This window comes from Electrona antarctica (genome assembly GCF_951216825.1).
Source record: "Electrona antarctica genome assembly, chromosome: 17".
Taxonomy (NCBI): Eukaryota; Metazoa; Chordata; class Actinopteri; order Myctophiformes; family Myctophidae; genus Electrona; species Electrona antarctica.
The window spans coordinates 39,743,285-39,815,373 of NC_136798.1; the positions used below are offsets into that span (position 1 = coordinate 39,743,285).

General features: G+C 41.7%; 1 protein-coding gene across 1 annotated transcript; it reads right to left on the minus strand.

Moving 5' to 3' along the window:
- Positions 1-19,338: 19,338 nt before the first annotated feature.
- On the minus strand, positions 19,339-49,915 carry LOC306941119 (uncharacterized protein; the record flags this gene model as incomplete). The annotated part of the gene is made up of 17 exons (XM_079526433.1): positions 19,339-19,483; positions 20,777-20,875; positions 21,749-21,862; positions 24,407-25,739; positions 25,835-26,025; positions 26,623-26,814; positions 27,371-27,488; positions 28,495-28,609; positions 30,153-30,400; positions 32,616-32,724; positions 33,853-33,890; positions 34,989-35,047; positions 43,024-43,315; positions 47,200-47,374; positions 47,525-47,670; positions 48,301-48,489; positions 49,762-49,915. 17 exons carry the CDS (start codon positions 49,913-49,915, stop codon positions 19,339-19,341), a joined length of 3,717 nt encoding a protein of 1,238 aa, XP_079382559.1.
- Between the last annotated feature and the right edge of the window lie 22,174 nt (positions 49,916-72,089).

Here is a 72,089-nt window from a genome sequence, read left to right on the forward strand (position 1 = left end):
TGTATTTTGCTCTGCTTTCAATACAAAACGATTCTGATCAGTGGAGCCGACAAAGTTTCCATCTTTGTATAAGTTCCAGCCTTCGTCCTCTCCTTCCTTGTCACATATGAATGTAACACTCTCTCCGATGAATGCCGGGTTGGGCTGCACGCTCAGAACAGCTTTTGTTGTATCTACACAAACAGACAAGTAGAATCAAACCAAAAGGTACAAACGTGATATAATGCATCATACAAAACTGACATAAATATACTGTATGTAATAATTGAGAGGTTGACGTGTGTGACAGGTGTAAATATGATCTTTATTGAGTGAATAAAGATAATAAATTAATCTTCACCTTGACTGAGTCCACAGGAGAGGAAGATGCTCACCACTGGAGAGAGAGAGAGAAAAAACATTTGATATCAAGCAATATCAAGCTAAGCATGAACTGCATTCATTATTCCTAATTAACACAATACCAACATACGTAGACTAGAGTTCTCAAACTCTGCCCAAACCCGACGAGGCCCAACCAGGCCCAACCCGATCTGGCCGGCCCTAAAATGTATGCTAATAAAAAAAATATGAGAGAGATTTTTTTGTGTATTTATCTACGTTTGTATTATGAAGATGGTGCTAATATGCGTTTCACTTTTACTCTGCAGAGTTCTCAAATTCTGCCCAAACCCGACATGGGTCGGGCCTAAAATCTATGCTAATTAGTCGGGCCGGGCCAGGCCTCGTCCTGATCAATTAGGGCCGGGCCTTTATTATTTTCAGGCCCGTGGAGAACTCTAACATAGGCAGCTAGTTGGCTCAAGTGCAATGAGAACAAATACATATTATTACATAATGACTTGGAAGGGTATTTTACTTTAAAACACTTCTGTGGTCATTTTAACATCTACTCTCGTTTTTATGTGCACCCCAGACAGTATTTAAGTTGCTTGATTTAATCAAATATAGCTACATTTATTTGATATCCATTTTATCCATATCTTGTCAATGGAATTGTGTTGAGTATCTATAGAGGGAATTTCCTAAAGTAAGTAGTTCTTCTAACCCACAAAAGCACTTTCACTTCTTCTAACCCACTAAAGCAAAATGTTTCACTTTACGTCATGCAACTTCCTGGGGTTCTGACAGCAGCAGAAACCCACGACTTACACACAGCCCTGGGTAACACCCTTTTATAGCATGTGTACGTGTGTGTTGACAGTGTTTTGAAGAAAATGTTTAAATCCTTTCATAAAGTATGACAATACCTACCTTACAATCTGATGCTGCACATTAACGTATAGTTTGATATATTGAGAAGAATGTAAATGTAATTTATGTAAATGAAACTGCCCTGCTGGCAGTCACAGAAGCACTACATGCTGCCCAGGCTGCTTCCCACTCTGCTGTCCTGATTCTCCTAGACCTATCGGCAGCATTTGACACAGTGAACCACCAGCTGCTCCTAGACACCCTAGCGGATCTAGGCATCGGCGGGACGGCACTAAAGTGTTTCTCTTCCTATCTCACCGACCGGACCTACCAGGTTTCCTGGAAAGGTATGCTATCATCCCCCCGAACCCTCCAAACTGGGGTCCCACAGGGATCTGTACTTGGTCCCCTCCTTTTCTCACTGTACACCAAATCCATTGGCACTATCATCTCTGCTCACAATATATCCTATCACTGCTATGCCGATGACACACAACTGTTTCTATCCTTCCCCCCCTCTGCCACTGAGGTGGAAGAGCGCGTCACTGCATGCCTGGCTGACATCTCACAGTGGATGTCCTCCAACCACCTCAAGCTGAACCCAGACAAGACTGAGCTTCTCTTCTTCCCAGCTAGGTCCTGCCCTATGCGGGAGCTAACTATTTCCGTAGACAACGCCCTGGTAACGTCTGTCCCAACAGCCAGGAACCTTGGTGTTGTCCTGGACAGTCAGCTCTCGTTTAAAACCCACATCACAGCTGTCACTCGATCCTGTAGGTTCACACTCTATAACATACAACGAATTAGACCGTTCCTCACCCAGGAATCAGCCCAGCTCCTAATCCAGACAACAGTCTGGCCTATCGGCATGTGCACTTAAACCTCTCCAACTGATCCAAAATGCCGCAGCTCGCTTGGTCTTCAACCAGCCAAAATTCTCACATGTCTCCCCCCTGCTCCGCTCCCTGCACTAGCTCCCGGTCGCTGCCCGCACAGAATACAAAACTCTGATGCTGGCATTCAAAGCAACCAAAGGTATGGCTCCCCCATATCTTGCAAGCATGATTGAACCCTACAAACCCTCCCGCGCACTAAGATCAGCCAACCTTAAATAGCACTTTTTAGACTTAGATAGCATTTGAAACAGACTTAGCATGTCATGTAGACAGCACAATAATTGCATGTCTTAATGTCTTCTATTGAGACATTAGGTCGTGTCAAAGGTCACGTCTCACCTAGACACTATCCGACATGAATTAGGCTCTATTAACAATGGTAAAAAAAAGTAACTATAGAAGTGTAAAGTTACATACAGTATTACTGATTTAATGTATTCAAACTCATCAGCTTAATACTAGTTTAATGGTGATATATAACTGACCTACTATAAATAATTACTCACAGAGGAGAACGCAGGACACGGTGTGTAGTTTCATCTTCTCTTGAACGGCTCCGAAAAACCTTCTACTTCCTGTTAATAGTGAACTTATAGACTTTGCAGAGAGAGAGAGAGAGAGAGAGAGAGAGAGAGGGGGGGGGGGTGTGTGTGTGGGGGGGTAAACTGCTCTTTCTTCTACGGTAGAGAATAAGAGTACAGTTGCCGATAATTTCCAGAGATAATAATGATTATGTAATTTTGACCCTTATGACCTTATTCCATTTGCAGAGCAGCAAATGGAATACATACCAACAAGTTGTCCTATACCAACAATTAACAACAAATACACACACATTTGCAGTTTGTTCTTATCATTAGTAATATCAAGCATATTATTGGAGAGACTGGTAACGCTGTCTTAAATACATGACACACGTCATAATACTAATAATAATATTGATAAGAGAAGTGGGAGGAGAACTGTTTTTATTTATTTATTAAAATGCAGATAATTATACAACCACACATCGGATGAACCTTGTTTACATTGAAACGTCATTCAAATGTCTTAACAAACTGAAGCTACTGCATGTTTATTATAAAATTTAAAAATGTATTAATTTCTTCACAAAGCCTACTTAAAGGACCACTTCACCACTTTTCAACCTATCTTCATATAATAGGTCCTCATTAATGATCATGATACAATGGCACAATTTATCTACTTTCCCATTTCAACTTTTCAGGACTAGAAAGCCTGCAGTTTCTATTAGCTTGGATTCCCCATTGATGATGTCACTGGTGGACAGGTTTCTGCACTGCCCACAGCCCTCTTATGAGACTGACAGACTGAGTAGAAAAATGGTGACATCTTAATCACTAGTTGATCTTCATACAACAACAAAAAACTAAAACAGCTTAAAATGTGTAGATATGAGATCCCATTGTGAGCTTGTAGATCACCTATTTTGACTATTTACAAAATATGCAAAAGTGTATAAATGTTTTGAAACATTGCTTAAAATAGAGACTAATGTACGGTTGATGTGGTTAAAATATTTGTATAAATCCAGTAAACAATTAAAAAACATTATGCAACATTATAAATAATTAATTAACATTTTGAAGACAGTATACAGTAACAAAACTAAAAAAGGATAACACAAAAATCCCCCTCGGGCTATAGTTTCCATTTTGGTCCATATACTGTACTCAATTCATCGTCATGACATACAATACACAATGCATTACATATCAGCAACAACTCTAAGAGCAATACTAGATATATTTACAGGAAATAAGAGTGTGTGTGTGTGTGTGTGTGTGTGTGTGTGTGTGTGTGTGTGTGTGTGTGTGTGTGTGTGTGTGTGTGTGTGTGTGTGTGTGTGTGTGTGTGTGTGTGTGTGCGTGTGTGTGTGCGTGTGAGAAGAACCGAGAAGTCTGGCATGGCATTGTGAAATCCATGATCTCGACCGCGGTCGAAAAATGATGATGTGTGTGTGTGTGTGTGTGTGTGTGAATGTGACGTATGCACATGCATTTTGAGTGCACATGCAAATTGGTTGTGTGTGTGTGTGTGTGTGCATGCCTACAGTATGTGTCCAATTGCCCATGGTTCTTGCATTTATATGGAATACCCTACCTACATACATTTTGTGCTTCAGCAGTGCTTGTAATATCCACAACCCATGGTTATGGTTATTCGGGTCTAGGCTGCTTCACATTCTATACGTCTCTTTATCATGTATAACGTCCGATTGAACTGAGAAGACTTTCTGATCTATGCTTCGTTGCACGACAGTGTTGCACATCCAAAATATACTATTAGCTAAGAACGAAATGCGTTGAGACGTGTTGTGAGCTTGTAGTTCGGATGCTTTCGACACGCAATGATGTAATGAATAGGCTGATCTAGGATCAGATAACTGCAGTGCAACTACAGGCAGCAGGTTCATATTGAACTTTAAATATAAATGTAATAGTTCTAAAACTATGCATTATGTTCTCCAAATTATAATAATAATAATAGCCTAAGTAGCCTATAATATCTCTGCTGTCGGGAAGAAACCACCTAACTCCAAAATGTTCATTTTTCAGAAAATGAAGAAAACCTTATATTTTGAAAACAAAGCAATACTGCCTCACCATGGTTGTTGTTGTGACTTTATATATTGTCAATTACTTGCATGAGAGGGGGAGAGGTGGTGGAGTAGGTTGCTTTAGCAGTCCGTTTGAGGGTCCAATGGAGTTAAGAGGTTTTGTCCAAAGCGTTTTGTTTTTACTACTTTCCATTGGTTCAATATTTTTGAAACAACACACAGATGGTGTTCAATAGCACTGATTAATGCAAAAAAAAATCCAAAACCTCCAAAATGGAGTTAGATGGTTTTCTCCCGACAGCAACGATTATAATAACATTCCCCAGCCTGATATTTTTATTTAACGGTCAATTAAAAATGCTCTGGGTCAATGGTGGACATATAGTGGCTGACGTAAACCTCGGTGCAGCAGATCCATGTGTCTTTATCCACGTGTGGTGTTGGGTTTGGTTTTCCTACACGGCTGTATCTGAGGAAATGAAACAGAGTGACAGTAACATTTTAAAACGGAACAATGTGTCATAAAACATGCAGTATAAAACATTAGTCTGCATTTATTGTATGAAGTGTATTATTCACATCTCGTTCAGTTTTTATCATTCGTTAAGTTCTCAACACATCACAAGTACCTCTGCTTGGAGTGGAAATTCACTCAACAATAATAGCGGATCTACAAGCTCACAGCGCGTCACTTCGTGCCACACTATGACCTTGTAGATTTGCTATTTTTGTAGAATCGTGAACACTTGTTGTTGAACACAAATCACAGGCACGAAACACATTTCTAACAAATCCAATTAATCTGAACCTGTATTGACTCTCCATGAATGTTCCACAATAACACCAAATGAAACCAGATTTAAATATTGTATTGGAGGTTTTAAAAAGTGTATACTGTACCATTTGCATATACACCCTCAGGTTGGTTTATCTGAGACTCAAGGACTCTGAAATTAGAATATAAATACGTATCAGTGATGAAGAATAAACCAAGATGTAATCCACTGCTGTCATGTTGATGAATATACAGAGATCAATACTGTACCTACCTGACATAAACTGGATCTGTGAATTAAAAACAATATGTTAGTACATCAATATGTTGAAACAAATTAAGACTTAAAGCAATTATTCTTCAGTCAGTTTCTTTCTCATGTTAACCCAATCTGGGTAATTTCATACTTTGGCGATTCGAAAAATAGCAGATCTACAAGCTCATAGCGCGTCTCTTTGTGCTATGAGCTTGTAGACCTGCTATTTTTGAAAAACACATTTCTGAACCTGACAATTAATTGACTCTCCTAACATGAATGTTCCAGAATAACACCAAATGAAACCAGATTTAAATCATTGGATTGGATGATTAAAGACGTGTATACTGTACCATTTTCATAGTCAGCATCAGGCTGGTTTATCACCCCATAGACGCTTGTGTCGCCTAAAAGTAAATAACATGCATTAAATGTGGTGCTAAATTGTGTTATTTCAGCAATGGTTTCAATTTAGTTAATTATGCTAAATGAGGAAAAACAAACACAAGTGAACTTCCAAAATTGACTTTAAATGTCTAAAGAGAATGAAGATAGATTTTGTTTTAAATGAAGATTTTGTTTTAAATTAGACGTGAATTGATATTCAAAGTAGAAGCAGTTGTCACAAGTGTCGTTAACGCTAGAACACTAAACTTAACGTTTTGTCAAACCCTCACTAATCCCGCATGGTATATTTTACCTGATGTAATATATTCCATAAAAAGCATTTCTCATCAAAATATATTGAAGCACAGCAATACTCTTCTTTAATATATAAACAAATGGGGGGGCAAAATCAGTGAAAAAAGAAAAGCCCATTGTGGGTGTATGCAGGGATTTTTCTCTATCACTCTATCACTAAACACAGGGGAGAAATTCACTCGAACACCTGCCTGTAGAAAAAATAACAGGGATGTGGGCATGCAGGGAAACAAACCTACCTTCTATGATGTCATTGAGCATCATGAAGGTACTGAAAGACCCACCCACCTCAGACATCAGCAATATTATGAAAATTACAAAAATATAATTGTCTGGGAGAAAATCACCCATTTTTAGTGTTCTAGGTTTAATGAACGTGATTGGTTGAAAGACTGACCGTCCTGCAATCTGCAGTACACATTATCAGGAACACTCTGATTGGTCGTCTGGTCTGTTGCTGGGCTCTTATTGGTTCCCTGAGACTGAGCGGGTCTGCAATTAAAAGATCCATATTTATCAGCAGTAATGAAGTATAAAAGAAGATGTAATCTATTACTGCGGTCATGCTGATGAGTAGACAGAGTAATACTTAGTAGTACTCACCTGACACCACATGGACCTGTAAATGAAAAACAACACCTTATAATAACACAAGTATTTAAACCTTCTAATTATCATGTCTTGATAGTTGCTCAGTGATTGTAATCTAGATGTAATCCATGGATAGAGTTAATCTGTCTAATGCAGGGCAAGTGATGTAAATAGGTTTTCAATAGGTTGGTCAAGGGGTTAAATGAAAATTAATACAATTATAATACTGGTGACGGGTTTAGTTGTTGATATATTTGACTCACTTTAATGTCATTGCTTTGTCTTTCTTTTTTAGATTTACTTCAGTACTTTAATATTGTGCCGGACATTTCATCTTATACATCCACTTAATACTCATTAATATTTTCCCTCTCTGCTTTAGACTTACAGCTCCAGTTGCTAAATGAAAGCTTGATGGAAGATCCATTTCAGGGTTCAGAAGCAACACCAGCGGTTTCTAGGACCTGGGAGATGCGACAGACACTGTCAGATGAGAGATGGGAGATTGCAAGGCCACAACTTTTAGAACTGATGCTTGCAGCAGACAAAATCCCAAATGCATATAGCAAATGTTCCCACTGCAAAAAGAAACAAACGGCAATTAGATGCCGGGATTGTCTCCCCAAAGAACTATTTTGCAGTGAGTGTGATGTGCAAATTCATAAACATTTTCCTTTACACAATAGAGACTCTCTGCTCCAAGGATTTTATAAACCAATACCACCAACTTGCTACGTATCAGTAAATGATGATGGGGCAGTTTCATTATGTGAACAAGGTATGTATGAAATAGTAAATTTCAAATGTATGTTTTATGCATTATTGTGTGTATTTTATTATATATTGTTGTGGTGATCACATGTATTTCCACCCCTGTTCTTGTCCAATCTTTTTGTAGCATGTCTGTTACCGGTTGCTTGGCCCAGCATCATTTGCAGCTGTTCTGAAGAGTACACTGTTGGTATTGGAAGACCCATTATCTTGGTCACCATAGACGGTAAGCAATCATTGAAGCTTGAAGCTTGAGGCTATGATGTTAATGTCTATTTACTGTATTTTGAGAAACAAGTTTTATAGTAATGTTAAATTATAAAACGTAATGTTTCCTTTGTTGAAACAGGACGCTATGATCTGTCCCTGCCTTCAATTACCTGCAACTCTTGCTCTGAATCTTGGACTCCTGGACTGAAGGACCTCCAGGCTAGTGGCTACCACCGAGCGAGTTGCCGTTGCGAAGTTCGCTTAGCTGACTGAGGGCTGTTCGAGGTGCGACCCGATAGTCAGAGAATAGTACATTTTCTGGCAAGAGCGTTTTCCCCATAACCTCGCCCGACTAGTAGCCGGCGCTGTGAAACAAGCGTCCCATCAGCACCCATCGACATCCAGGCTCCGCAAATAAAGGAGTCCCTTCTCCCGACAGCAGTATGCCTTGTATTCTTGCATAATAAAGTTAAATGAAAAAGCGTTCCGAGTTCCCACACAGATGTATACAGTGACTTAGACTTGATTGAAAGAACATTTACAAATGTTAAATGTGCAGAGGGAAACTGTCCACTTTTATTGACTAATTCAAACTCTAAAATACATGCGGGCTCTTGGATTACAATATCCTTTGTTAACTTTGAAGAGATGATTAATGTGTCCATTTGTTTTCTTTTGAACATATTTGCATAGGTGTCAGGCAAAGGTATCTGTGGAAAGTCGCAATGGAGAGCTGCAAGAGAGACTTCGAAAAAGTCTGCTTCCAATGTGGATGAAGAGGGCGTGGAGGTAGCTGTGTGTCGTCATGGAATATTGTTTAAGGCACTGAACATGTTCAGAGGGGAGATATATGCATATCCTCTTTTCCTGCACAAAGAGCTGGCGATGGCATACAATATAGACTTCATATGCACATGATATAATGTGCAAATACTACCCGTACTTAAAAAGGTTGTGTCAGTCCATTCCAGATCTGCAACCATTATTGCAGAATAAGCCATTCCTGTCGGTCATGCATGCCAAGAGCCACGCTGCCAAATGTGAAGTAAGTTAACACACACACACACACACACACACACACACACACACACACACACACACACACACACACACACACACACACACACACACACACACACACACACACACACACACACACACACACACACACACACACACACACAGAGGGTGGAAGTGGCTCAGGTATAGCCTGGCTAATAAGCCAGACTAATATCACACAACACTGTCGCGGTATATTAGTCTGGGCTGGCTCCACTTGGATTTAATTTCCCGGGGGGCGGGTTCAAACATTTTCTCTTTGACGCAATTGGTCAGAGCTACTGTCAGTCAAAAGTCTCAAGCATTGAACGTCACTGTACCAAAGCCCGCCCATATTGCATACCGTGTCCCGATTGGTCCGACCTGTTCTCGGTTGTAGGAAAGAGGCGTGCTACTGAGCCTCGCCAGACCGTAATCCGCTGGTAGGCAATTTTTTTTGTGCCAACGGCTGATTCGGTCTGGTTTATTAACCAGGCTAGCTCAGGTAGAGAGGCTGTCTCGGAATCAGATGGTTCCAGGGTTGCCTTGCATGGTTTCCTATGCCATCGGTGAATGTAAAGTGGTTTGGATAAAAGTGCTTTATAAATGCAGTCCATTTACCATGATGAAAATGAGCGAATGTGACTTTTCATTGCACTACAATTCTTTTACAGGTGCAGTGGGGTGGATGGAATCAGGAAGGAGCAGGTTAGTTTTCCAACATGCAGAGAGAATGAATATCAGTGGCGTGCACAGATATACACTAGGGGGTGCTAGAGCACCCCTGCCCTTTTGGCAATGTGCCCTTTTGGAAAAAAAAAATAATAATTCAAAAAATAGCAGATCTACAAGCTCATAGCGCGCCACTCGGTGGCGCGCTATGAGCTTGTAGATCTGCTATTTTTCAATAGCTAAAGCATAACATAATGCTAACACCAAAAGGGGTTCCCGCCCAAAATGGATTAAGGCAACCGGCCGGTTCCACGCGCTGCACAAGGTGCCCTTTTTTAACTTGAGCACCTGCCCCTCTAAATGTCTGTGCACGCCACTGATGAATATGACTAAATAAACTAGATTATTTCACTGTCTGTGAAATATATCTGACATACAATGTTATTTGGTTTTGACCTTGTTTTCCAATTAGGTTTGACTGTTGGTGAGGAAGTTGAACAGGTTAATTCGTTTTTGTCACGTGTTGCAGTGACAACAAAGTACATGACCAAATCTGGTAAGAAAATAATGTTCTCTGTAGTACAGGATTTTTTTTAATATTGCATCAAGTAGCTTATTTACTCTTGCTCACATCCAATAAGTCAAGAAACGTGACAAATACAATTGTTATTGTTATGTTATATGCTGAAATCACTCTGCATTGTAAGAGTTTAAAATGATAAATGTCTTCTTTCATTCATAGCTCGGACAGATATGATTACCATACAAGCACGAGGATGGAATGTGAGGAAAAAGAAACGCCTACACAGTTACCTCTCTCGAAGATATGTCAAGGTACTATACACGCAATGTTTATTTTAGATTTTTTGATTCACTCTCTTAAAGTGGGTGATGGCAGCATCAAATCAAAGCTATTTATAACTGTCTAGTTACATTTCTTATAGTAGATATGGTACATTGGCAGGGGAAATTTAGGGCACGTTCGGAAATACCGCACCGGAGCACACTCGCATATTAGTTTGCATTGCACAGTGCGTGGCACCGAGTGCCGTGCTACGAGCTTGTAGATCTGCTATTTTTGAAAAATCTTGAAAATGCTTTGCTTATGGAGAGTCCCTGGAACAACATATTTTCAGATGGGGGTCGGTGGCCAATTTCATATAATTCTGGGGGTCCTTGACATGGAATTGTATGAGAACCACTGACACAGAAACATAGGTTTTTCAGAAAACTGTCAGGGTTTAGAAGGTATTTGTAGAATCTTTTGTCAGGTCTAGAATGTGATACATGACATCCTGTGTTTTATACACTCCAGAGGAGACAGACAACAACGGTTTACTGACTATGTTTACTGAGACTCACAACATATTCTGAATTTTAGTAGAAACTGTAAAGAAAATTCTAATTCTACCACTAATATCCATTGCAGATCATAAAGAGAACAATTGATGCTGAGACAGACCTTCACACAAAAAAGAGAGATCTGAACATCACCGATGAGGAGCTTCTGCTGTGGATTGAAGATGTCAGGAACTGGGCCATATCAAGTATGCACTGCTTCTAACTCAAAATAATGAAGTGTGGCCATTCTGGACTATTTGAATGTGTGTTTTCTAACCTCTGACAATGTAATCAACAGCTCCAGATGACCTCAGTCCAACTGAAGGAGCTACCGGGCTGCAGCATATGATGGAAAGCTTGGCTTTAAGCATCCAGCAACGTCAGAAACACAAATATAGTCAGAATGGAATGTTCAGATCAACTAAGTTTGTACATTGCTCTTTTGAACAACTGGTTGTTATTATATTGCACTTTAAATCAATAAGACAACATGTTGTTAAAGCTTGGATCGATGTTTTACAATTTTCTTTTTATATTTCTTTCAGACAGCAACAAGGCCCGGCAAGGCATTCGTTCTAAGATTCAGAAGGAGAAAAAGCAACTGGTCGAGGCCATTGCTCTCTACAATGGTCTGGTTTCAGAAGAAGAGACTGTTGGTTCAGTTGACACTGTCCTTGCAGAGGGGCATTTATGGCCACGGGACAATGGTATGTATCTTTACAATCAACTTGTGTGTGTATATATATGAATAAAATATCTGTGATAACACTGTATTTAACCTGAATTCTTACATCAATCTTGTCTCATTGCAGCACATGACATTTCATTAAAGACGAAAAAGATGGTTTTTGACAAAGTCATGCTGCTGCATCGGCTGCGAGAAGAAGACCACATTCTTGTTCAAGAAATGCAGCAACACTGGCTGTCGCTTTGCACCTACTCTAAGCGCCTGCAAGAAGATCTCTCTAGCGACATAATGAAAGAATGTAAATATATTGATACACGTCATGTTATTTCATATGTTAATATAAACAAACAACCATAGCCTGCCCTGCACTCATCACAAAATATTATTGTTTTATTGATTTAAGAAATCCTATATAATCACATTTGATGAAAAAGTAAATGTATCTTTTTCTTCATTAGGTCTTCCAGCAGAATGCACAGCTCTGGAGGCTTATGAGGGACTGCGGTGCATTATTAACCCATTCAGGCCTGACGTCGAAATAAAAAAAAAACGTTCGCTCTGAAAGAATATATATTCAAAGATTTGTGCCGCATTTTTACGATTTTTCAAAAATAGCAGATCTACAAGTTCATAGCGCGCCACTCGGTGGCGCGCTATGAACTTGTAGATCTGCTATTTTTCAATAGCTAAAGTATAACATAATGCTTAGTTAAAACACCAAAAGGGGTTCCCGCCCAGAATGGGTTTAAAGCTATAATATGACACACATGCGTCCTCAGGTCTAAATGGGTTAAAGCGCAACTGGATGAAACGAGAACCTTGATGACGGAGGTGCACGCTGTGTATAAAAGCATTGTTGACCGAAGTGTCCTGCATCAAGTGGAAGAAGTGGAGCAAGAGGAGGAACAGTTATCGGAATATATTATGGACTCTAGTGATGACAGTGATACTGACAGTGACTAGCAGTGGTGGACACGTAGTGGTTACGTTCCACTGTGTTTCTTGTGTGCTGTGTTCTGTCTAGCTCTCTTACCCTCTGTCACTCTCTACAGGCCTGATGTCCCAAATCATCTCAATGTTCAGCCACCAATCCCTTCATCAACTGTGATTTCGTCCCCATTCATCAGCCTCTGATTCCCTAACTTCTCAAACTCCAATCATGCTCCAAATTTCAAGCTGTGACTCCCCAAAATAATCATATTGGAACTCGGGACCCCACACCCTGACAAACACTTGGAATTGTAGGAGTTGAGACATTACATTTAGTTTCACTTGATTCCACAGATAGATATTGTGAAAATGTGTACACTTTGTGTTGGTTTGTTTACTGTTGAGTGGGAAAATGTTTTAGCCCATTAATATCTCTGCTGTCGAGAAGAAACCACCTAACTCCAAAATATTCATTTTGAAAACAAAGCAACACTGCCTCATCTTTTAATTCAATTACTTGCATGAGAGGGGGAGAGGTGGTGGAGTTTAGCAGACAGTTTGAGGGTCCAATGGAGTTAAGAGGTTTTGTTATTTTTAGTACTTTCCATTTTTTAAACACAACAGACGTAAATGGTGTACAATAGATTTATGTAAAAAAAAGAAAAAAGAAAGATTTTTTTAGTTAGGTTTCCTCCTGACAGCAATGATCTGTAAAGGTAGTTACATGTTGAGGTGGTGGGTTGTGTTAAAAGAAATAAAAATGTTGATTTTTCTTTGGTCAATACATTTCTAAAATGTTTATTTTGTGACGAGCCCATATATGTTAGTAATGGAACATAATAGGTGTTGTGTCGAATTGCATTATAAGGATGGTTGAAATTCAATTGAAAGAGATTCACATTTACATCTTCATAAATGGAAATGTCTCAAGTATTGCATGGCAGAAAATCCATTTAATAGACATTTTAGCTGGAGGTGTCATTACCTCCCATACACTTTGAGTGGCGCTGTTTTGACCTGCTGGCGCCATTGACCAAACTAGATAAGAATTAATACTATCATAATTGTCTCCACCAGGCAGGCCGAAGGCATGGGGAGAGAGTATGTTTTGCACTCCGTCCGTGTGTGTGTGTGTGTGTCCGTGTGTCCGTGTGTGTGTCCTTCCGTCCGTCTGTTACCAGCTAATCTCCGGCACCGTTAACCCGGTCGATGCCAAACTTTGCACACACACTCCCTGGATGCCAACGATGAACCTCTGCCCCACATTTTCCAGAACGGCCTGTTATAGCGCCACCAGGAGGCCGCTTTGTGCAAAACAAGTTTTTGGACAGTACACCTACAGATTTTGTCCAAACATCACACAAATTGGTACACAGTCTCTCTAGAGCCATTCAACGAAACAGATCTTTCAGATTTCTCAGACTCCATCCTGATTGGCTAAGATTGGCTTCCAAAGTTCGCAGGAGTGCTCAGTTTCAAACAAAATGCTGCAAATCATGAACACATCATGTGATTTCCGTGAAATTGTGCACGCACATTCCCACTAGGCCGAGGAAGAAATGCCACATGAACATTTTCAACTCAGCCTCATGGTGGCGCTATAACTGGCCGAAAAGTGTTTTTACCTCTAACTGCATGGATCTGTGGATAACTTTGTATGCCAACTCCCTAGAGGCCAAGGAAAAACATTTGCCTGGAATTTTTCACATCTGCTCTTTATAGCGCCACCAGGAGGCCGACATATGTAAAACACATTTTCTAATATTACTCCTTCAGATTTTATCCAAATTTCACGCAAATCAGTACACATGTTCTCCATAGTCATGTGATCAAGACGGGTTTGTTTGATTTATCATAATCCACCCTCATTGGCTACGATTGGCTTCTAAACTTTTCAGGAGTAGCCTGCTTTGTACCCGTTTTGTACAAATCGCCACAACTACTCAACGCAGCGTCCGATTGCGGTGAAACTGCATGCATATTCCCACTAGGCTGAGGAAGAAATGCCACTTGACAGTTTTCGAATCAGCCTCATGGTGGCGCTACAACAGGCCAAGCCGCGTCTCACACACACACACACACACACACACACACACACGTTTATATATTACTCCTACACATTTTGCCAAACATCACACACACTGGTGGAGACCTGTGCCCGGAAGGGCACTTTTTCTAGTTCATTAATGATTCTATCTTGCTACATGAATGAAACTTTCATATTAGATTATTGTGTCATTGTTCATTGTAAGTGAGGGGGGAAAAACAATGGCAAGCAGACGTTTAGTTGTGTTCTACTCTAAGGTTGTTATCCTTAAGTGGCAGCGGTGGCCGAACGGATAGCGGAGCGGTCTTGATACCGGAAGGTCGCTAGTTCGAATCAGCTGTCCGACACGTTAAAATTACCACAGCTGAAGTGCCCTTGAACAAGGCATTGAACCACTACGATGAAATGTGTTCTATGAGCAGGGCCTGGCTGGAAACAAGTTCTTGAGCTTAGCCCAGATACCCTGGGTAAATATAGTAATCATTTCATTTCATTTCATCCAGTCCACATGGGTTCCATAAAATAGATTTAGCTGTCTTGATTGTGCATGTCTCAAATGGAATGATATAAACCAATGGTTCCCAAAGTGGGGTCCTGGGAACCCCAGGGGTCCTTGAGGGAGTTCCAGGGGGTCCCCAACTAAATGATAATTTGGAACCAAATGGACGTTCCATTTGCACACTCCGAGTTAAATTAACATCGATTTTACAATATAAATGGGGGGTCCCAGAGATAGAAATGTCATTAAATTGGGGTCCGTGTCAAACTGGGGGTTTCGACATTATACAGGTTTTGCTAGAGCTGTAAAAAGCTTCTCTTATGGAGGTCCCTGGCATATCTTTTCAAATGGGGGTCCGCGGTCTAATTCGTGTCAATTTGGGGGTCCTTGACATGAAAAGGTTTGGGAACAAATGATGATAGCTATTACTCCAACGAAAGCTTAACACGTTTCAACTCATTAAATATAACGTGGTCCTTGTAACTGACAAATGACAATGTAATGATACTGATCTGCTAAATTTGGAAGAAAAAATAAAACTCAATGTGCAGGCTATTGCAATCAATTCATAAACAGATGAAATAATACAACAATGCTGATTTATTTATTTATTTCCATTTTCAATTCATCAAACCATTTAACGTTTAACATGTAACATTTAAAGACATACAAATAGGTGTGTGGGGGGGGATGAATTAATGGTTCTAAAGGGATTTCCCTGTTTCATCTCCAAATATGTTTTGCATCACCAAATCATTCCTTATTGCTAATTATATTATTATTATTATTATTATTATTATTATTATTATTATTATTATTATTAATACATTTTAAAGGCTGTAAGCTCAATTCATTAGGCATATTGCTAATTATTATTATTATACAGTAAACAAAACAAAACGTCAGTTATACATCAGAGGGGGGAAATAAAAATATTACAGACAGTAAAAACAATTATGTCACGTTACGTGCGTCATCAAATCCCGCCCCTTTTCTGGAAATCAGGAAGGGGATCTCCTCTTACACTGACGCTGAAACATGATCAAAAACGGTCGCAATACGCATAAAACAATTAATTATTGCTAATTATTATTATTATTATTACATTTGAAATGCTGTAAGCACTAATCCTTATTGATAATTACTATTATTATTATTATTATTCATTTGGATCGAAAGTGCTGGAGGGACAGCAAAATAAACAAAACAAAACGTTGTATGCAAACGTTTTCTGGCTATCATTAAAATGAATGCAGATAAGCAAACGTTAAGACCGAACGTTTTCACTGTGAATTACGTTGTCAGAAACGTAATGTAGTAACGTTTGGCCGAAACATCCAATGAGGTCGGGGCACACAACTGAAGATGTGTCATACTGGTGGCACCACGGGATCATTGACAATTCCACCCCACCCAAGAGGTCATCTCCAATCCATTCAATTGTTGTGCTGAATATTTAGGGATCTTTAACAACCAGTCCTATTAAGAATCCTATGGCCCTGTGCTGGACAGACAGATGACAAGTAGGCCTACACAGACAGGCCTGGCCCTGTGCTGGACAGACAGATGACAAGTACACAGACAGGCCTGGCCCTGTGCTGGACAGACATATGACAAGTAGGCCTACACAGACAGGCCTGGCCCTGTGCTGGACAGACAGATGACAAGTACACAGACAGGCCTGGCCCTGTGCTGGACAGACAGATGACAAGTAGGCCTACACTAGGCTTGGGCAATATACCGATATTACCGTTTACCGCGATATTTTAAATCAATACCGGTAATATCGCAGAGTATATAAATAATACCGAATACCGGTAATATCGCGGAGTATATAAAACACCACTCAGTAATACCGAATACCGTCATAATACTAATATCGTAATTTTACCGTCATGTAAATATGAGAGGAGAGGAGAGGAGGGGAGGGGAAATTTTGACTGGAGAGGAGAGGAGAGGAGAGGAGAGGAGAGGAGAGGAGAGGAGAGGAGAGGGGAGGGGAGGGGAGGGGAAGGGAGGGGAAGGGAGGGGAAGGGAGGGGAGGGGACATTTTGACTGGAGAGGAGAGGAGAGGAGAGGAGAGGAGAGGAGAGGAGAGGAGAGGAGAGGAGAGGAGAGGAGAGGAGAGGAGAGGGGAAATCAGCCCGTCAGTGTGATATATTAATGTTTTTTTAATAAAACCGATAATACCGATTATCGCAATATTATTCACGTTATCAATATCGATATCAAAAAATCAATATCGCCCAAGCCTAGCCTACACAGACAGGCCTGGCCCTGTGCTGGACAGACAGATGACAAGTACACAGACAGGCCTGGCCCTGTGCTGGACAGACAGATGACAAGTAGGCCTACACAGACAGGCCTGGCCCTGTGCCAGACAGACAGATGACAAGTACACAGACAGGCCTGGCCCTGTGCTGGACAGACAGATAACAAGTACACAGACAGGCCTGGCCCTGTGCTGGACAGACAGATGCAGGACAGTTGCTACTTGCTACAGTAGATGAACATTGAACTAAATCCCTTTTATTTGCTCACAAGGCAAAGTGCAAAATGTTCTTGTAAACAGTTTTCTGGAAAAACCTATGCTGCTTCCATGTACTTAATGAAGTTGAAGTAATAGAATTAAAAGAAAAATGTTGACCTTTTTTTTGTAAACAATTCACAACAATAAGTGGGTCATTCACGTATGGCTCCAGACCAGAATCACAGCACACCAACAGAACATTTACCTATAGGCTATAGCCAGTATTTAATTTGTAGTTTGGCATAAGGCACTAGATGAACATTGAACTAAAACACTTGTATTTGCTCACAAGGCAAAGTGCAAAATATTCTTGGTAAACAGTTTTCTGAAAAGCTTATGCTGCTTCCAAGTAACATGTACTTAATTAAGTTTAAGTAATAGAAATAAAAGAAAATAATGTGTAAACAGTGAAATAACTGGGTCATTCACTTATGACTCCAGAAGCAGATTGCACATCAACAGAACATTTACCTATCGGCTATAGCCAGTATTTAATTTGTAGTTTTAGCATTGAACTAAAACACTGTTTTTTTCACAAGGCAAAGCCAAAATGTATTTTTTGCTTACAAAGGCATGGTACAAAATTTGACCCAAAGGCTAAGTCAACACACAAATAAAACTTAAATAAAATGCGCTAAGGCAAAGTGCAAAATGTTCTCTTTTCTCAAAAAGTTTAAGTCAAATCAAATACAAAACCTTAAATAAAATGCACTAAAGAAGCCTTACATAACACCACTTCCCTGTTCCCTTACTTAGTTGTCAACACTCTTTGGTCAAGAAAACCAACATGTCAACCTTTGCTGGTTTCAGACATGAACGATCACATGTGACCACATTGCCTGCTGTACTGAAAAGTGTCTCTGATGTTGAACTTGTGGCTGGTATGTACAGGTATTTGCGAGCCAGTTGGCTCAGCATCAGAAAGTGTACCTTACGTTCCTTCCACCAGGAGAGGGGATCTTCCGCTTCATCAAGCTTTGGTGTTGTCATGTAGCTGTTGAGCTCAGCTACAATGGCATACTTCAGCTGCACAGCGGATGCTGCAGGCCCAGGGGCCACCCCGGCACTCTTAAGGAAGGGAGGGTAGAAGACCCTCCGCTGCGCGTCAGGTCTGCCTACGCCTCCCAGCCATTGTAAAATACCCGGTAACCTGAGACCTCTCGTGGCTTATTGCTTTATTGAACTAAAGACAAACATTAAACCTGTGTATAGGAGGGTCTGGTGCCCCTCAAAAATATAAAAACAAGACAAGTTACCTTTTGTGCCACTTGTTCCATTTCTGTCTTCACTCTTGCTTTGGTGGTTCCTAGAGCCGGTATACTCATGTAGTCAAACTTGTATCTTGGATAAAGGAATGTAGCGATGTCTAGGAGCTCCTGACAATCTGGGTCGCTGTATTTATCCTCCATATAGGCTAGGACCTTTGACTTGATTTCCTTGGTAAGGGTTGTGTCGTCACGTTCTGCAGCCAGGAATTTGGTTCTCATCATATGCAGGACTGGCTTCAGGTATGACACGCTTACATACAATTCCCCAGAGAGGGCATCTGTAAACCCCTTGAGAGGCTGCAGGGCGGTGTTTACGGCTTCGAGGGTCTTTTTGTCTTTAGACATAACTTCAGACAAGGCCTTCTCCTGCTCCAAAACCCTCTCCATCATCCTCTGCCTCGAGCCCCATCGTGTAGGACAACTCTCTGATCAATGAATGCTCCTTCAGAAGGACATCCCTCTGTGCCTCACCCAGTGCTCTCTTTTTCTTCCAACTGTGGGAGAAACAGCCAACCATCTCTTTACAGACTCCTGTTGGCCGGCTTACTCTGTTGTCATTTTTCACAGCATTTTCTGGAGGGAGAAAAAAACCCAAACAGAGACGTGGAGAAAGAGATGAGTGAGAGAGCTGTTAACTTTTACAAGATATTACATTTTAACAATTGGGAAATTTATGCAAATGCTTATAAAAGTATTATAAGTATTGCATTTTTCAAACTGATAATGATAAACATGTAATGTATACAGCAAAATACAGTCAGAGCCCTATCTTGCACCACCCTGGCCAATCGAGCTTGTAGATCAGCTATTTGAACTATTTTAAAATGTTAAAAAACTTTGTGAACTGGGAAGTTATGTTTGGGGTGGCGCAAGATATAGCTGTCAACTCTGTAGCTGAGAAATAAATTGAACAAAATACTCAATTTAACTTTAATGCACATAAAGCACTTTACTAGAAAATGCACTAAACAAATAAATCGGAAAGCTAGTTATTGAATACATGAAAATTGTTTTATAGAACTTATACAGAGTTGGTCTGTGACCAAAACATTGCAGCCTGGTCCACTACAACTCCGTTTCAACAGCTTTGATCACGTTTGATCCGTTATCAGTAGTAAAGCACGTCAGGTCCTCTTCTTTCAGCCCCCAGCCAGCCAGACTCTCCTTAAGTCCAGCAGCAATATTCTCTCCCGTATGGTCTTCGGGGAAAGTATACATAGTTTGCAGGCAGCGACTCTTCAACTCAAACTTGTCATCTTCGTTCTGCTTGACCACAGATCGGTGGTTGCTGCGTAGTAGTCCACATTGCTCAACTCCAGTTCAACATCTTTTTTGCACTGCGTGTACAGTTCAGGAATGCCAACTTGACTGAAGTATGTGCGAGATGGTATTGCATATATTCTATCCATCGTTCGGAGCAGTTTTAAACCCGGTTTGTATCAATGGCCACGCTGTCTTTAGCGAGGTAGTATGTTACGGCGTTGGTTACATCACGGTGCCTCCGCAAAGTCCTTTCATACGGAGTGACACTTTCAAACGACTGTTTCAGAGTTGTCTGTTTAGTACTAGACTGGGCTTCACCAGTGCTACTGCTTTGTTTTTCACCTTCTTTGATCATTTACTCGTCGTAGAGGTGCCTGTGGTGTTTGTACAAGTGCTGGCGAAGGTTTGTGGTGTTGCCGCGGGACGTTTTGACTGTACCATGACAGGTCTTGCACAAAACTCGCTTCTGTTGGACGTCTGTGGGGTCAAAACCAAAATAATGCCATAACAGCGAAGTGCCTGACCTCTTTGGGATTATATTGTGCCCATTCTGAGTTTCTTCTGGCTCGGGCTCTGCTGCGTCTGCAGGCGCCATGATTCTTGTTCCTTGCTGCCTGCTGCTGCTAGTAAACAACAAGTTCCACACCACCAACGCATGTAGACGTAAAGCATTCCTTTCTTTTGGGTACTGGGCGCGTGCATGCACTGCAGTCCCATGCACTGCAGGGACACTTCTGATTGGTTAGAATATAGAGCACAGTACAGCAGTGTCGTAAACACTCGAGCAGACTCGCTCCGGTTTAAATAAATAAATAAATACAAATCGCATCCTTTGCGATTCGCTAATCGCGTGGTTTCAAATCGCAATTCCGGTTTGAAAACGATTAATCGTTCAGCCTTATGTGTAAGTGTGGAATGGAGAGCTGTTGCTATGGCGTCTTCTGTAGATCTGTTGGCTCTGTATGCAAACTGGTGGGGGTCAAGTGTGGATGGTAGGCTAGCTGTAATATGACTCCGGACCAGTTTCTCAAAGCACTTCATGATGGTCGGTGTAAGTGCCACTGGCCGGTAGTCATTTAGGCTGCTGACATTTGCCTTTTTAGGGAGGGGAATTATTGTGGAGGACTTCAGGCAGGGTGGAATCAAGCCCTGTTGAAGGGACTGGTTGAATATCTTAGTAAAGACACCCGCCAGTTGATCTGCACTGTCCCTCAAAACCCTTCCTGTCACACCATCCGGTCCTGCAGCTTTCCTTGGGCTGACCGCTCGAAGTGTGCGCTTGACCTCCTGCACCTGTACTGTGAGGCTGATGTGGCTGCTATGCTCTGGTAGGTGTAATGAGGCCTTCAGGGTATTCACCTCGAAACGAGCAAAGTGGTTTAACTCTGCAGGCTGCAGCGCGGTTGCTGGGCTTGTAGTTGGTTATGTGTTTATGTGCCCTCCTGATGCCTTTCAGTTGGATTCTCGCAGCCTTATAAAGTGCCTCGTCTCCTGACCTGAAAGCACTGTCCTTCTGCTTCAGCAGGACTCTGACTTCTCTTGTCATCCAGGGCTTCTGGTTTGGGTACACACGGATGCACCTGTCCACTGTGACTGTGTCTACACAGTGTCTAATATAACAGAGAACAGATGAGGTGTACACCTCCAGGTCCTGGTGTTCCAAAATGTCCCAATCAGTGCTATCAAAACAGTCCTGTAGCTGCTCTGTAGCCTCATCGGTCCACGTTTGAACAGTCCTTGTAGTGAGGGGGGCTTTTTTGTATGCTGGTATGAGGAGCAGGGACATGTGGTCAGAGGAGGCTAGGTGTGGCAGCTGTGTAGCATGCTCAATATTGGAGTAGACTTTATCTAGAGTATTTGCACCTCTAGTGGCACATTTTGCGTGCTGATGGAACTTGGGGAGCACTACTTTCACATTGGCATGGTTAAAGTCACCTGCTATGACATGTACGTACTCCCTCAGGGTGGCTATTTTGCTGAAGGCTAATTGCATCATCCAAGTGGCTAAGGGCCGAGTTATATTCCTTGATCAAATATTTATTTGACCATTTAGCCTACGATACAGGGACAGGCAATGGCCTGAAATGAAAAGTGCACGGTAGGGCATTAAGCAACTAGTCGACTACTCAACTAGTCGACTAGTAAATCCACTAGTCGACCTTGTTGGTACTAGTTGACTAGTTGATAAGATGCCGATGTCCCGTCACTCCCATGTAGCTCCGGGTTGTGGTCGGTCACCGGTCACCTCCCAAACGGCAACTTGCAGACAATTACTGCTGCTGTGTCTGCCGTATGATCCACTCCACACCAAACAAACACGTGCATGTCCACTGTCTCCCCGATCCCCGCTGGTCCGACTTGCTTCCCAACAGTCGTTGAACCGAGGACGTGTTTTAGACCTGTCTGTACTGTAGCTTTTAAACATAGCAACGAGCAAATACACATTCTGTTGATGGCTGTGCGTCTGCCAGGCTCCCACTACGCGATCGACTTTGATGAAGCTTCAAGCTACTAGTACTGGTAGCTCGCAAACCCCTGGTTGGTTACCCCTGGTATAGAGTGGCTAGCATTACTCAAAAATACACAAGAATGGAACATTTCCCATTGTTTTGGCATCTATTGTTAGATATGCCCATAATGACCACGGATATGCTCTAAAAGTGTGAAAAACTTTAATTTAACTACGTCTTTAAAGTACATGTTCATTTGACAGCAAAGTCCTTATTCTATTCCTTCATTCCAGACCAGTGTGTGGAGTCCAGTCTTCAGGTGAAGATCAGTTCCCATTAGGACTATTTCTATTAAACAGGAACCTGGAGACCACCTGGATCTCAGTAAGTTTCAAGTTTCAGTTTATTTATTTTATTGGAGACAGTGGGCCGGTACAGAGGGTGTAAAGATGAACCGATATGAATCGGTTATCGATTTTTAGCAAAAACAATGTGACTACATTGTTACATACATCAGTTTATACAGGTTGTGCAGAAGTCCTCTCATTCAGCTTATCTTGCATCTTCTATGAGAGGGCTGCAATGTAAACAAACAACGACCACACTATTTACAGCACAGACAGTGCAGCATCAAATTACAATTTTGGAAGATGTGGGTAAAGAGTATCTTTCCAGCCACAACTCTGCACTGAAGAAAAAAGAAAGAAACGTGAACGTGCGCAAAACGTTCACAACTGGCAATAAAGTACGCATTTTATAATTAGGCTCTCGACAAGACTATGACATCATTTCGGAAAGGCAAGCCATGCATTGGAAAATTGCTGTAGGAAAAATGCCCGACAAAAAACCAAGCAGAATGTTGTGGAAAAATGCCATCAATATTTACCCATCACCGGAGCACACTTCCATTCATTGAAGTAAATCATGACTGTTTTGTCCTGTTTGGATCCCTAATTGTCGTCTGAAAACGATTTTGCAATCAACAACGTTGTTTTTTATGATAGCTATGGGCATAATATATGATTGCAAAATGTGCACATTTATTTATTTATTTATTTATTTATTTATTTATTTATTTATTTATTTATTTATTTATTTATTTATTTATTTATTTATTTATTTATTTATTTAATGATTTGACCATAACACTCTAAATGAGTATTCTACTAGTCTTGTAATCAGTGAAATTAGTCATTCCATGATGACATTTTACTAGACGATTGATTAGTCACACAAATAATTGTGATTTACAATTTAATTGTGATTCAAACTATTTATTTTTGGGCATTGAACTTTGGAACGGTATAAATAAAAATACATTTCCCCCCTTTTACAAAGGCTTGTAAACAAACATTTGGCAGATTTGACCAATAACTTAAATAGCGGTATACAATGAAATTACTGACAATAAATAATGTACTATGGCCAAATAGGACACACTTAAAAAAAAAAAAAAAAAGTGGAAATAGCATATCTACGAACGAAGGTATCACGATGTGTCACATCGTGACACGTTTTGACCGAGAACATTTTCAACAGTTGAATTACATACATACATACATACATACATACAAAAAATAATGCCAAACAAGAATTGATCATCTCAAATAATAGCGATCAGGCGACTACAGTATGTAATAAGTGCGACAGGCCTAATGACATATCAGTAGTGCAGTCATCTGCGTCGTCGCCATTGCGCCTCACTCTCCCGTCTTCCGTTGAGTGACGTCGAAGGTCATCATAATATCCATGCTGCCGGACTCCTCGGACGACGCGGCCAGCTCCAGCTTCTGCGGCGCCCTCCCCGTGGGCACGTCCGCCTCCCACACCCCGCTGACGTTTGGCTCCAGCTGGGTCCACTCGCCGTCCTCCGCGATGATGCTCACCCTGCGCGCCCAGGACACCCTGACCCTGAAGCGCACCTGGGAGAGAGGCTCCAGGAGGCCCGTGCGGGGCTCCAGCAGCTCGCAGCCTTTACCCCAGATGGAGTAGACATGCGGGAACGGAGGCCCCGGACGAGTGCAGCTGTTCCTCACCACAAAGTCACACACAGGGCTGAACTCATTATCTTCGGGAGACGTCTTGGCGTACAGCCCCAGCCGGTAGACGCCTGGCTTCGGCAGGCTGACGCTGACCGTCACCTTGCTGTCGCCGTAGGCGATGAAGGTGTGGCGTTCGAGGCTGGAGGTCGTTCTCGTCTTGTTCTCGTCCTGTTCCAGCACGGCGAGAATTTCCAGCTCTTGCTGGTTGCGGAAGGTGATGTCACATTTCCCCTGCCGCGTGCTAATGACAGCCCCCGTGTGGTTGAACCCGGAGAGCCCGGCCTCCTCCGCGCACGTCCCCGGACCGCACGACGAGCACAGGTTGGAGGGGAAAAGCTTGTCCGCGCCAACCACCTTCCCTTGGCAATGCAACAGGTAGTTAGCGGCGTTCTGCAACTTGGCACCTGCGTTGTAGTCCCCTACGAACAAGGACAGGCGGTAGAAGCCACGCAAGGGGCAGAGCACGTGACACGTGAGGCGGCAGGGCTGGATCTGGGTGGCCAGGCAGCGCTCGGCCACTGCAGGCTCCAGCTCGGGATGCACCAGCTTAGCCACCACCGTCAGGGACCTAGAGGTGTTTAACACCAGCTCAAACACGCCCGCCTCCACCTCGGCTACTTCGCTCCTTTGGTCGCTCCCCGCCACCCCCAGGGACCCGGCCTTGGGCTGCATGCCCCAGGAACTAAAGGGGTTGTCGGGGATCGCCTCCCTGGCTCTGGTTGTGTTAGGGCACTCTACGGTGAAGGAACAGACCAAGCTGAGAGTGGTGGCTGCCAGTTCTGGGCTGGCGAACACCTCCACATCGTACGTGCCGCTGGAGGGAGGACGTATCTTCAGATTCATGCCACGGTCAGAGTAAGTGAGGAATCCGTGGGAGTTCAAGCCGGAGTTGGAGTTCTTGGAGTGTCTGTGCTGCAGGTTCTGCTGCTGACTGATCTTGTATGTGAACTTCATGGGCCTGGAGAAGCCCATGGACACGTTGGCCTCACCGTCAACTGCATGGGGAAAACAACCATGTGATTTTAGCGTCAACGACTGTTCACCAGCACCTGATAAGAAGCTCTCTGTGTTTGCGAATGAAATCCGTCACCTGTGACTACTTTGTGGTGTTGTGGTTGCAGGCGGCTGAGGCCCATGGTGTAGAAGGCTGCGGTCCTTTCCACCCTCTTCTCAAACTCCTCCAGGGTCATCGGTGGCTCTAAGAGCTGCCATCTCTCCTCTACGGGGAAGTGGGAGTCGATGAACTCCTCTGGCTCCGTCAGGAAATAGAAGTCATTAAACCTTGAAGGGTGTACAGATCACAAGGCACAAGGCTGGGTTGAGAATCAGCTCGGCGCTGCAGGTGATAACTTGTGGTGATGTCCTTAAGCATTGACCCCGCCTCCCTTTGCCAACCCCCTGCCCACTCTGAAAGCGGCCTTCCGGAAACAGCAGTTTGGCATTGTGGGAGAAAGTAGAAACGCGAGAGAAACAATTGAGGAAGAAAGAACGGAGAGAATGGAAGACGAGTCAGAAGAGTTGGACATGCGTCAGCGAAGATGGCGGTTGTTTGTGAGTTGTTGGATGAGATCAGCTATTTTCATTATTAAAAAACATCAGAATGTTAAAAAGTAACAGACAAAATAAGACAAAAGGCCTTTTCCGACGGGGAGCGACTGACGCGCCTACAGTAATTCAATGCAAGAGTGCGTGCGCGGAGAAGTTGAGGTGCTATTAGTACGCAAACATATTTGCATGGGCATGGTCCTGTGATATTTAGACCTGGATTGTGGTGACCTTTTGTTCACGCTACGCCCCTACCCAGGCGACAACGCCTGCGCCACTCGCCCCTCCCCCCCCCCCCCCCCCCCGTCTGAAATGACCTTTGGCTTTGTCAACCTTTTCTCGAAGATCTTGCGCTCCATGTCCACTGTCCCTGCACCCCAGCAGGAGTCTATGAGGAACCACTGTCCAGCCAGCAGCACAGCGTTCCAGGCGTGGCCAGGCTCCGCATTCCTCAGGCTCTGGCCCGGGCGATGTTCAACACCTTTACTGTGTCTGGAGACCTCCTGGCACCCGATACCCACCTCCCTGCAAGGGGACAACCAACCGTGGACAGTCATTGCCTCTGTGTTGGATACAATTCCAAGGTTATTATAGTTTTTCAATAGTTGTTATATTTTTGAGGGGCGCTAGCCCCTCCTATATTCAGCTATAGTGTAGATTTCCGTCTTATACAAACATTAAATTCCCATTGACAATGAATGGAGAATTGACATCATATGTGGACATGCAAATCGGCTATTTTCGTCCTACACAAAGATTAAATTCTAGGCATGTAACGATTCACTCAACTCACGATACGATTCGTATCACGATATGAGGTTCACGATACGATTTTTCACTACATTTTAAACAAAAAATATTTTCCAGAAAAATTAGTTTTTATTTAATTTTATATAATTGATCTCCCTCCCAAAGCTCCCCTCTAGTCTACAGTGCTCTACTACTGAAAGTGACTCGGTCTCATTTCTCTCCAAAAGCACTTGAATATGATGGAATGTGATTAAAGCTCACATTTCATATCACACACCATATTTCACTAGCCCCCCCTAAAAAAACAAAATAAGTTTCCAGGTGAGTTTACCTGCACATTTGCAGACAGAGGCTGGAGTATCCACAGCAGACACCCTTGCCTGCTGCGATCACCTCCTCCGGAGTACACAGCATCTGTGTCTGGCCCAGGTACCCACTGACATCATATTCTATGATGACATCACACAAACCACATCATACTCTATGATGACATTACATAAATCACATCATATTCTATGATAGGGGTGGTGGCTCAGGGCTAGAGTGGCCGTATGGGAACCGCAAGGTTGCCAGTTCAAACCCGGGCTCCCCCAGAGTTAGTGTTGAAGTATCCTTGAGCAACACACTGAAATTGCTCCCGATGTGCAGGTTGGTGCCTGGTGTGGTTTCCTCTGTCATCGGTGTGTGAACGTGTGTGTGAATGGGCGGTGTATAAACGTGTGTGTGAATGGGCGGTGTATGAACGTGTGTGTGAATGGGTGAATGTAATGCACATGTCTATGTCATGCGCCTTGGATAAAGGCGCTATATAAATGCACCTTTTACCATTTTATGATGACATAACAGAAATCACATCATACTCTTTTCAGGCTGCGCCCCCTAGTTTAGGAACCGCTGATGTAGTGACCATTATACCCAGTTACCCACCTATGTATAGTGGCACAGCCACACCCAGATGTAGTGAACTACATTACCCACCTATGTAGTGCCACAGCCACACCCAGATGTAGTGCACTACATTACCCACCTATGTAGTGGCACAGCCACACCCAGATGTAGTGAACTACATCACCCACCTATGTAGTGGCACAGCCACACCCAGATGTAGTGCACTACATTACCCACCTATGTAGTGGCACAAGCACACCCAGATGTAGTGAACTACATTACCCACCTATGTAGTGGCACAGCACACCCAGATGTAGTGCACTACATTACCCACCTATGTAGTGGCACAAGCACACCCAGATGTAGTGAACTACATTACCCACAGTGGCACAGCCACACCCAGATGTAGTGCACTACATTACCCACCTATGTAGTGGCACAGCCACACCCAGATGTAGTGAACTACATTAACCACAGTGGCACAGCCACACCCAGATGTAGTGAACTACATTACCCACCTATGTAGTGGCACAGCCACACTCAGATGTAGTGAACTACATTACCCACCTATGTAGTGGCACAGCCACACCCAGATGGCCCGCAGTGTCTCCAGCTCTGTTCTGGTTCCCTGTGTGATGCTCTGCGTTATCCTCTTCACATCATACACACGCTTCTGCTTCAGCTGCATGGGCGCATACACACCAACACGCCAACATGCACACCAGACAGACATGCAGCTAAAATGTATATACAAATATATATATATATTTTTAGTGAAATATCCCTTTAATACAATAGGCCTATAACTTATACATTTGGTGTGGTTGTACTTTTCATAGTGCAGCTTTAAACAAGCATATCATTGCTGTTGGGTGGAAACCCATTATTTCCAGATTCCAATTCAAAAGTAGCCGATCTACAAGCTGTGTGACCCTGCATGACGAAGAGGAGGGCTCTGCCCAACGCTTAGGGCAGTGATCGGTTATAACTGTTATAGGACATGAATCACCGGCTTATTTCAAAACTGGTCTGATAAAGCATCCATCAGGAAACTTCAAGTGGGGATAGATTAGATAGATTAGGCCCCATTCAAATGAGGCCTAAATTCGCACATTCGCCGTTTTTTCTTTTTTACAATACATATACAGCCTATAGGCTATAGCTATATTTGTATTGGTTGGTTGATGACATTTATTAATTATTGTGTTCATATTCTATGCGATGTTGATGAATTGAACACATTGGCCACAAAGGAAGCAAGTGCTCATGACCTTTTGGGGTTATCCCTTTAGCCTAAATGTTTTAAATGTGTTGACTAATAAGGTCGATCAGTCAATCAATCAATCAATCAATATATCAATATATCAATCAATCAATCAATCAATCAATCAATCAATCAATCAATCAATCGTTTCAGAGTCTCTTAAAAACACTGTGTTGTGAAATTTCATTTTATCTGTGCCGGTTAATGCTTTTTTGTTGCCTTGTTTTAAACTATAACTGTTTTATTTTATTGTTTGAACTGTTATTGTTTCAGTGTTATTTAGCAGAATTAGCACCTTTTAACTATGTTTTGAAAGGAGCTTTATAAATTAAGTTTACTTATTTACTCATGCAGAATGAGACGGCAGAGGAAAAAGTTCAAGGTCCTTTTTTGGAGCAGTGCAGCTACTTAGTCGGCATTATGTACCAATACATTATTCATTTGTTTGGCCCCACAGTGTATACAGTGTGATTTGTTTTGAGGGTACTGAAATATTTCTATTCTTTAATATTTTAATCAGGAGGCCACAAGGGGGAGGTAAATTCCCATCGAAGAGGTGTTATTCACTGGGACCTTTCTCCTTTGTACATAATAGTGATTTCTATGTGTTGATGACAAGTATTATTGTAAATGTTTGTATGCTATGTTGATACATTTAATACATAGGACCAGAATGGAAACCAGTCCCCAGGACCTTTTTGTTTGTTTGTTTGTTTATTTCAACATTTAAGCCTAAAGGTTTTACTGTACCACATGCTGTTTACATTTCTGACTAATTCAATCAATCAATCAATCAATCAATAAATCAATCAATCAATCAATCAATCAATCAATCAATCAAAACCTTTTAAACTAGTTTTTTTTAAAGCAGCACTATGTAACTTTCCTATTCTACTATACTCTTGAACCCCGTTTTGAACATGAAAGTGCGTGCGTGCGTGCGTGCGCGCGTGTCCCTCACCTCTGCCCCTGCCCTGACGGCATGCGCGTCGACCCTGTGGAAAACTTCTGTGCTTGTGAAGAGGTCTTTTCGACGCCTCCTCCTCTTGACCGCCACCGCTGGGGTTGTTGTCCTCTGTCCCCGCTGCAGGCTGTTAGACCTCTGCACTGCAGCTCCATCTACCTCCGTCGTCTCCTTCCTCAGCGCACTCTTCTTCAGCACAGCGTCGCTTATCTCTGTCTCGCTGCCGGAGGACAGCCGCCTCTTGGCTGCAGGGACTGCACGGCAGTGTTGTTTTTGGCAGCAAATTTGGATTTTAGTTTTAGTCATAGTCTTTTGAATAGTTCTCATTTAGTTTTAGTCACATTTTAGTCACCTGGAATGTGTTAATGTTAGTCTCGTTTTAGTCGACTAAATGTCATGAGATTTTAGTCGACTAAATCTACAGTTGATTTAGTCGACTAAAATGTATTTTGGTGGGCATTGATGCCGTCGTGAGGACTGTTTTTACACTTGCTCACACTTGCTCACAAGCTCACAACGCGTCGCGCTGCGACGCGTTGTGAGCTTGTAGATCGGCTATTTTCAGCATGCAACCAAGTGTAAAATGACTTATACTGGATCTCTTGTCCACTAGTCCCTTCCTAACATTTTAGTCTAGTTTTTATTTGTTGACGAAATTGTCAGTATATTTAGTCTTAGTTTTAGTCATCATAGCACAGTTTTCATTTAGTTTCCATTTAGTTTTCTTCAGTGGAAAAAGGTAGTCGACGAACATTTTTCGTCTTAGTTTTAGTCGACGAAAACAACACTGCTGCACGGGCAATATTAACCAACAATTATAGAATCAAAATCTATATTTTATCAGAACTAATTATAATAACCGACTTAATCTTGCTCATAATAGGTTCATTGAACCTATATGACTATACTGTAATTATTAAGATTAAATCAAGGAAAAAGTGGCAATGTGAATTTGAAGGTATTACGTCTCAAGTCATAACAGCAAAGGTACTAAGGATACAGTCCTCTTGTGTGTATGTGACTAAACTAAACTTTCAGTATATTGTTCAGAGCTGCACATTCCATATTATCATCGCTGACGGGTGGAAACCAAGGGGCAGTATTATGCGTGTCTTAAGTACCAGGTCTTATTACTTAACTTAAGACCTGGAGGCGTGGTCAATGCTGTTTGGCCACTCAGAATAGCCAAATGGCATTGATCACGCCTCCAGGTCTTAAGTTAAGTAATAAGACCTGGTACTTAAGATACGCATAATACTGCCCAAGTGTCCAATATGATGAAAACCAGTGTAGACCAGTGATTCTTAACATGTTTGAACTTTTCAAGAGGGGCCTGCTCCAGAAAAGGTGGAGAACCTCTGGTGTAGACTGATAACCACCATATATTATATATATTATCATATTTCACCCTATATGTATGTCCAATGTCTGTCATATTGAACTTGAACATATTGAAGTCAACTTTACAGTTGTGCTCCATATCATTTAAGGTTGAACATATTGAAGTCAACTTTACAGTTGTGTTTTAATGTAAGGTTGAACATATTGAAGTCAACTTTATAGTTGTGTTATATATAAAATGTAAGGTTGAACATATTTAAGTCAACTTTACAGTTGTGTTTTAATGTAAGGTTGAACATATTGAAGTCAACTTTACAGTTGTGTTATATATTAAATGTAAGGTTGAACATATTGAAGTCAACTTTAAAGTTGTGCTGCATAATGTAAGGTTTTCACATGTGCGAGAAGGGCACTTCAGAGCATACAAGTAGCCTAAAAACCTCACTGTTAATTTAACTCTGAGGGTGTACAAAACAATTCAGACCAGTCTGAAGTGAGTGGTGCAACAGCGCCCCCTGTTGGTAGGGACGTAGGTAGGGACGGACATTGCTGTTCCTTGAATGACCCGTGCCATCGGCCGGTAGATGTGAGTCATGACATATGAGCTGTTTTGTCTTTCTAAATAGCAGATTGTCCAGATAACCCTAGCGATATTTGGTGCAGACCCAATAGCTCCCTCACAATGTGAGCTTGTACTGTAGGATATGGCATTGTATCACAGATGATAAGAATGTCTGCTTTGAAAACACTGGACGACTTTTTTTTGTATGGCTTTATGACTTCACGACTCTCAGCCTTCAACTAGTTGTAATGCAAGGTTGCTTTTGGAGGAACAATCGACAATACACTTTTATGAGGGAATTATGAATCGTGCACGGCGATTCATCTTGGAATGCATTGTTTTCCCACCATTCTGATAAACAGCAGGTGTTCTAGTGTAACCATATTAATAATGGAGCCATTAACATATCTCAGCTGTCGGGCAGAAAGCCGCTATCTTAAAATCTTACGTTTTCAAATTTGACCCTCTGCAAATCTGCAAGCCCACGACGTGTCACATCATTATGCGTTGTGAGGTTTCTGCCGGTGATGAAGTAGTGAAATCATGAAAGCTCTTACCTGTCTCACTTCTAGCAGGAATGGTGCTGCTGCTGTTTGTCCTGTTGTCATCTTCTTCCTCATCACTGTCTGGTGAGTATCCAGCGTTAACAGCTTGGTGGTGGACACTCTAAGGAAACAGGTCAATTCCACATTTGAATGATCTACAGCACAACCATTTGTAACTTTTAAGTTTGAAATGGAAAAACAACCTTCGCCGTATCATTTCATATAAACACCCTAAGGGCATGGTCACACCGCACCGCACCTTTATTCTACCTATGAGGGTGGATTCTGCCAGTGCATTTCTTCTTTCTTTTTTTTTTTATCCCTCAATTTTGCAACCCATTTTTTCACAGTGTTAATTATCTAATGTAATCCTGGGCGCTACACTTCCTCTGCCAACCTGACCTCATACTTCCTTCTATGCATGAGGAGTCCTTTTCACCTGACGGGAGAGTTTCTTTCTTTCTTTCGTTCGTTCTTTCTTTCTTTCTTTCTTTCTTTCTTTCTTTCTTTCTTTCTTTCTTTCTTTCTTTCTTTCTTTCTTATTATTTTTATCCAACAATTTGTGTAACCCATGTTTTCACCCAGTGTCAATTATCTAATGTTATCCTGGGCGCTACAAATCAAATCAAATCAAATCAAAGTTTATTTGTATAGCACATTTACATTGACCGAAGACAAACCAAAGTGCTGAACAAGAGCATGTAAAAACAAGAACAGAGCAACAACAAGAGCATATAAAGAAAACAAGAACAAAACAAAAACAAAAACAAAGCAACAAGTGAGACCGGAAGTATAACCAGACATGGTATAAGAAGGGTACGAGTTTTCAGGCAACATTAAAAGCCAGGGAGAAAAAGTGGGTCTTTAGGAGAGATTTAAAAACACCCAGGGACTGGGCAGAACGAATGGGAAGGGGCAGGGCATTCCACAGTGTGGGACCGGCCACAGAGAAGGCTCGGTCACCTCTAGTGACACATGAGGTTCCAGGCACAATCAAACGCAGTTGGTCAGCTGACCTCAAGGGTCTGGCTGGGACGTATGGTTTAATGAGCTCGCAGAGGTAAGGGGGGGCATGCCCATTACTACACTTCCTGCCAACCTGGGGAGAGCAACGGACTGACTTCATGCTTCCTTCTATATGCATTGAGAGGAATAAACAAACAAACAGTACAATAATTTGAGCCTAAATAATGCATATGGGACATGTTTCAATGGTTTTGTGCTGTCAAATATCAAACAAATATCTTACCTGATTCTTGTTCTTGCTGCCATCATCATCGATGGGACCTGTTATTCAATTTAAATGTATGCATTAAAGGAGTAGTTCACCCAAAAAATGACACATTAATTGAGTACCACAGACGAATAACAGTCTAAGTCCACACTATTGATCCATAATATATAAATGATAGATAAGGGTTCAGGACAACGAGGCCTTTTCGTGGAGGGGTCAGTCTGAAATTTGGACTTAGACTGTTTTTGGTACTATTAATTACATGGAGCCTTGAATTCATGGAAAATTCAAGGAAGCATTTTTTGACGCATTCCTGAGCCAATAATTTGATGACTGTCGGAAAAATGCTAATGTCATCAAATTATTGACTTAGGAATTCAGTATTTTGTGATGGTTTCTGTTTTCCTTATTAAAGTCAGTGTAATTGAGCTATTCGATTATTACAAATATCTATTTGTTTTGGCTGAGATTTTTTCCCCACATCTGGTTCCTGCCTGTAGTATTTGCCTCCTATAACAAGCCAATCAATCATTCAGATGGTGGCGACCAGCGCCCTCTAGTGGTTGACATTGAAATCACAAAACTAAAAACTAAACTGACTCTCGGTGCTCGTTCATGCGTTCACCCCGGCGCTTTCATGAATGCAATTATGATGATGTTTTAATTTAGGCCCCAAAATTGGCTTTTCCAACCCAAAAAAGGGGTGAAAAGGGAGTATGCGCTGTCTGAGCAACTCCATGCAAGTGGATGGGAGGGGATTTCTGGTGCCATCTCTATTATTTATAAATGGGGCAGTATTATGCGTGTCTTAAGTACCAGGTCTTATGACTTAACTTAAGACCTGGAGGCGTGGTCAATGCTGTTTGGCCACTCAGAATAGCCAAATGGCATTGATCACGTCTCCAGGTCTTAAGTTAAGTAATAAGACCTGGTACTTAAGACAAGCATAATACTGCCCCATGACTCTGAACCATAGAAGAGAAAGGCGAGCAATCTCGTCCTTGGCACACAAAGAGTTAAGGTTTGTACCTGTCTGACGCGTGTAGACATTGTCCTGACGTGTAGACAGCTCAATGCAGCTGATATCTGAAGACTTGTTGTTTTCAGCATCTGATTTGCAACAACAACAACAACAACACCGCCGCTGGAACCATGACCACCAAGACCGCTTTCTAGTAGCATCTCCTCCTGCATCTCCTGTGTGGGCCATCTGAAACATACACAAGTAACATTAGATAAAGATCATGGCAAACTATAAAGTGAGTCAGAAAATGTCTTAAAAGTACAATTTCACCTATTTTCAACCTCTCTTCATATCTATGAAAATGAACTTGTTTGCCAAGTGAAAAATGTGAATTACGGTCAGGTCGTAGAGTATTCAAATTATGCCTTTTATCACCAAGCCCCTATTTTTTCGCTAGGAAATATGTCACAATGCTGAATATAAATACACTCAAAATGCTATTTCATGTTTTTTCTCAAACATTTTGGTCTCAGGGCCCCTATGAAAGCAATAAGGTACACCCGCACACTGTGTATTTGCCCCTATGAAAGCAATAAGGTACACCCGCACACTGTGTATTTGCCCCTATGAAAGCAATAAGGTACACCCGCACACTGTGTATTTGCCCCTATGAAAGCAATAAGGTACACCCGCACACTGTGTATTTGCCCCTATGAAAGCAATAAGGTACACCCGCACACTGTGTATCTGCTCGGTACATGAGTATTGTCTTATTTAATGAAGCAACGTTTCGGTCCCTCCGGACCTTCCTCAGGCATAACAAATCATTTTAACAGAGTTACTTATATACTAACATTTGAAAAAGAATCAACCAATCACAATAGACAGAGTAAATTCAGGGGTCTCAGGGCCCCTGAATTGTACCAGCTCAGTGGCCTTGTGAATAGAATGTCCGCCCTGAAACTGGGAGGTCAGGGTTCGATCACCGGCTGAGTCATACCAAAGACTCTGAAAAATGGCACCCAGTGCCTCCCTGGTTGGCACTCAGCATTTAAGGTTGGAATGGGGATTAACCCCCTGCAACATACTAGCGTCATGTCCAGGGGGTGTACTTGTACATTAAGCTGCCTCACACTACAGAAACAGGAGATAGGCTCCTGCCCTATGGCGTGGAAAGGCTTACTTACTTATACTATACTGTTCCTAAATATGTAAATCGGACGCTATAGGATACAGTATGTCAACAAGGAAACATTGAGAGAATATCAGACAGATTGAACTACTTTACACTATATTGATGAATTCCAAATATTATCAAAGCATAAACAAAACCTTGGTTTATTTTAATACAAGCCACATTACATGCATGGTAGCTTCTGACTCACAGATGCCCATATTTATTTCTACAGCACACCTACTTCTAATCAACCCGTGGGAACCTTTGAGCCTATCGGTTCCTGTAAGAGTCTGTCTGTGTGTGTGTGTGTGTGTGTGTGTGTGTGTGTGTGTGTGTGTGTGTGTGTGTGTGTGTGTGTGTGTGTGTGTGTGTAGCCTGGCTCAGCCAGACTTCATCCGTCCCTATTGCATATGCATACAGTATGCGCAGTGGTATATTAGTATCGCAACGCGAGGCTAGTGAGCGTGCGTGCGTGCGTGCGTGCGTGCGTGCGTGCGTGCGTGCGTGCGCGTGTGTGCCTAATTAGTTAATACATTGAGATACAGTAGTGTATGTTTGGATGGATAAGCTATGTGTAAATACTGTATGTAGATACTTAGTATATAGTATATAGTTAGTAGTATATAAGTAACTCTGTTAAAATGATTTGTTATGCCTGAGGAAGGTCCGGAGGGACCGAAACGTTGCTTCATTAAATAAGACAATACTCATGTACCGAGCAAATACACTGTGTGCGGGTGTACCTTATTGCTTTCATAGGGGCAAATACACAGTGTGCGGGTGTACCTTATTGCTTTCATAGGGGCAAATACACAGTGTGCGGGTGTACCTTATTGCTTTCATAGCGGCAAATACACAGTGTGCGGGTGTACCTTATTGCTTTCATAGGGGCAAATACACAGTGTGCGGGTGTACCTTATTGCTTTCATAGGGGCAAATACACAGTGTGCGGGTGTACCTTATTGCTTTCATAGGGGCAAATACACAGTGTGCGGGTGTACCTTATTGCTTTCATAGGGGCAAATACACAGTGTGCGGGTGTACCTTATTGCTTTCATAGGGGCAAATACACAGTGTGCGGGTGTACCTTATTGCTTTCATAGGGGCCCTGAGACCAAAATGTTTGAGAAAAAACATGAAATAGCATTTTGAGAGTATTTATATTCAGCATTGTGACATATTTCCTAGCGAAAAAATAGGGGCCTGGTGATAAAAGGCATAATTTGAATACTCTACGACCTGACCGTAATTCACATTTTTCACTTGGCAAACAAGTTAATTTTCATAGATATGAAGAGAGGTTGAAAATAGGTGAAATTGTACTTTTAAGACATTTTCTGACTCACTTTATAGTTTGCCCTGATCTTTATCTTTATCTTTATCTTATGTCTTTTTGTTTCCTCCTTTTCTCCCCTTCTCTTCCCTAACCATTCCTGTGCATTTATACACAAACATTTCCTATTACTTTTGTGCCTGTTTAACACAGACAATACAAATATATTCAAATAATAGTAATTCTATAAACAGTGGTTCTCAAACCTTTTCACATCAAGGACTGCCAAAACATTGTGTTAGTGGCCAATCTACAAGCTTAATTGCAAATCAACTATTTTCAAATTGGCAATGCTGTACAGTATACATGTATACAGTAGGGATTAAAGTGATTTTATGCTATATGCTAACTCATTTAGCTGGGGGCCCCACTGGAACCCCCTTTGAGAATCATTGTATTAAAACACTGGTTCTCAACCAGTGGTCCTTGAGGGGGTTCCAGGTGGTCCCCATTCTAAATGATGGAGAGTTGGTAACCAAATTATTAGATATTTAACTCTTGAGCGCGTACAATGAAACCAAATGGACACTTCCATTGTTTTAATTTTACGCTCTCAAGAGTGACTTAATTTACACAATGTCTATACACAATTAGAGCTATTTTGCTATTTTGATCAACGCATTGTGAGCTTGTAGATCTGCTATTTTCAATTCAATTGCTTATTATACATTTAAAAACGTGAAACTGGACATTCTGTGTTCTATACTTTTGGTACTTCAAGTGCATTATGCCAATACTTTTGTAATTTTACTCAAGTACATTTTGAATTCCGGACTTGTACTTTTACATAAGTGAAAATTGTGAGTACTTTTGTTTCCACCACTCCCGTTTTGGACATACCAGGTTTCCACCAGACAGTAATAATAATATGGTACAAACACACTCACCCTATAGTGGACGTGTGGGTCCTTCTCTCCTCTTAATAATGATATGGTACAAACACACTCACCCTATAGTGGACGTGTGGGTCCTTCTTTCCTCTTAATAATAATATGGTACAAACACACTCACCCTATAGTGGACGTGTGGGTCCTTCTCTCTTCTTAATAATGATATGGTACAAACACACTCACCCTATAGTGGACGTGTGGGTCCTTCTCTCCTCTTAATAATAATATGGTACAAACACACTCACCCTATAGTGGACGTGTGGGTCCTTCTCTCCTCTTAATAATAATATGGTACAAACACACTCACCCTATAGTGGACGTGTGGGTCCTTCTCTCCTCTTAATAATAATATGGTACAAACACACTCACCCTATAGTGGACGTGTGGGTCCTTCTCTCTTCTTAATAATATGGTACAAACACACTCACCCTATAGTGGACGTGTGGGTCCTTCTCTCCTCTTAATAATGATATGGTACAAACACGCCCACCCTATAGTGGACATGTGGGTCCTTCTCTCTTCTTAATAATATGGTACAAACACACTCACCCTATAGTGGACGTGTGGGTCCTTCTCTCCTCTTAATAATAATATGGTACAAACACGCCCACCCTATAGTGGACGTGTGGGTCCTTCTCTCCTCTTAATAATATGGTACAAACACACTCACCCTATAGTGGACGTGTGGGTCCTTCTCTCTTAATAATATGGTACAAACACGCCCACCCTATAGTGGACGTGTGGGTCCTTCTCTCTTAATAATATGGTACAAACACGCCCACCCTATAGTGGACGTGTGGGTCCTTCTCTCCTCTTAATAATGGTACAAACACACTCACCCTATAGTGGACTTCTCCTTGGCTCTGTGTTCCTCCTCCAAATGGAACGTGAATAATAGCGTATTTACTCTCTCTATTTCCTTCTGCACCTAACACCACGCCTACTTCTCCTAATCTATACCTCACACACCTGTGTTGAACTTTGCCCTCACCTTTCCTGTAAGTCAGCCGTACTTTCAGTCAGCCATGCGCGCGCGTGTGTGTGTGTGCGTGCGTGCGTGTGTTTGTGTGATTGATTGAAGTATTTATTAACAGTTTGGAGAATTACAGTAGCACAACTTAATACAAAACTGTTAACTGTGGACGACACCATAAAGACAGGTGGTTCCCAAACTTTTTCATGTCAAGGACCCCCAAATTGACACTAATTAGCCCACGGACCCCCATTTGAAAAACATAATGCCAAGGACCCCCATGAGAGAAGATTTGTTTCAAGGACCCCCAGTTTGACGTGCATTAGTCTACGGACTAGGGGTGTGCTGAAATATCGATATGGCGATATATATCGATACGTCCTCCCGTGATAAATAATCAATATTGATTATTAAAATACCTATAATGTTTTTTTTTGAAATTTGAAATGTTGTTCATAATGAAGTGATGAACAACATGTTTAGAAAAGGAGGAAATGACAGCTAAAATAAAGCAAATCCCACTCTCAGATTCCCCAGCAACCAGAAGTACTGAATTACTGGATGGTGATTTGCCCAAAGTCTCCAAACAGCTTTGTGGGAATACAAAATGCAGATTTTTTTCAGTTCCAAGTATTTTGTAGTTGCAGATATCGTGATATATCGTTGATGAAATTTCATACAATATATCGATATATCGCAAATATCGCAATATATCGAATATCGTGATATTATCGTTATCGAGGGCCTAATATCGCAATATATATCATATCGTGAGGAACCCATATCGTCCCACCCCTACTACGGACCCCCATTCAATGGCATTTCTATCTCTGGGGCCCCCAATTTAGATTATAAAATCAATGTTAATTTAACTCTGAGAGTGTACAAATGGAACCAAATGGACCTGTGAGGATCCATTTGGTTCACGGGTCCATTTGGTTCCATTTGTACACTCTCAAAGTTACAGACCCATAAGGGTCCATTTGGTTCCATTTGTACACTCTCAGAGTTACAGACCCATAAGGGTCCATTTGGTTCCATTTGTACACTCTCTGAGTTACAGACCCATAAGGGTCCATTTGGTTCCATTTGTACACTCTCAGAGTTACAGACCCATTAGGGTCCATTTGGTTCCATTTGTACACTCTCAGAGTTACAGACCCATAAGTGTCCATTTGGTTCCATTTGTACACTCTCAGAGTTACAGACCCATTAGGGTCCATTTGGTTCCATTTGTACACTCTCAGAGTTACAGACCCATTAGGGTCCATTTGGTTCCATTTGTACACTCTCAGAGTTACAGACCCATTAGGGTCCATTTGGTTCCATTTGTACACTCTCAGAGTTACAGACCCATTAGGGTCCATTTGGTTCCATTTGTACACTCTCAGAGTTACAGACCCATTAGGGTCCATTTGGTTCCATTTGTACTCTCAGAGTTACAGACCCATAAGGGTCCATTTGGTTCCATTTGTACACTCTCAGAGTTACAGACCCATAAGGGTCCATTTGGTTCCATTTGTACACTCTCAGAGTTACAGACCCATTAGGGTCCATTTGGTTCCAAACTATCATTTAGCTGGGGACCCCCTGGAACTCCCTCAAGTACCCCTGGGGGGGCCCCGGACGCCACTTGACCATCATTGTTAATTTATGTTTCTGCTTTTATTCTTTGTTGTGTTTGCTCCTTTGTGCCTTGTTTTAACTTGATTGTTTATGTTGTTGTTTTTACTGTACAGCACTTAACTGTAACTTTGTTTTGAAAAGTGCTTTATAAATAAAATGTACTTACTTACTTACTTTGGGAACCACTGCCAAAAAGCATTACACTTGTTTACAATATAGGGTCCACCATTTTCAATTCATCATAACATTTTGAGATGTACAAATATACAATTCTATATAGCCAAAAACAGGAAATCATCACAGAGGAGGTAAAAAGGGGGAAAAAGACAAAATAAATAGGCCTACAGAGGGGGAAAGGGGTGGGTGGAGGATTCAGATTTTACGGGGCCAGTTTCGAATTGCAGCCGTCCGTAGGTTTTTGCGGTCTTGTTTCCATCCAGAACAGCAACAACAATTGATATAATAATAATAATAATAACAATAACAAAACAATAACAACATATTACATTTCTCTAAACATGAGACATATAGCATGTACAGGTTGGGGCCGAAGTAAATCAGAAGGGTATAATCAGGATAAGGCGGTGGGGGCGATCACCTCCTCTCCCTTTGATCTGCTGACAGGTGATATTTTTAGGCCTGTCTTGAAGGAAGCCAGTGATTTGCTTGTTTTGAGGGAAGGGGGGGAAGGGCATTCGCATTCCACACCTGAGTAGCAGTGCTGTGGAAGGTGAATTTTCCCATATTTGTTTTATATTTGGGTGGCACCATTTCGGGGACTGCCCATAGATCCGAAGTCCCGTTAGTCCGAACACGCGGAAAGGCTCTCGAACATGCGAGCCACTGAGATCGTGTGAACAGCTGAAGGTACTAGTAATACTGATAGATTATGTGTTATGTGAAATAACTTCATACTGTACTGTATAATTCAAAGTTCTAAGTGTGTAATTTTATTTGTGTTAATAATGTTTTTATGACGCCTCTATAAAATGATATGGAGAGAAAATAAAGTGCCGTGACTCGGGACTCGGGACTCGGGAGGCGGACAATTACGCATTGCGCAAGCATGGCGTACTGATGATGAAAGATTCATGTCCCACTCACAATGTAGTATTCAAATACTTATTCTTTCATTAATCCAATACAATCAAATAAAAAAAATATAGCGGTTTTCCTTACTTTAGAAGATAATTGGGTACAGCCTGGCATGGCCAGACTAATCACTTCTTAGATCTTAGTCTGGGACACAAACAGATTCCAACATCAAAGCAAAAAACACTCACATTGAATAGTGGGCTCTGATTGGTCACCCACAACTCTGGGGTGAGCGAAATGTGATTCAAACCGAGCAGTGTCAGACCAATCTCCCCAGGGATTTATGTATTTATTTTACCTGTGGCAGATTTGTCTGGTTTCCAAATTGGGTATGCGTCCTAGGGTTGAGGAGTTCGTGTGCAGTTCAACACTGCGTCGTGGCATTGTTTTATTGGCATAATTATTGGCATGAGAAAACATGTTGACATTGGCAAAGCAAGTGACAACATATACTTAAAAACTGTTAAATTGGGCAAATTATATACAGTTTGGAGAGGGTAGAACTACAGCATTGTGTTAAACAGTTATGTCAGTTCGGCACCATGGAAAGTGAATGAGCACCGATATGACACCGCGCGCACACACACACACACACACACACACACACACACACACACACACACACACACACACACACACACACACACACACACACACACACACACACACGCACACGGAGAGAGAGAGAGAATAGAAGAAGTATATTAATCCTCAAAAAAGCATGCATCCGTGTCATTCTGTCTTGTGCACAGTACGCACAGCACAGCGCCTTATTTTCCATTCTCCAAAAAAGAATAGTCCTCCAGAATCAGCTAGGATCCTAACATCCGTCCAACAGTGGAATATCTACATAATGAGCCTATGGGTATACACTATAAAGTGCTATGTCTATACAATTACTGTATAAGTTACATAAGTTGAGCCGTTACGCCAGTAAGGTCGTTGAGGCTAGGGCAAGTGCTATAGCAAGTGCTACGTGCTATAAGATGGAGTCTGAAGAGGTGGGTTTTCAGCCTACTGCGGAAGATTGAGAGTCAGTCTGCAGTTCTGGTGACATTTATATTCAAAGCTAATATTTGATCATTATCACCCACAAGTTGTCTATGATTGTTTCCCACTGTTCCTCACGGTGTCTTGAAGGTGATCAGATAGTCAGGATAAGCACCTGCGTCGCAAAACACCACGTAGATCAAAGGCTTCAGTGGGTCGTCCACTGCACAGTCGTGCAGGCCTTCGGCCAGGTCATGGGGGTTGAGAGGTGATGGCTCCAACATGTCTCCGGTCCCTTTGCATGGTTTCCCAACCAGGACACGAGCACGATAGATGTACTTGATGCCGTTGGCATCAGGTCTGGAGTAGTCATTTCGTAATGAATACCAGGATTCTTTGGCGAAATAGGTCCCTTTACCATACATAGTGGCTGAGAAAACAGAATCAAGAGGTCCCAATAGGTCCCTTTACCATACATAGTGGCTGAGAAAACAGAATCAAGAGGTCCCTTTAGAGGTCCCAATAGGTCCCTTTACCATACATAGTGGCTGAGAAAACAGAATCAAGAGGTCCCAATAGGTCCCTTTACCATACATAGTGGCTGAGAAAACAGAATCAAGAGGTCCCTTTAGAGGTCCCAATAGGTCCCTTTACCATACATAGTGGCTGAGAAAACAGAATCAAGAGGTCCCAATAGGTCCCTTTACCATACATAGTGGCTGAGAAAACAGAATCAAGAGGTCCCAATAGGTCCCTTTACCATACATAGTGGCTGAGAAAACAGAATAAAGAGGTCCCTTTAGAGGTCCCAATAGGTCCCTTTACCATACATAGTGGCTGAGAAAACAGAATCAAGAGGTCCCAATAGGTCCCTTTACCATACATAGTGGCTGAGAAAACAGAATCAAGAGGTCCCTTTAGAGGTCCCAATAGGTCCCTTTACCATACATAGTGGCTGAGAAAACAGAATCAAGAGGTCCCAATAGGTCCCTTTACCATGCATAGTGGCTGAGAAAACAGAATCAAGAGGTCCCAATAGGTCCCTTTACCATACATAGTGGCTGAGAAAACAGAATCAAGAGGTCCCAATAGGTCCCTTTACCATACATAGTGGCTGAGAAAACAGAATCAAGAGGTCCCTTTAGAGGTCCCAATAGGTCCCTTTACCATACATAGTGGCTGAGAAAACAGAATCAAGAGGTCCCTTTAGAGGTCCCAATAGGTCCCTTTACCATACATAGTGGCTGAGAAAACAGAATCAAGAGGTCCCTTTAGAGGTCCCAATAGGTCCCTTTACCATACATAGTGGCTGAGAAAACAGAATCAAGAGGAAACTCATTAAGAACACCATGCACAGTAGCTCACTGGATACAGATCCTGCCTGGGAATCTGGAGGCTGCAGGTTCAAGTCCCCGCTCTGACATAGTGTCCCAAAATCATGAAAATATGACATACTATAGTATGCCGTCCCAAACCATGGACTATAGTATGTCGTTTTTTCATGATTTTCATCTTTATTTCAAATCCTCCAAAATCACGAAAAACGACATGCTATAGTATGCCGTCCGAAACCATGAACTATAGTATGTCGTTTTTCATGATTTTCATCTCTTTTTCAAATAGTCCAAAATCACGAAAAACGACATGCTATAGTATGCCGTCCGAAAAAAATTATAACTTTGGCATGCTACTAGTCCTACATACTTACACCTAGAATCCCCATTCAAACCTATTTAGGTTCATCTTATGGTGGACATGTTTGCCTGAAAAGGAATCTTTGAAATTTTTCATAGTTTTAGAAATATAGTGCTTTTAATTTGAGAAATTTATAATGGCAGATAGTGGCACGTCACTTTCACCTAGAAACTCCATTTACACTTTTTATAATTCAGCTTACTGTGGAGACACATGCTGGAACTTTTTACTTTGAAATGTTTTGTAGTTTCTGAGTTATTTAACTTAAACGCTCAATGCATTCTCAATGGCAATAGCACAAACTTTGGCATGCTACTAGTCCTACATACTTACACCTAGAAACCCCATTCAAACCTATTTAGGTTCATCTTACGGTGGACATGTTTGCCTGAAAAGGAATCTTTGAAATGTTTCATAGTTTTAGAAATATAGTGCTTTTAAATTTGAGAAATTCAGAATGGGGGTCAATGGCAGATTTTGGCAAGTAAAGATTTGAGTGGGGTTTGAACCCACAACGTCCAGATCATGCTGCCAGTGTGCTAAGTCACTGATCTACTTGCTACCTGCCACAATGCAGTCTGCTGTTCCCTTTGAGTACAACATTGATACAAAAATAAAATACAAAAAATAAAATACAAAAAATAAAATACAAAAAATAAAATACAAAAAATAAAATAACAGGAGATTTGTCTATTGTTTCTTTTGCTGTTGTTCATCTCTAGACGTTTGAATGTTTATGAACCACAATGGAAACAAGTCTCTGGCTCTTCTGTCATTATCTATTCGGCCTTTTAAGAACACCATGCACAGTAGCTCACTGGATACAGATCCTGCCTGGGAATCTGGAGGCTGCAGGTTCAAGTCCCCGCTCTCACATAGTGTCCCAAAATCATGAAAATATGACATACTATAGTATGCCGTCCCAAACCATGAACTATAGTATGTCGTTTTTCATGATTTTCATCTCTTTTTCAAATAGTCCAAAATCACGAAAAACGACATGCTATAGTATGCCGTCCGAAAAAAAATATAACTTTGGCATGCTACTAGTCCTACATACTTACACCTAGAATCCCCATTCAAACCTATTTAGGTTCATCTTATGGTGGACATGTTTGCCTGAAAAGGAATCTTTGAAATGTTTCATAGTTTTAGAAATATAGTGCTTTTAATTTGATACATTTATAATGGCAGATAGTGGCACGTCACTTTCACTTTCACCTAGAAACTCCATTCACACTTTTTATAATTCAGCTTACTGTGGAGACACATGCTGGAACTTTTTACTTTGAAATGTTTTGTAGTTTCTGAGTTATTTAACTTAAACGCTCAATGCATTCTCAATGGCAATAGCACAAACTTTGGCATGCTACTACTAGTAGCTACTAGTCCTACATACTTACACCTAGAAACCCCATTCAAACCTATTTAGGTTCATCTTACGGTGGACATGTTTGCCTGAAAAGGAATCTTTGAAATGTTTCATAGTTTTAGAAATATAGTGCTTTTAAATTTGAGAAATTCAGAATGGGGGTCAATGGCAGATTTTGGCAAGTAAAGATTTGAGTGGGGTTTGAACCCACAACCTCCAGATCATGCAGCCAGTGTGTCACTGATCTACTTGCAGTCTGCTGTTCCCTTTGAGTACAAAATTGATACAAAAATAAAATACAAAAAATAAAATAACAGGAGATTTGTCTATGGTTTATTTTGCTGTTGTTTATCTCTAGACGTTCGAATGTTTATGAACCACAATGGAAACAAGTCTCTTCTGTCATTATCTATTCGGCCTTTTAACGATGAAAATTGGCCCAGGCATCCATGTATTCAGTATTTTAGCTGTGACGTGAGCGCCCCCTCCTGAGATACTTCCGGGTCCTACTTTTGTGTCGCTTTTGTGTCCCCATAGAGTTATACTGTGATGCTCCGTCGGACTAAATCTGAGACGAAAACAACCACGAAAGTCTCATTTTACCGCTTTCCTCGCAACAACAAAGCTGCGCTGCTCTCCCAAATCTGGCTGTGACAGGCCGTCTGCCCCACACGGAATACTATCGCCATTTTATTTCATTGTGTCAACTAAATCCTCATTAATGCAAACTAGATTCAACATACTCAAGCCTGCAAACATTCTAAATATGCCCCCGAAATATTTTACTGAGCAAATGGACTGTTACCACCTTCAATAATAATGATAATAATAGTCTTTATTGTCTCCACATCATATTTTTTTTTTGTCATGGAAACTTGTACAAAATATTAATAATTCTACTCTAGTTGGAAGCATTAAGACCCATTTTAACCCTCAATGGCTTCCTTTCTAAAAAATAACGTCATTGTAAAAAGATTCACGCGTTTAGGCCACTTGGACCCAGACGTAACGTAGCACTACAAAATGACGTCGGACTTAAATACTGAATAGACATCTATCTCTGTGTGTGTGTGTGTGTGTGTGTGTGTGTGTGTGTGTGTGTGTGTGTGTGCGCGCGTGCGTGCGTGCGTGCGTGCGTGCGTGCGTGCGTGCACTGACTTCTTGTCAGCTGGTAATATCTAGAGTTCTTATGTGTGTGCATTTGTGCCGGGCTGACCCACTGCACTAAAGTTCATCCCTATACCTACCATTTCTACCACAGAAGCTCCTGTTGAAGCCGCTGACGTTGATCTTTTGGCAGATGTCTGAGGTTGTGCCGTGGTAGAGGTTCATCTCATTCTCGTTGGTGGGGTACCTCTGATCCAGGAGCTTTTTCCTGACTGCGTACCCGTTCCACTGGCCCTTATTCTGGATCCTCTGGATCTGTGGACATCGCCATGCAGAGTGATATTGTTCAATTATACTATAGTGTCATAAAGACTATTGTGAATTATTTTAGTTTTTATAACTACAATCCGGGGTGAAAAACACATACTGTACCAACCACAAACCTAAACCTAACTAAAGTATCACCTTGACAACTTCAATGGTCGGTCTTTGAGATGTTTTAATGAATTCTGTCACAACGTCCTTGTACTCGGTTGAGGTTGGAGCAACGTCAACTATGTCGAAGTCCTTGCTGTCCATCTGGGTCCAGGTCGGTGGAGACTGTATGACAGCTGAGACAGAGGGACATTTCAGTACAATGAGAACATTCTGTCTCAGCTACCTCTTGTATACTGTACAAAAGGCACTACAATGTGTGTGTGTGTGTGTGTGTGTGTGTGTGTGTGTGTGTGTGTGTGTGTGTGTGTGTGTGTGTGTGTGTGTGTGTGTGTGTGTGTGTGTGTGTGTACGGTTGTAATCCACGTAACTCGAGAACTGTTTGCCCCAACGACTTCAAATTGGCACACGTTCCACACCACCACAGGGAGTGCAGTGCCTGGCCTTGAGTTGGTGGCATACACCGTTGTCCAGAAACACCACAAAAGGCTCTGGTCAGGCTCTACCGCAGTGGACCTACTGAAGTCCCTTCACCTGTGCAATTTACAGCTTCTCTAGTGCCTCAGCCAATTGATTCGCCTTGACCCCCCCAGGCAGACTAACATCAGTCACTCTACCGTTCACTGTAGTAGAAGAGATGCGCATGGTGAGGGTTTAAACCCCGCAGCTACGTCGAATCCGCCTACAGGAAATACGTAAGCTGCGACCATGAGACCCGTTTCTGAATTCGTCTATAGTGTTCTACAGGGATTGTCTCATCGCGTCAATCTTTGATCTGAACTGGCCTTTATAGGCTTCATGCTTACCAGGATTGTTGGGAGTCACCTTCCTGAATTTCTTCATGACCTCCTCAAAGTCCTGAATCAGTCCTGAATCAGCTTGGAATAGCACAATGTGAATGGTTTTAAGAGTTGTGGTTTTGGTGCTTTTTATGTGATCTTCAACTGCTGCCATCATTGCATTTCCAGCCTGCAAGGCCCCCAGATGCCCTGCTCCTGTAAAAAAAGAACATTGTTTTTTTTGCCACATGCTTGAAAAGCGCCTGGACTACATTTGCTACTACATGTACCTCTAGTAGTGACCGTAGTGGATATGTTTTCATTATTGGCTGCCTCGTCTCTAGGCTGCCTCTAAGCCAATGGGAGACTTACACATAAAACCCATAGTCTGAACGGCATAAAACCCATACGCCGCAACGTGAAGCTGTGAGCTGAGGCATAGGTTATTATGACCGAGTCATTCTTGTTACTTGCGCAAGCAGAGCGCGCAAGTAATAGTTTTCGTCCAGTGCTTCGATGCGTATGTCGCCGTTTGATGCGTATGCACCGTGCACTGGCACACAAGTAGGCCTACTTGTGTGCAACAAGCAAGTAGGCACTCGACAGAGTGCAGTTCTAGTTTTGTTTTTGTTTTTACTGGAATACCTTTTAACCATCCTTGCACACAGACTGAAATGGAAATCCATAATGGTTTAGTGAATAAAAGGTTATTTCATGTAATATGTATGGTAGCACTGTTAAACTTGCTAATAGTATAGAGTGTTCAGTCAATGAATCAATGCATATGATGCTAATATGATGTATCTGCTTTAACAATACGCTGATCTGCAGTGGCGATTAAAGGATTCCTGTAGGCCTCCATAGGCCTATCACACAGAGCTACTGAGGGGTTGAGCCAGTGGTTGGACCTGGCTGACGCGCTGATGTTCAATGTTCCAAAAGATGCGATGCAGGTAGTTCTTATTTCAAAATATACATTTATTACTTCACCATGCTGCGTGCATGACAGGTATCCATTGGTTTGAGTGTTCAAACACCAAACATTTCACGCTCGCAGCGATTTGAACAAACATGCAGTCAAAAACCATAGGTATAGTCCTTCTGGGTCAAACCTCAATACCATTCAAGTGAACCTGGCGCTTATAGATAACGGTCACATAAATTCATATGTCAACTACTTTTCACCCATCTGTCTCCTACCGTGGCTATTTAACCCGTTTTCTATTTGCTCTCACTCTACTTACAAAACAATGGAGTGTGAACGAAAGAAAATATAGTGCTGGATTTAGATGTGGTCGGGTAGGACCACTACTGGTTGACAAGAGGTATATTGCTCGAAGCTCAAAGCACCATATCTCCCCTGCCCAAACCAGCTTTCCATCTTAGCTCAGCAGTAGAAGTTTTGGCACTTCCGTTGGAGGTATTGGTAATCAATACAGATTGCAGCTTAAAGAGGAAATCATATAGGATGTACATCTAATATCATACCTGTACCGACTGCTGGAAAGGAAACAGACTGAAGCTTGTGGTCTTCACACATCTGTAAGACTTTACGCATGGAACTGGTGATTTCTGTGTCCGTGGTTACTCCCACCATGTGAATGATGTGCTTGGAGTTTGCCAGATTTGGTGATGACAACATCACCGCTGGGTTGGGTTCCTTATGGGATCAGAGCAGAAATACTCATGCATTAATGAACGCATTTGATATCATCAGCCCTTTAAGATGATTTTCAGTGCATTTAGAGCCTGCAGGTAAAGAATTCTATTTCAAAATGACTTGCCCATATGATGATTATGACAACTAGTCCATACCCATTTGGGGATCCATACCCATTTGGGGATATGACGATGTTATTTTTTCTTTATTTTGCTGAATGTTTACGGGCACACCCGTGAATATACTAGAGTAGGTTTAACCTACTCTAGTACTCTACTAGGTTAATAGATACATTAACCCACATTTCGGCACCAACTCGGCACCAACTCATATATATCTTCTGCTTTCCCAAAAGGACTTTCAAACTAGGAAGGGTATGGCGTGGTCAGCCTGCAATGACATGCATAATTCATCCCAGCTTAGTAAGATGTTCAAAGTAAAAATATTTAGGACGACTGTTGAGCCGATTCTACTCTATGGCTCCGAAACATGGACACTTTCAAAGAAATTACAGAAACGGTTGGGTGGCAACCTTCCCCATGTTTCTTCACTAGTCCAATTCAGAAGAACACAGTTTGCCGGCCACTGCTACAGAGCTGACAATGAGGTTATAACTTCCCTTATTCTCTGGAATCCTGCCTCAAAGCAGACCAGAAGTAGAAAACTGTCGTTCCAAGCAGGAACTGGGGATGGCAATGAAGGCCCGGAAAGTCTGGCATTATACTGCTGTTTACAGGTTTGGCTGATGGTTCTCAATACTGTACAAAGTTTAGTTTAGTTTTAGTTCATGTGTGATTATGTTGTGAATGTGTGTGTGCAATACATTAACAAAACTATAGTATTTGAGTTGCCTCGGTGGTGTTGCCGGGACTAGCATGCGGTGTAAAGCTATTTAAAGCTGAGTAGTTAAAATGGTAAATGGTAAATGGTGCATTTATATAGCGCTTTACATAGATTGTGCATTACATTCACCCATTCACACACACATTCATACACCGATTGCGGCAGAAGCCATGCAAGGTTGCCCCATCTGGCGGAGTCAGGTTAATGCAAGGTACCAACCAGCACATCGGGAGCAATTTGGGGTTCAGTGTCTTGCCCAAGGACACTTCGACATGAGGAGCAGGGATTCGAACCGCCGACCCATGGATCATTGGACGACCTGCTCTACCTCTTGAGCCACAGTCACCCCGTTATTCAGACAGATGATTGCCCCGACGGAGGGCTAATTTAATAGATTATCGATTGAGTCTAGTGATTTCCGTACATGCACACTTCATTATCCGCATTGAAGCCTCCTGATGCAGTCTCCCACAGTGCCTTACGTGCCTTGCCTTATAATGACTGAAGGGGGTGCTAGAGGGAAGGCCATGGGTTCACCATAATCAACACGGTTCATCCTGCAATCCTGTTAGATTATAAAATAATATGTTGAGATTCAAACAATATGTTGAGGTATGTTGTTTGGGCAAAGATGGTGGACACACGGACTGACAATGACTTTCTAAGAGCCTTGCCGTAACCAGGACTAAAAACAGATACATTTCAGAGCATACAAAACACGCATGCACGCACGCACGCACACACACACACACACACACCTTACCTAAAATGTTGCATTCAACAACCACGCTCTGCCCAGCAGCTTTCAGAATGGCTCCATGCAGACACACCTACACACAGAAACATAGAATGTTACAAAGTCTTGCATCTTCACAAATATTTCCCCACTGATCGCTGGCATACATAACCCTCAATGAGGGTTCATCGTTGTTGATCGTTGTTGATGTTCAACATTTAACATTTGCAGGTTTAACAGGGCGGTATGAATGAATGAACCTAACAGCCAACTACGCCACCTGGGGAGTTGCACCCCAGGAGATATTTATAAAGACCTGCTTCAATATACCAGAGTTTACTTATGTGACTCTCATGTACACTTGTAGAGTGTACACAGTAGAATTCAATAATAAAGGCAGAAACGTAGGTTATGACAGTACAACATGCTTTATTATATAATTAAAGCACTGAGAAAACTGTTGCGCCTTTCGTCGTCCTTTTTCTTTCCAAACTTGACTACGGTAGCGGTGGTCTCAAAAACATAAGGGAAACTTTGACAGGAAAAGACTCGCTCACCGTATAGAAAATAGAAGTAAAACTCCTTAAACTGAGACTTAGAAAAACATTTCTTCTTTATTTTAACATGCTCAAAGTGCTCGTGCTCAAAGTGCAATTAAAACGCAAACGTTTCGGTCCTAGGACCTTCGTCAGTGCTATATGATTTTCACAGACACAGGACTTGCTCTTAAAGAGCTCCAAAACAATACAGCTCAGGTGCTGAGATTGCTAATTGATGACATCACCAGATGGTGGGGCGTGGACATTACAGAATAGATATACAAATTCACACAGTTATATAGGAAACAAGAATACTGCATACAATACATCACATGTTGACAGACTAATACAATCACTTTTTGAAAATAACTTTTTCCTTATAGGTAGCACTGGAGGGAGAGATCTTCATTCAAGCCACCTGGATTGACAGACTGTAAATAATAAATCCATCTAGAATTCTAGATTCAGTTTGGAGGAGTTTAGTGTCTAAATCACCACCTCTTCTAGATTTCTTAATTTGTTTAATAACTGTGTAAAGACAGATCTGCTATGGAGTGACCGGCTTCCATGAAATGTCTTGCGACTGGAGATTTGATGTCTTTGCGTCTGATGACGTGTTCTATGATGCGTGTGCGGACTGCCCTAGATGTTTTGCCTACATACTGTAGATTACATTTACATGTAATCATGTAGACTACATTAGAAGAACTACAATTCACAAATTGTCTGATAGTGTATTGTTTGTTAGTAACTGCACTTGTAAATGTGTTCATTTTCTTGGAGTTTTTACAGGCCACACAATGTAGACAAGGGTAGAAGCCGGTGACTCCATCCAACCTCCCCGTTTGTTGCTGGGGGGGTATGTAGCAGTCTGCTTTCACCATATCTGATACTTTGAGATCTATAATGAGAGAAAAGAGGAGGGTCAGTGAACACTTTGGCACCTTCAGGGTCAGCTGACAAAACATGCCAGTGTTTCTCTATGATGCTACGTAAATCATTGCTCAAAGGATTATAAGTAGTGATGCAGGCACATGAATGTTTCTTTTTAGTCTGTGTAACCTGGTTTGGATTATTCAATTTAGTTAAAGCAGAGTCAAGCCATTTTTTGGGGTACCCTCTTTCAACAAAGTTTCTGTACATGATGTCTCTCTCTTTTTCAAAATCTGACTGACTGTTACAGATTTGTTTCAGTCTAAGGAATTGAGAATATGGTAAACCTTTCTTCAAAGCAGGGGGGTGTGCACTGGTGGCATGTAAAAGACTATTCTTGTCTGTGGGTTTGGTGTACAGAGTGGTGGACAATTTGCCATCCTGAAAAAGTACACGGGTGTCTAGAAATGGAATTTCATGTTTGCTGAATTCCATATTGAATTTAATGGTAGGTGCCAGATTGTTCAGGTAGGACACAAAACTATGAAGCTCTTCCTCAGTACCTTGACAGATAAGGATAATATCATCAATATATCTCTTAAATAACAACATATTGTGGGCAAAAGGATTGTTGTGCCACACTGAATTGTGTTCAAGGAAGCCCAAGGCAATGCCTGCATAATCTGGACTGAATACTGAGCCCATTGGTGCCCCCTGCAGTTGGAGATGATAGGAGTTCTCAAATAGAAAATAGTTTTTGTGTAAAATCATGGATGTCATTTCTACCAGAAAGCTGGTTGGAGGTGTCAATTCATCCCTTAAGTCTAAATAGAATCGTAATGACTCCATGCCTAGATCATGGGGGATATTAGTGTATAGGGAGACCACATCAAGGGTAGCCAAAATAATATTGGCAGTGGAATTGGGAATATTTACCTCTGAAAGTTGTTGTATGAAGTCTCCTGTGTCTCTTAAATAAGAGGGCAATTTGGTTACAATGGGTCTCATGTGGCGATCAACAAACTGAGAGAGGGGCTCTGTGAGGCTGTCATTAGAAGCCACTATGGGTCTGCCTGGAGGGTGAGAAAGAGATTTGTGAATTTTTGGAACACAGTAAAATAGAGGGACAGAGGGTTTGTCTTTGGTAAGAAATGTACACTCTGCTGGTGTTATACAACCCTCCAGCAATGAATCCTGGAGGAAGTTGTCTATTTCCTTCTTATAAGAAAGTGTAGGATCTTTGTCTAATTTGACATAGTAAGAAGTGTTAGAAAGTTGAGACAGAGCTTCATTTACATAATCTGTTCTATTTAGTACACATAGGCCTCCACCTTTGTCAGCTGGACGACAAATCACATCTTGTGTTTTAGACAATGCTGTGAGCATATCCCGTTCATTTCTCCCCACATCTGATTGTTATTCTTTGTTAGATTGTCAATATCTTTGTCTACCAATTTCATGAATGTGTCAATGGTAGGGTTATTGACTGGAGGGCAAAATTTACTTTTAACTCTCAAAGGGGGAGTGTTTGATGGTGAATACACTTGAACATTATCTTTTCTGTATAAATACTTCAGTTTGATAGATCTATAGATCTAATATAGATCTATATTAATTATTAATTATTAATTATTATATAATTAACCAGGTTATTCAATCAGCATCAATTCATCATCAATAAAAGGGGAATGCATTCACAAAGATAATATTATTAAGAACAATGAGTGAATGAGTTAACAATTAAGACTACAGGGACTATAGTGCTATAGGGGCAATGGGAGGAGGGCCGGACCGACCAACCCTGGACAGTGGCACCCCCTGCAGGTCACAGCAAACCAAACAACAGCCATCAATCAGCCACTGATGAGTGGGTGTGAAGGATGGGCCGTGATTGACGATATACAGACTGCGGCCATCTTGCCAGCAAGATGCAAACTTGGTGCAACTTCCCATTGACAGCCCATTCATCCAAACAGAATAGTCCTATCTAATTGTATTAAACAGCGTCAATCTCACGAACATTGCAGCTGTGCGAAAAGCTTGAATTATCCTCTTTCTATCTGAAAAGTGTGCATAAAAATCCACTGTAGACTTGTTATGAGCTACTCGTTTTCAGTAAAGCGGGCTGTTGGGTGATATCCAACGAGCACTGGCAAACTCTGACACTTCAAAAAAAGATAACCTGTAGGCTACAGAATTTCTTGACAGTAAGTAGCTCATAACATGTCTACGGTGGATTTTTATGAAACTAAAACTTTACGGATTGAAAGAGGATAATTCAAGCTTTTCTCACAGCTGCAATGCAAGGTTATAATAGTTAACTAAAACTAACTAAAAAACGAAAACTAGAATTAAAAAATACATTTTAGTTAACTGAAACTAAATAAAAAATAAAACTAAGCATTTCACCAAAATAAAAACTAAATAAAAACTAGCAAACCCGCTCTAAAAACGAACTAAAACTAAACTATAATGAAAAAACCAAAACTATTATAACCTTGCTGCAATGTTAGTGAGATTGACGCTGTTTAATACAATTCCATAAGACTTTTCTGTTTGGATGAATGGGCTGCCAATGGCAAGTTGCACCTAGTTAGCACCTTGCTGGCAAGATGGCCGCGGTCTGAATATTGTCAATAGCGTGGGAACTCACGCCCATCCTGCCACACAGGCTATACTGTAAGTCTTTGTCTAGTTAGAGCTTGTGTGCATGTAGTCTCCTAGGTGTAAAGTACATGTACCCCCTTTCTGAAACCAGCTCCTCGCCACTCGCTCTACACACTTGCCCTCGATATGCGCGTTCACGCGAGGCTGTGCCATATTAAGTGTCGTCCGAAACCAAGCAGCCTTGAGTGGAAGTGGCTTATAAAGCCCTCAAGAGCGAGTCTGTGCCGATCTAGACTCGATTGCCTTGTGCAGCCCTGTTCTGTCCGCATGGAAAACGCGACCTACAAATGTAAGTAGGCCTACCACCACAAATAAATGATAAATAAACTCCTCCTAAACAATCTTCATCTGATGCAGAATAGACAACACTCCAACTGATGTTCACAAGGGCTCTTTATTTACCCCACCGTGAAAAAAAACTATAAATGAAAGTTATGAAACCACACAAACAAAACAACTTTTAACACAATGATTTATAAACACCATGGATGTATATGACATGTCATTTTTGACACGCTGTATTTCCTTTTTCCATATTAATGAAATCCACATGTCACAAACATACATGATAAAATGCAATATAACTGTACAAACAATAACAGGTAACACAATTGCGTGATGGTAACCATGGCAACGAATGGTGTCTGTTTCCTGTTTCTGCACAAGGAGGGTGAGTGTATTTCCAAACAGTTTTTTATACCCAGCACCCTAATCAAGGGAACTTGATTCAGCTGGAGGGGCACTTTCTGACGAGGGAACCTCCCGAGAGCACTTCAAGTCAAGGGACTGGTTTCAGAAAGGGCTATAGTGGATGGCAGAGTTCACAACTATAACAGATACAGCGGTGAACAATATTATAATTATAGTTGTAAAGTTGCCCGAGGGCCAAGGCTCCAAAAACAGCGATGCTTTTTGTGGATTCTATTTCTCCCAAAGTCCAACTCCAGTGCAGATGTGAACACTGAACAGTGAAGAAATATCAAACAGCAAAAATAATACTGGCCAAAAATCCAAAATGAAGAACTCAAAAATACTTGGGACAAAGGGAAAAATAACCAAACTGCACTAGGCTGTGCCCATGAAATGGGCCCTAGCAGCTCTCTCACTGGGCTGTCAGCATGTTGCCTGCCCGAGCATAACTGACTTTGGCCCAATCCCAATTCACCCTTTGTCAGCCTTCTGATTGGTCCCTGACTGACTAACCAGCAGGCTCTTTCTGCCTTGTTCCGCCCTCGTTCCGCCTTGTTTATGTTGAATTTGCTAAAACATCATTTTTGGAACAAACTAAAAACAAACATGATATGCCCAGTCACCATGCTGCACCTGTGATGTTCCTTTTTACTGACACCAAGTTTAAAATAACAATTGAGTGCACGGAATATCAATATGAAGCAACTGACAAATATGTTATTTCAATGGTAGTGGATGGAGAGAGAGATTTTTGTCCAACCACGAAACGGCAACCAATGAGTGCGAAGAGGGGCACAACCATGGGCGGGACTTGACAAAGGGTGAATTGCCTCTCTCAAGCCATGAGCCCTGAACCCTCAGTGACTTTAGTGACGTCAGCTGTAAGTGCTTGAGGGTGAGAGGCTGCAAGGGCTCCAAGCTGAGCCCTCACTGACTTACCGATTTCAAATGGGACATCCCTCAAGCCCTCGCAGACTTCACATGAACGCGCAGCTAAGTCAGTGAGGGCTCATTGAGTCAGCAAGGGAGTGGATTGGGATTGGGCCTGACTCTGCCTGCAGTCTCCCTTTTATAGGAGAGGATCCTACCACACACAGAGAACCACTTAACTCAAATCAGCTGATCTACAAGCTCACACGTATCATAATGAACATGAATAAGTAACCAATGAAATAGATGTTCTATTTTAGACTGAACATCATTTAAGTTTGCATCCAGTTCGAAAGATAATTAGACATACTTTGCTCATCACCATTGTGAAACACCCCTACTCCTCAGCAGTACTTGGCACCCTCTTAAACTGAATGGTTGAGCCAGAGGTTCAGCAGTTCAGATTCAGACAGAAGAGTGCCAGCACTGCAGACTAGTGCAGAGGCCATACAGGTGACAAACAATGAGCAAACACTGGTTACAATAAACGTAATGTTTTACCCTGCAAGTCTGTGTGTATCATTTAATTTGTGCATCATCGTGAAACATTGATATCATTGTGAATCATGAATAAGTTGTGAATGCATTCATCAACAGTATTGACCCTTATATGTTAGGACCATGTCTGCCCCACTACCCAGTACCCACAGTCACTTCAGTTGCTTCCACACCGGCCAGTGGTCTAAATGAATAGTTAGATGCCTCTGTGTGGTGTGTGCGTGCGTGCAATGTCCTTAATCAGAGTGTGTGTGTGTGTATAGGGCACGGGCTGCCCCGTGACAATAGTTATATCGTTATATACCCTTTATCCCTAAACTTCTTTGCCATATTTTACTATTTTGGAAAACATTTAAAAATATTTCAACTAGGCGATCTACATCGACAAAATAGTAATTTTTCAAAATAGTAAAAGAAATTGCAAATAAGTTTTGGGATCATGGTGGCACAATGCCTGTCGCCTGATGTGAATGGCCCTTTAGACTCATTGAAAACACATAAGTCCCTGCTTCTCAACACAGCAGGGCGATGCAAAGTTTCACCAGCAGGAGGCAGACATGAGTCACAGTACAATACAATACAATACAATTCTACAGTAGAGTCTGAGAAACCCTGATCTACGACGTACTGTACTGTATGACTATAACGGTTAGGTTACAGCCTGATCCAACCGACATGGACTCCCACAGACCCTTTTCTAGACAGCTGGCAGGGTCATAGTATAGTATAGTTAGTAGAGCACTCCCCTTTGGACCACAAGGTTCTGGTTTTAATTGGTCTCGGGCAACGGCATGAGTAGCACGGCTTGGGTATCTAAGATGTGCATCCGTACTGGGAGTGTTGAGTGTTGCACACACTCATACATCATTCCATCTCCCAGGCAGGGGTCTAGTGCAAAGGATAGACACCCTCGTTCTCAGCTGACATGGACAATACATTACTCTGACTGACTGACCTGCTTAGTAAATAATGATATAGTAAACAATTAAGTGCTGTACAGGTCAGTCATATTGCTGCTCACAGGTAGGCCCAATTATAAACAATACATAAATAAGATGGGTGTCATATTGTTGACTGATGGGGTCTATAAAAGTGGGCAGGCTTTCTGTACACCCACTGTTCACCTGACCCTGAATGTCTGTGGCTGATTAACCTAAAAAGAGCCCATAGAATCAAATTCCATGAAGAGGCATCATCACAATGTACCGTAATACAGTAGGCTATCCCTTAATTTGGCTGATAAAACCTAATACTTTAAGAGCTGATATCTCCTCAGTTAAGCACATTAAGTGTTTGGTTGCTCTGAATGCAGCAAATCGACTGCAGAACTAGAGTGTGTGCACTGTCACTCAATGTGCATGCGTCATGTAGGTTGGCTCTCTGTGGCGCCTATACATTGCAATGCATGTGTGTGCGTGTGTGTGTGTGTGTGTGTGCGTGCGTGCATGCGTGCGTGTGTGCGTGCGTGCGTGCGAGTTTCTGTGAGTGCGTGCGTGTTTTTGCGAGTGTGTGTGTGTGGGGGCTAGGGGGAGGGACTATGACCAACACTTTATCTCTTCCCCTTATGTTAAAATGTGTGTAACCAGGTGGACTTTAATGCAGTTTCTCTCATTTCCCCTATGGTGTGTTTGTCACTGACACTAATGATTGTGTCATTGAGTGCAGGTGCAAGTGGCTCCAGACCAGCCAATCATGATGCAGTACTCTTTTCAAAAGCAGGAAATCCTAGTGCAATGGCAGATCTGACTGATTCTCCACAGGCGAGCAGAGTGGTTCTCAGTGCTACCATGGTATGGTATTTTTAATTAAGTTTATCCAATTGGTTACAATGCAAGTTTGGGCCAGTAGCTGTGAGGCAGCTTTCTGCCAGAGGTGCGCTTCCACTCTGCTTGCCCTGTGTTAAGGTATATTATGTGCACATAATGTTGTAGTTTCCTGTGATGTATGTATTTTATTTTGTAGTTTTCAACCCACTGTAAGGCTTGAGCTCCTTCAATGTTTGCATGTTTAGACATTAAGAGTAGTTAAACTAATTGTGTGTTTTTGTTGCAGTGAAACTAACCTACTTGAGTTGATACTCCTTTTGATGTGATGTGCCTTAACTGCTCATGATGTATGGAGAAGAAATGTGTTCTACAGTGTTGAGAACTGCCATTTTGTATTAAGCCATGGTGCTATTTATAACTAAGTTAATGTGAAATAAATGTCAACCTTTTGTAAACTCTGTCTTCACTCAGCTCCTCCTCATCCCAGTTTCTTAAGCTCTGTTTTACGAACCTGTTTAAGCCTTAATTGGTTGTTGGTGCAATTCCAACTGGCGTAGTCTGTAGTGTTAAATGCATTTTAGTAACTCCTATCTCGGCCATCTGGTTACATTTGGCGTAGTCGGCAGGACAGAGCACTGGGTGAGAGCTGGGTGATCATGGTGAGACCAAGTGTGGAATTTGCTCTTTTTCCAGACCAGTAATGATTTTAATTGATTATCAAATGTGTTAATTGTCTGCCCCACTGCCCGTGTGTGAGAGAAATGTGTTGTGTAATCTAGGGGAAGAGAGATTGACGGTTGGCCTCTGCAGCTCCAAAAGGCGGGTCCAGGCTTTCCCATCAAGGGACTGGGCGTTAAGGAAGCTTGATTGGGTTGGTTACATGTCCTTAAAGGAAGTTTGGAGGTGGTCCAAAGGGACCACTTCCCTGGAGCCACTCCTTTCTGCAATGCCTCTGTGACTGAGCTGTGAGGGGGGGGGCTGGAGGTTCAGGTGCTAATGGGCAATGGCCATGCCTGCGGAGGCACCCGATGGACCTGTCCCTGCCCAAGTTATGTCAAAGCGCCCATGAAGAGAAGCTACTCCATAAAGGGAGGGGGACCACGCATGGTAGGAGTGCAGATGGCGTCGAGCTTCCCCACGGAGCGTGAGTGTGTGATGTGACTGCCACTGACCAGAGGCCATGAAGGCCTCGGGACCGTTCTGTATCCCGGCTATAGTCTACGTGAGCCATGAGGACATGGCTGTGTTAAAGCTGGGGTGGATGTAACCAGGTGGACTTTAATGCAGTTTCTCTCATTTCCCCTATGGTGTGTTTGTCACTGACACTAATGATTGTGTCATTGAGTGCAGGTGCAAGTGGCTCCAGACCAGCCAATCATGATGCAGTACTCTTTTCAAAAGCAGGAAATCCTAGTGCAATGGCAGATCTGACTGATTCTCCACAGGCGAGCAGAGTGGTTCTCAGTGCTACCATGGTATGGTATTTTAATGTCTTTTAATTAAGTTTATCCAATTGGTTACAATGCAAGTTTGGGCCAGTAGCTGTGAGGCAGCTTTCTGCCAGAGGTGCGCTTCCACTCTGCTTGCCCTGTGTTAAGGTATATTATGTGCACATAATGTTGTAGTTTCCTGTGATGTATGTATTTTATTTTGTAGTTTTCAACCCACTGTAAGGCTTGAGCTCCTTCAATGTTTGCATGTTTAGACATTAAGAGTAGTTAAACTAATTGTGTGTTTTTGTTGCAGTGAAACTAACCTACTTGAGTTGATACTCCTTTTGATGTGATGTGCCTTAACTGCTCATGATGTATGGAGAAGAAATGTGTTCTACAGTGTTGAGAACTGCCATTTTGTATTAAGCCATGGTGCTATTTATAACTAAGTTAATGTGAAATAAATGTCAACCTTTTGTAAACTCTGTCTTCACTCAGCTCCTCCTCATCCCAGTTTCTTAAGCTCTGTTTTACGAACCTGTTTAAGCCTTAATTGGTTGTTGGTGCAATTCCAACTGGCGTAGTCTGTAGTGTTAAATGCATTTTAGTAACTCCTATTTCGGCCATCTGGTTACATGTGGTTTGTCTTTTTATTTTTTTTAAATGTAGGCTACATGTTGTCACATCACTAGGCTACATCAAAATGTTGATTCACGAGACACACTATTATGTGCTTGATGTGTCAAGTCACCCCTATTTGTTTAGGACAGCATTTATTGTATGTATTCATTTATAATAACATGTGACCTTTAATCATCATCATTCATTCAAATTGATTGAAAACAGTTTTATTTTTACTACTAATACTTCATGTGCTCTGGACTCACATTAGGTCAAACATTTTAATGACCCAACACAGGTTGTGATGGTGATGTATATATATACATTTCGTGTAATTTGCTGAAAAGTGTGTTTGTATATTGCATAATAGTTTTCAAACGTCCTTATTTTGTCTACTGTGGTCACTGTGCTCTGCATGGTCAATATGTCATCACACGTGCGTGCGTGTGTGCGTGTGTGCGTGCGTGCGTGCGTGCGTGCGTGCGTGCGAATTTAGGTTTTGTACATCCTTAACGCTGAAGCATTGTGCCATCGATTGTGCACAGATCTGAGCAGAGCTTCCCTTTATTTTTCTCATGTTCCCTCTGTGGCTCCAGCACCTCACTTAAGTTTTTTCAGCCGATGAGCGGTGGTTCTTTTGACATTTTTGTCTGAAATGTTTAAAATGTAAAAAAAAACTAAATAAATACATGTAGCAATTAACTGTCTGTCCTTCAATAGAAGATTATTCAGATTTGATTCAGAATTTCTTAAAGCACAAAACGTAACAAGTGCATATCCTTCACTATAATGATGATTTAGACCAGGGGTTCTCAACGTTTTTGGCTGGGGACCCCCGGAAATGCTTTGCCCCCCCCCCCCCCCCCCCCCCACACACACACACACCCCCCTCCCCAAACTGACTGCATGCATCCAGCCATTCAGTTGCAAAAAAATTATAATAATAATTTGGGGACCCCCCCCAAAAAATAATTTGGCGACCCCCCCTAGGGGCCGCAACCCATGGGTTGAGAACCCCTGATTTAGACAGCTGTTCAGTTATAGTGTAGCAGAGCTTTCAGACTCTAATTTTCTCTCTCTCTCTCTCTCTCTCTCTCTCTCTCTCTCTCTCTCTCTCCCTCTCTCTCTCTCTCTGTCGCTGCACACTTAGCTGTACTTTCTGTTTCAGGACAGCGCTCTAAAACAGGGAGAAGGCCTTTCATAGTAGCCTGGCATATAAGCCAGACTCAAATCACGTGTGGTATTTGAGTCTGGAGATGCTGTGTATGGATCTTGTTTCCCGGGGGGCGGGTTCAAACATTTTCTCTTTGACGCAATTGGTCAGAGCTACTGTCAGTCAAAGGTCTCAAGCATTGAACGTCACAGTACCAAAGCCCGCCCATATTGCATGCCGTGTCCCGATTGGCCACACCAGTTCTCTGGTGTAGGAAATGGGCGTACAATTGAGCCTCTCCAGACCGTAATCCGCCGGCAGGCAATTTTTTTTTGCCAACGGCTGATTCGGTCTGGCTTATTAGCCAGGCTACTTTCATAGTGGTTGCTGGGTGTCTGGGGATGCTGTGTCTTAGGCTGAGCTCACACCTTTAATGCAATTCTCGTGCTCGTTGGATCAATGCTGTGTAGTATCATGGCCGCCCAATGTATTTCCAATGGAGGTCACATGGTTTGACACAACATTGTGTTGTGTGAGGAGCTTGGTCTGACCTGGACTGAGGGCAGCTGGACGTGGGTGGATGGAACACCACTGACAACACAGTGAGACATTTGACATTTTTTTGACATGTGTTCGCCATGTTTTAAAACCAGATTTCACACCCCCATATGTCTCAGAAACACTGAGGAAGCTCGTTTCCTTCGACTTCTGTAGGTTATTTAAAGTGGTATACATGCATTTGTGAGTGACTTAATTTGATATTTTTGGGTCCTTTTTTGTTCATGTTCCGATCGTGCTCTGAAAACTTTTGAGTTGAGAACACCAGAGGAACACTTTATGTTAAATGACAGAAAAGGGAAGACGTTTTTTTAATGAGTGCAGCTGGGCACAGAGCAACTGTGGTTCACAAAGATATAAATGAGAAATTGTAATATTTAGGCGGGTTGATTGTATATATATATAGGCAGGGGCGGGGGGGGGATGGTGTTTCTCCCCACAAAGCCAATTGACTGACTTTTTCTTTCTTCTTTTTAGACAAAATATCTAATTTGAAATGTTTTACAGCATAGGGGAGAACGGGGTAAGATGAGCCAGCGGGTAAGTTGAACCACCCCCTCTATCTAGAAAACTGTGTTGCCATGTGACCTTAAATCTAGTAAGCGGCCATCATTTACACCTGGCTGTGAAGTTGGGAAGCACATGGGGAAAGTAGAAAACATTCTTTTACACAAAAAACAGTTTTTTGTCGGGAAAGTAAAATGTTGACACATCATGTAAAATGACTGTTATACAAAGCAAAATGTACCTAGGTCTAAAATGTAATATCATACACGTTGATGATTTGCCAATGGATAGCCCCATGTGAATCATTTAGCAAAGAATTGTCTGAAGTAGCTTATTCTAGTCATTGTTTTCTAAAATGGTGGCTGGGGTAAAATGAACCATGTTCATGTTTTTTTTATTAAGTCTTTGCTACTCAAATTATACTGAATGACCTTTCATTTGCATGTACATACTCATTTAAGAGAAGTTTGCAATATTGTATTAACAATATTGCAAATATAAGGTTCTGAATTACAAACTTTATTTAATTGCCTTAATATTGTTTAAATAATAAATAAACAAATAAATAAGACTATTTGCAAAAGGGAAAACTGTTATTATATTATTATCGATAAGTGAATACATTATCTGTTCAAGTTTAAGCTTTTAACATTAAAATATCATGTGGTTCAACTTACCCCTCGACTTGGATCAACTTACCTGGGGCAAAGGTAACCTGGGGCAAATTGAGCCACATGACCACTTTTTTTAAAAAGGTCATATTTTCATGGCCCTTTGTCATAGATGCTTACTCATCATTTCAATTGATAGAAGACATCCTGAAATATGGGTAGATCATTAGATTTTACTGCCATCTCATTTTGCCTTGCTTCCAGGACAACTTAAGCAAAAAGTGGTTCATCTTACCCCGTTCTCCCCTATTGTTGTTTTCCCCATGTTATATTCAGTTCAGGACAGTACTGTAGGCTGATTTAAAAACCTATTAAAGGAATAGTGCTCGCCACATCCTCAAACCTTCTCGCTGCAGCATGTTTTAAGCGAGAGGGGAACTCGGATGGCGTAAGAATGGACTTCACGTCTCTCACACCCAGGCCTTTTCCATCTCGCCCCACTACTCTACCTAGCTGTAAATAACAAACATAATTCATGTTTGTGATTATTTAAAAAGGTATTATCATAATAATTTATCATTGTTAAGTTCACTCTGTATATCCACGGGCATATTAGCATGATGATACCATTACAAAACATGGGCTACATGGAAGAAATGTGTTTAATAAAACGAAATTAACTGGTGGGTCATAAATTAACTTAATTAAGCAGTCACCGTTTCTGTGACATGTTTTTCTTTCTAAATTTATAGTAGTAAATAGAGATTGCATAGAGATCGACTAGTACGACTACTATGCAATCAAATAAATCTGTATACAAGATAATTTCAGATTTCAGAGAGGGAGGGAAATACTAAATTAACTGTTAACTAAATTAAAAAGAATCGCGGGGGCGAGTTGGTAAAGGGGCGAGCAGTCTCGTATTTACAAACTGACCTTATTTAGACATGAAAAAGGTCCGTTTCTCCTATGGAGGTGCTCGAGCACTGCTTGGCTCCTCCTCCTCTGATGGGGGGAGTCACCCGACTCTGCCAGTTCACATAGCCCCAGTAATACGCCTCATCCGCCGCTGTAACTATTTACACAGTAATCCCACGTCACGGTGTTATCACGAGGCGTGACCATATATGGAGGCGTGGGTGACGAACTGAAGGACGGGAGATGCAGGTTTTCATAGTAAAGGCGACCTACGGGTCGCAATAATTATAATAATGGATTTGTATTTATAATGCACTTTACATTCGTATAAATCTCAAAGTGCTACAAAAAGTAGTTATTTTGAAATTGATAATCAATACAAGAGAAGAATATACAGTCACTCGTTACTGTTCAAGCCTCTCTCGTCCTTGTAAGATGTCGACACATATTTACACCATGCCAGACTTGAGAGACAGTGATGGAGAGAGAGGACAGAGAGGGGACACTGAGCACACACACACACACACACACACACACACACACACACACACACACACACACACACACACACACATACTGGTTTTTGTGGTTTGTGGGGACCAACATTTTTTTCATCCCTCGTGGGGACCACCCTTTCTAAAGGTTATACAGCTATGAAAAAAATCAGGTATAACAACTATGGCTTTGTAAGCTTATACACGACTTTAAATATCAGAATTGATGAAGTAATTGCTGGACCATGCCATATGGGGACTTGTGAAAAATCTGGTTAACATGGTTGATGGGGACCTCATTTGAATATCATTTAAATAATTCACACAAGGTCCGCTCTAATGTGATTAATGGGGACCTTGCAACAAGTGTAATTACTAACTAGTAAAACGCCCTTAATGACTTAATACTAGTATTAAAATGTTATTGCCTTCTTTCATGTCCAATGAATTTGTAATTAAGTTATTAAGGTAACATACCATATGAATCCATTTGGGAAAATAATAATAATAATAATAATAATTCAAAACCATAACCAATTCAATAATAGCTAAAACATAATTCAGTTTTCCAATTAAAAAATAGCCAATCTACAAGCTCAAAACGCATCAAAGCACAACACATTTTGAGCTTGTAGACTGCTATTTTTGCTATTTTTGACAGTATATGCATTGTGACCCCCTGGAGTGACTGAAAATATAGTGGCCCTCTCCATCATCAAAGTTGCCCAACCCTGACATAGATAATGCACAATGTTGACATAAATAAATTGTAGAACAACAATTTTAATTGTACAAGCGAACAAATTGGTACTAATATCCTGACTACGCCACCTCCCGCTTGTTGAGGGGGCAGGAGGAACCCCTAGAGTGTAAACTTTGACCAACTTCCCCTTTAACAGGAACAATGTACGAGAGGCATTTGTGGAAAATGTAACAACTTTATTTATATATAACTACACAGTATATATTAAAAGGTTAGGGCAATACATCAGTGAGGCAGATAAGATAATAAAGTAAAAAGTATATAATTAGCTCAAATACATTTGGGGAAAGAAAGGGGACAGGCCTAGCACGAAAAACAACTTGTGCAATACAACAATAAAATCAATACAAAACATGCAGTGCAGGGGGTTAACAAATACACACCAATAAAACCCAAACCAATAAAAGACACTAGTCATACTAAATAGTAGATAGATAGTAGGTATTTAGAACACACTTTCAGTTCTGTGATATATGGGGACATTTAACACACTTTAAGCTAATGTGCATCACGGGGCCATATAAAAACACACACACAAACAAACAAACACACATCTTAAAACATGCATCTTGGGGACTCCGTGCTAAATGTGCATCATGGGGACGTCTTCTGAAGTTTCAATTATTTTGCCTTCAAGCTTGCATAAATACACACACACATCTTAAAACATGCATATTGGGTACACCGTGCTAATGTGCATCATGGGGACGTCTTCTGATGTTTCAATTATTCTGCCTATTATGTGATCTACAATATTTAGACTTTTAATGCCCTTTACATTAGGCTAATGTGCGTCACGGGGACATACATGCTGTTAGAGTTCTCAACGGGCCTGAAAATAAAGCCTGGACCCGAACTGGTCCAACCCAAGGCTTGGCCCGGCCCGAAACATTACCATAATGTTAAGTCTGATAAGCCCCAGTAAAGGAAAAAAAACCACCAGTTGGCTGCGGCTATGTTGTTAAATTTACATCATTATACCGAGTGAGTGTGTGAGAGAACGGACAGTCATACTAGACATTAGGACATTACACAACATCCTTGTAAGGTGTGCTCTCCCCATTTACCTTTTCAATGGAAGTGGATGTCTTGGCAACTGCTGGAGCCATGTGTGTCTGTTGGGGAGTCTCCAACCCCTGTTGCAGGCATGTCATTCAACATCTGTTTAGAATAAGATTCATTGAATATTTAAAAGAGTTAGGCATGTGAAAGTAGTGCACTTGACTATCAATGTTGAATGCACTTATTGGAAGTTGCTTTGGATAAAAGCGAGTTCGAAATAACTCATGTAAGATAATGTTAGTAGTATTACAACATCCTGATGTAGTCCAATATACCATTTTGTTACATAGTAGGTATTTAGAACACACTTTCAGTTCTGTGATATATGGGGACATTTAACACACTTTAAGCTAATGTGCATCACGGGGACATATAAATACACACACACAAATAAACACACACATATCTTAAAACATGCATCTTGGGGACTCCGTGCTAAATGTGCATCATGGGGACGTCTTCTGAAGTTTCAATTATTTTGCCTTCAAGCTTGCATAAATACACACACACATCTTAAAACATGCATATTGGGTACCCCGTGCTAATGTGCATCATGGGGACGTCTTCTGATGTTTCAATTATTCTGCCTATTATGTGATCTACAATATTTAGACTTGTAATGCCCTTTACATTAGGCTAATGTGCGTCACGGGGACATACATGCTGTTAGAGTTCTCAACGGGCCTGACAATAAAGCCTGGACCCGAACTGGTCCAACCCAAGGCTTGGCCCGGCCCGAAACATTACCATAATGTTAAGTCTGATAAGCCCCAGTAAAGGAAAAAACACCACCAGTTGGCTGCGGCTATGTTGTTAAATTTACATCATTATACCGAGTGAGTGTGTGAGAGAACGGACAGTCATACTAGACATTAGGACATTACACAACATCCTTGTAAGGTGTGCTCTCCCCATTTACCTTTTCAATGGAAGTGGATGTCTTGGCAACTGCTGGAGCCATGTGTGTCTGTGGGGGAGTCTCCACCCCCTGTTGCAGGCATGCCATTCAACATCTGTTTAGAATAAGATTCATTGAATATTTAAAAGAGTTAGGCATGTGAAAGTAGTGCACTTGACTATCAATGTTGAATGCACTTATTGGAAGTTGCTTTGGATAAAAGCGAGTTCGAAATAACTCATGTAAGATAATGTTACTAGTATTACAACATCCTGATGTAGTCCAATATACAATTTTGTTACATAGTAGGTATTTAGAACACACTTTCAGTTCTGTGATATATGGGGACATTTAACACACTTTAAGCTAATGTGCATCATGGGGACATATAAATACACACACACAAACACACATATCTTAAAACATGCATCTTGGGGACTCCGTGCTAAATGTGCATCATGGGGACGTCTTCTGAAGTTTCAATTATTTTGCCTTCAAGCTTGCATAAATACACACACACATCTTAAAACATGCATATTGGGTACCCCGTGCTAATGTGCATCATGGGGTCGTCTTCTGATGTTTCAATTATTCTGCCTATTATGTGATCTACAATAATTAGACTTTTAATGCCCTTTACATTAAGCTAATGTGCGTCACGGGGACATACATGCTGTTAGAGTTCTCAACGGGCCTGACAATAAAGCCTGGACCCGAACTGGTCCAACCCAAGGCTTGGCCCGGCCCGAAACATTACCATAATGTTAAGTCTGATAAGCCCCAGTAAAGGAAAAAACACCACCAGTTGGCTGCGGCTATGTTGTTAAATTTACATCATTATACCGAGTGAGTGTGTGAGAGAACGGACAGTCATACTAGACATTAGGACATTACACAACATCCTTGTAAGGTGTGCTCTCCCCATTTACCTTTTCAATGGAAGTGGATGTCTTGGCAACTGCTGGAGCCATGTGTGTCTGTGGGGGAGTCTCCACCCCCTGTTGCAGGCATGCCATTCAACATCTGTTTAGAATAAGATTCATTGAATATTTAAAAGAGTTAGGCATGTGAAAGTAGTGCACTTGACTATCAATGTTGAATGCACTTATTGGAAGTTGCTTTGGATAAAAGCGAGTTCGAAATAACTCATGTAAGATAATGTTACTAGTATTACAACATCCTGATGTAGTCCAATATACAATTTTGTTACATAGTAGGTATTTAGAACACACTTTCAGTTCTGTGATATATGGGGACATTTAACACACTTTAAGCTAATGTGCATCATGGGGACATATAAATACACACACACAAACACACACATATCTTAAAACATGCATCTTGGGGACTCCGTGCTAAATGTGCATCATGGGGACGTCTTCTGAAGTTTCAATTATTTTGCCTTCAAGCTTGCATAAATACACACACACATCTTAAAACATGCATATTGGGTACCCCGTGCTAATGTGCATCATGGGGTCGTCTTCTGATGTTTCAATTATTCTGCCTATTATGTGATCTACAATAATTAGACTTTTAATGCCCTTTACATTAAGCTAATGTGCGTCACGGGGACATACATGCTGTTAGAGTTCTCAACGGGCCTGACAATAAAGCCTGGACCCGAACTGGTCCAACCCAAGGCTTGGCCCGGCCCGAAACATTACCATAATGTTAAGTCTGATAAGCCCCAGTAAAGGAAAAAACACCACCAGTTGGCTGCGGCTATGTTGTTAAATTTACATCATTATACCGAGTGAGTGTGTGAGAGAACGGACAGTCATACTAGACATTAGGACATTACACAACATCCTTGTAAGGTGTGCTCTCCCCATTTACCTTTTCAATGGAAGTGGATGTCTTGGCAACTGCTGGAGCCATGTGTGTCTGTGGGGGAGTCTCCACCCCCTGTTGCAGGCATGCCATTCAACATCTGTTTAGAATAAGATTCATTGAATATTTAAAAGAGTTAGGCATGTGAAAGTAGTGCACTTGACTATCAATGTTGAATGCACTTATTGGAAGTTGCTTTGGATAAAAGCGAGTTCGAAATAACTCATGTAAGATAATGTTACTAGTATTACAACATCCTGATGTAGTCCAATATACCATTTTGTTACATAGTAGGTATTTAGAACACACTTTCAGTTCTGTGATATATGGGGACATTTAACACACTTTAAGCTAATGTGCATCACGGGGACATATAAATACACACACACAAACAAACACACACATATCTTAAAACATGCATCTTGGGGACTCTGTGCTAAATGTGCATCATGGGGACGTCTTCTGAAGTTTCAATTATTTTGCCTTCAAGCTTGCATAAATACACACACACATCTTAAAACATGCATATTGGGTACCCCGTGCTAATGTGCATCATGGGGTCGTCTTCTGATGTTTCAATTATTCTGCCTATTATGTGATCTACAATATTTAGACTTTTAATGCCCTTTACATTAGGCTAATGTGCGTCACGGGCAGGGTTGGGAAGTAACGGATTACATGTAACGCCGTTACGTAATCAGAGTACAAAAAAACGGTAACTGTAACGTCTTAGGGTACATTTTAAAATGTGTAATCTGGATTACAGTAACGGCCGTATAGTAACGGGGGTTACAGGCTTGATTACAATCTCCCCTTCCCCTCATCAATTTTAGGGCTACAAATAAGTTAAAACACCAAACAATAAAATAATCAAGTCTTTGCGCTGTGTGTGTGTTGCTGCTGCTGCTTACTGCGCAGTGAACACAGGCTTGCGCCGCTCGGCTCCAACACGAGCCACATCGGTCACAGGCAGTGGTTTCCCCTGCCGTCAGACTCCCCAGTCCCGACATATTATATTATATTATATTTCATTAGTGCTGTGATCTGTAACCAGCGGACAATGATCTGTAGGCTACTGTACCCGGGGACAGAGCTAGGGGAGACAGTGAGAGGAGGCGCCGCGTCGGGGTGGACTGACTGGAGCGCTCTGGGTTAGATTTTGACGGGGAGTGGAAAAATGATATAAAAGACACCGTTCAAATGACACTTTAATACTGTAGTAGTAGGCTCGCTAAAAACCATAACTCTATGGACATAATAACATGCAGCGGGGTGTAATCAGCCCTCCTCAACAGCTTGGTGATATGTTCAAACGGGATACAAATCCAAATAGTTTCAGTTGAATCAGTTGTAATTAAATCTGCGATTAATTTCAGCTGTGACCAATAGATGCGATTGCAATGCGCTGGGTCGCACATTGCAAAGTGAAACAGTCTGAAACTCATCAGCTCCGTAACGTTGCGCTAGAAAGCTGTGTGTGTGTGTGTGTGTGTGTGTGTGTGTGTGTGTGTGCGCGCGCGTTTGTGCGCGCGCGTCTGCGTCTGTGTGTGCGCGCACCTATCTGTCTGCCTGCCTGCCTGCCTGCCTGCCTGCCTGTCTGTCTGTCTGTCTGTCTGTCTGTCTGTCTGTCTGTGTCTGTGACAACTTGGTGTTAAAGTGCTAGTGTTTTCCTTCTTTTGTTTTAATCAATATCATTTTGTAGTCTTACCCTACAGCATGACTTTGGCTAGGGCCTATATTCTTTATATTTGTATATATTATGA